Source organism: Cebidichthys violaceus, unplaced genomic scaffold (assembly GCF_023349555.1).
Source record: "Cebidichthys violaceus isolate CVI_PGR_0920_01 unplaced genomic scaffold, fCebVio1.0.p SCAF_1, whole genome shotgun sequence".
Classification (NCBI taxonomy): domain Eukaryota; kingdom Metazoa; phylum Chordata; class Actinopteri; order Perciformes; family Stichaeidae; genus Cebidichthys; species Cebidichthys violaceus.
This window is the reverse complement of record NW_027176262.1, coordinates 6,020,887-6,091,253: the sequence shown is the minus strand read 5'-3', so window position 1 is coordinate 6,091,253 and position 70,367 is coordinate 6,020,887. Positions and strand designations below refer to the sequence as shown.

General features: G+C 42.1%; 8 protein-coding genes and 1 pseudogene across 9 annotated transcripts; 3 read left to right on the top strand and 6 right to left on the bottom strand.

Annotated features, from left to right (window-relative positions):
• Nucleotides 1-9,950: 9,950 nt before the first annotated feature.
• snrpd2 (small nuclear ribonucleoprotein D2 polypeptide) lies at nt 9,951-13,161 on the bottom strand. Its single transcript, XM_068714282.1, has 3 exons — nt 13,043-13,161; nt 12,136-12,315; nt 9,951-10,400 (listed from the first exon to the last, which is right to left on the bottom strand). Coding segments are annotated over exons 1-3 (357 nt in total). The 5' UTR covers nt 13,045-13,161; the 3' UTR covers nt 9,951-10,225.
• A 3,534-nt stretch (nt 13,162-16,695) lies between these two features.
• On the bottom strand, nt 16,696-17,910 carry foxg1c (forkhead box G1c). The gene has a single exon (XM_068714154.1). The coding sequence runs from the start codon at nt 17,908-17,910 to the stop codon at nt 16,696-16,698; it is 1,215 nt and encodes a 404-aa protein (XP_068570255.1).
• A 10,648-nt stretch (nt 17,911-28,558) lies between these two features.
• On the top strand, nt 28,559-31,462 carry LOC137870514 (ribosomal RNA-processing protein 8-like; annotated as a pseudogene).
• An 8,972-nt stretch (nt 31,463-40,434) lies between these two features.
• On the bottom strand, nt 40,435-42,235 carry pglyrp5 (peptidoglycan recognition protein 5). Its single transcript, XM_068714032.1, has 4 exons — nt 41,948-42,235; nt 41,641-41,836; nt 41,277-41,395; nt 40,435-41,157 (listed from the first exon to the last, which is right to left on the bottom strand). Exons 1-4 carry the CDS (start codon nt 41,958-41,960, stop codon nt 40,985-40,987), a joined length of 501 nt encoding a protein of 166 aa, XP_068570133.1. The 5' UTR covers nt 41,961-42,235; the 3' UTR covers nt 40,435-40,984.
• Nucleotides 42,236-42,474: 239 nt separating this feature from the next.
• Nucleotides 42,475-44,922, bottom strand: polr2i (RNA polymerase II subunit I). The gene is made up of 6 exons (XM_068713948.1): nt 44,772-44,922; nt 44,609-44,663; nt 44,289-44,362; nt 43,608-43,682; nt 43,002-43,053; nt 42,475-42,817 (listed from the first exon to the last, which is right to left on the bottom strand). The coding sequence occupies exons 1-6, from the start codon at nt 44,831-44,833 to the stop codon at nt 42,755-42,757; spliced, it is 381 nt and encodes a 126-aa protein (XP_068570049.1). The 5' UTR covers nt 44,834-44,922; the 3' UTR covers nt 42,475-42,754.
• A 264-nt stretch (nt 44,923-45,186) lies between these two features.
• Nucleotides 45,187-54,417, bottom strand: LOC137870511 (complement C1q and tumor necrosis factor-related protein 9-like). Its single transcript, XM_068707872.1, has 4 exons — nt 54,325-54,417; nt 46,464-46,548; nt 46,000-46,063; nt 45,187-45,625 (listed from the first exon to the last, which is right to left on the bottom strand). Exons 3-4 carry the CDS (start codon nt 46,040-46,042, stop codon nt 45,231-45,233), a joined length of 438 nt encoding a protein of 145 aa, XP_068563973.1. The 5' UTR covers nt 46,043-46,063; nt 46,464-46,548; nt 54,325-54,417; the 3' UTR covers nt 45,187-45,230.
• On the top strand, nt 54,297-56,477 carry lbhl (LBH regulator of WNT signaling pathway, like). The gene is made up of 2 exons (XM_068734953.1): nt 54,297-54,675; nt 55,754-56,477. The coding sequence occupies exons 1-2, from the start codon at nt 54,297-54,299 to the stop codon at nt 55,822-55,824; spliced, it is 450 nt and encodes a 149-aa protein (XP_068591054.1). The 3' UTR covers nt 55,825-56,477.
• Nucleotides 56,478-57,273: 796 nt separating this feature from the next.
• c5ar1 (complement C5a receptor 1) lies at nt 57,274-59,453 on the top strand. 2 transcript variants are annotated; one of them, XM_068707850.1, is made up of 2 exons: nt 57,274-57,299; nt 57,567-59,453. In XM_068707850.1, exon 2 carries the CDS (start codon nt 57,579-57,581, stop codon nt 58,620-58,622), a length of 1,044 nt encoding a protein of 347 aa, XP_068563951.1. In that variant the 5' UTR covers nt 57,274-57,299; nt 57,567-57,578; the 3' UTR covers nt 58,623-59,453. The 2 variants fall into 2 exon arrangements, with proteins under 2 accessions (XP_068563951.1, XP_068563960.1); XM_068707859.1 differs by having other exon boundaries at nt 57,274-57,311.
• Nucleotides 59,454-59,455: 2 nt separating this feature from the next.
• On the bottom strand, nt 59,456-69,952 carry LOC137870490 (dapper homolog 3). The gene is made up of 4 exons (XM_068707836.1): nt 69,526-69,952; nt 63,455-63,587; nt 63,004-63,114; nt 59,456-62,351 (listed from the first exon to the last, which is right to left on the bottom strand). Exons 1-4 carry the CDS (start codon nt 69,754-69,756, stop codon nt 60,823-60,825), a joined length of 2,004 nt encoding a protein of 667 aa, XP_068563937.1. The 5' UTR covers nt 69,757-69,952; the 3' UTR covers nt 59,456-60,822.
• Nucleotides 69,953-70,367: the final 415 nt, after the last annotated feature.

Below are 70,367 nucleotides of genomic sequence, written 5' to 3'. Positions count from 1 at the left end.
AAAGCTCATGCGAGAGAGTAAGGAGAAGAGCGGAGGAGCTCGGTTTGGCATCGCCTCCAGACGCGTGGAGCTTCTAAACCGAGCACAGGGCACTCGTTTAGATCGCAAACAGTGGCGGCGAGCAGATGCACTACACCTGTCTGGTCACGTCACACACGCGTTAACTCTGCAGCCCCAGGCAGCCACGTCGCTGGTGTCGGACAAGACAGGTCTCTTTCAGTCACAGAGACCCCCCCCCCCCCCCCCCCCCCCCCCCCGGTGCGTCATGGTGGGAGTCACCTCTGACAACAACGGTGAATCACTATGCGGAGGGATGCACTTCCTGTGCCACCTAACAATAGGATAAGATGGCCTGAAACGCTGATACAGTGTTTCTTAGCATCTGTTTTATACCTTGTCAGAGGAGATGCTGCATTTTCTCAACTGGGTCAAACTGTTGAACTTTTGACTGCACTTGTGTGTCTGCATTCACATTCCACGGGGATGAACGACAATGAGCTGCATTCCGGTCTTTTAGCTACTATACGAGGTGACATTGACTGTTCACGCCACAATGGAGCGACAGCAGGGGCAGAATCCAGGCAAGAGTAAAAACCTACAACTATCAAGACGGATGTCGCCTATCAACAGAGCGAGAGGAGGCAACGTTGAAGTACACGAGGAACCCTGAATATAAACAAAAACACTCTACACTTTAATACTTTGGTGCAGTAGTTGCTGCAGTGGTCTGTGGTTGGGGGGGGGGGGCAGCTGAGCAACACGACAATAAAGCAGTTTGCTTATCTTCAGGGTTCACCGTTAATGATTTCTGGCACACTTGTCTCAATCTACATGCCCAAAGGCGTTCTTGCCCCGATACAAATAGTTTCATTAAAGAACCACATATAAACTGTTGCATTTTATCCGGCCTGCTCTCAAACTTGTAGCAAACTGTGCAAAACACGGTTGGAGTTTCTACTAATTCTATTATTTATTTTGCTCTGTTAGCTAGAATTTCATATAAACCCGCCTATGTATTGTGTAAAGTATGTCAACGCAGTAATCTTTGCTGATCCTTGCATTAACTTAATTAACGGCCTCATCAGCAGGGGTACTTTTTAATGCATTACTGTGATTGTGGCAGGATTTTCGAGGCGGCTCAAAGTGCCTCCTGTTCCGGCTGTAATCAAAAGTTACTACACATAAAATATGTGCAAAACAAACACAAAGCCTGGACCAACCCATGTGTGGAGCTGAGATGCATTGTTTCAGAGCAGGCCTTCTCAAGAGGTTTGAGATAAAGAACTAGTCACACAGGTTATCGGCCCTGCACCGCTCTGTCACGCTTTCAAATAACAAAAGTCCTTCCTTGACATAAGTGGAGTACTACTCGTTTTAAAATGTGACAAATAAAAATATGCCCCAGTCAGGAGCGGTGGCTTCAAAGCATGTAATTGCCAACTGCACAGGCTGTGACAGGATGTTGAATTTGTGGACATGAGCTTTCCACTGAGACACTTTGGTGTAAACATCTCTGTATTCCCAGAGAGAGAGAGAGGAATATAGTAGGAGAGGAGAAGCTTTAATGTGTGACATGATATATATATATAAACAGCAAGTGCATTATGGGCAGCAGGGTGAGCCCGCCTGTATAGAGAATCCACCATGCCGAAGTGCCTTTGAGCAAAACACTGAATTCCTTTCACACGTTCTATAAATTACCCTGCCCTCCGACCTTGAGTTATGAATACACTGATGTCTTTTGAAGTTTTACACCGTGGGTGTTTCTGCACGGTAGTGGTTTAGTTTCAGACACAATAATACAAAAATGAGTCAACATGGTAGTGTTTGACACAACTACAAAAACCCTGTTTTTTTGGGTCATCTGACCGGCTCAACAACCTCAGCAGCCACACGTTTCCAATGGGCAGGGCTACACCTTCAGCACGGCCACGCTAACACGAACACTTTCTGACACGCAAAACCAGCAAGTTATTCACCAGAAACAAACCTGCTACACGGCGTCAAGTGTGCCGCTGTAGTCGAAACGACACCAATGAGAAACACGATACAATGTGTCGGAAACAAACTGGTTAAAGAGATACTATCGGGTCAAGGGGTTGAACGGGTCCGCCTTTGTGGAAACCAAGTGGCCGAAACACAAAATGTAGCCTTGGAAACAACAATGAAAGATGAAGGGATTTGAGCCGCTTTTACCCACCTCATTGTTCTGCCAAAGAGTGGAGATCCTCGCCTCGTAGGCTAAGTTTTGGCTGACTTCAGAGCTGAAGCCCCGGCGTTAAAAGTCAAACGAGTGAAATTAAATTAAAAAAACGAGAAAAACCGCCGGGAAAAAAGGGCGCATCTACACCCGCAAAACGGGGTAGCAACTGGCGGTGTAAAGAAAGCACACCTCGACGATTTCCTGGTTGTGTGGAGCGGGAGAGGAGGAGGAGGAGGAGGAGGAGGGAGTAGATACAGTAGTGGAGGAGCGGGCTTGTCAACTCAAATCACTATCACACATTGGTTTCTACTAAAGAGGGGAAGTGGAGAAGAAGCGGTCTGCAAACACCAAAAAAAGGGAACATCTCTTTTCACACTTTGCGTTGGTTTAGCGCGCTGTTTCTGGAGATTTAAGCCCGTGTGTCTGCGCCCGACTTGTGCTCTGTTCCCTCGGTCGGTCGGTCCGTGTAGGTTCACTGGAGTCTGGCCCAACCCGCCAGCTTCAAAGTAGGCTACAATCCAATGGTGCGTTCACGTGCGCCTCGGAAAACCCCCAAGTTTAGGAGCGTGAAACGGAAACCCCAGATTTAGGAGCGTGATTTTGGTGTTTCGTCGACTGATACAGAGCACGAATGTGTAAAGAGAAGTTGCAAATTGAAGGTAGATATATGACAACCAGTGCTGGAAAGTAACACAAACATTTACTTAAGCACTGTGCTTATAAGTACAATTTAGTTTGACCTGTTCTTTAGAGTGTTTACATTATCTGTTACTACATTTCAGAGGTGTTTTTTAAACCTTTTTACGACTGACATGTATTAGACAGCTGTAGTTGCTCATTATCTTGAGGATGAACAGTTTGCATAGCCTATAAAACAGCATATAAACTATGGTTCATTGTTAAACTGCCCAATAATAATAAGACATACAATAGTTCAAATGAACAGCTGCAACAATAAAATTATGCTTACACATGAATGTATCTATAGCGATCAGACAAGGGCCATACTTTGTGAAAACTTCTGCTTTATTTAGCCGCTATTACTTCCACTTAAGTAAACGTGTGGTTTACCATTGAGGTATTGCTACTTTTAAGTAATGACTGATAATAACAAAATACTGAAATACTTAAATGTTAAATAACTTTAACATCAATTGTTAAAATTAGGTAAAGATAGCCTGATTTTGAAGACCCGATTACCCATTTAATCATCAAGTAGTTCTTTATATTCTTGTATTTTAGGCAATGTATTGCATGTGTAGTCTATTGATGTAAATAAGCAAGTAAATAAACTACGTTTTGAGGCCAGATGTCCAAGTGCTGGAGCCTATAATAACCAATAAAATACAAATGCCATAAAATAGATAAACAGTGGGTAAAATTAAGTAAAGTAAGACTAAAAGAAAGACTAATTTAAACCGACTGATTTGGGACTCGAGTAACTCAGTATTTTAGGTGGGTGGGTTTATTATTTGATGCTGCACATGTGCAGAGGTCACATTAATTAGCACCCCATTTTGCTCACCATTTTAGGAACAGTTAAACACTGCAAATCAGATAGAGCGGTATTTATATACTGTTAAAGTTCTTAACTTTGGTGGTTGGTATTTCTAATTTCCAATAGCACTTGAAGGCGGCATCTCATCAAATGCCAGGGGCCAGGCCAAGCCCTCCACCTCGCCCTACTGGCTGTCGGGGTAACGTCAGCTTCCTACTGTGGCTTTAGTAGTTATTCCACAGAGACTTTCTGAAGCATGTAATTTTAATTAATTAATTAAGTAATTTTTTACATGTAAACTAATGTAAAATAATAATAACCGCAGCTTTGATTCAAAAGATAGAGAATAGGATTTATAGAAATATTTTAGGTAAACTAGTCTGAAGTAATATTCTCTATTAACAATGAAAGGAGAGTTTGATGCCTCACATGGCCCAGTTTTCAACTGTGAGATAGTGTACACAATAAAAGCACTCCTTCCTAATGGGGACAGAAGTGGAAGAGAGGCTGAGAAAGGAATGCATTACGTCTGCATGGCATGTGTAAACATCCAGAAAGCCAATATGCCTTTAGCCCCCCCCCCCCTCCCTCCACACTTAGACATACAAGCTGACAGCTCAGAGCAACTGTAAGTCTGGTATTTGTTTTTAGCCATGTGTCCCCTGTTAACTCTGCTGTCTAAGCTCAAACAGTCCAGTAAACGGTCTCGTTTCCCCCCATCGCTGTAGATATTAACACCAGATCTTGTGCGAGCTTGTGCTCAAACATGTGTGGAGGTGTTTGTGTGATTCACTCAGTCTCAAAAAAGCTGCTCTCGTTCCAACAAAGTAGCTCGTAAATAATTAGAAACAGTCATGCAGTAATTTTAGGTTCCTCCGGTGCTCCTCCCCTGAAGGCCACAGCTTTATTTCCACTGCTTGACGTCAGTTTGGTCAACGCCGTCTACAGCTGGCAGCCTAACATAGGACCTGTTGAACATCAGTGACACTTGGAGAAACAATAAGTGTACAGGAGTACTGTTTAAGGTTTGAACTACATGAGAGATGTGTGCAAGTGTGAGATGAAGAAACTGAAAAATGGAAAAGGGGGGACAAGCTGCTGAAGAAGATTTTGGCAAAGTGAATATCTTTGGTCAACCAGACTGAACTACACCTCCATGTATCTCCCTGTGAGTGTGAAGAGAGGCAATTACGTAAACAGACTGCACTTCTACTATCTTATATCAGAGAGAGACTACAGGACTTGTTGAAGCATATACAGTCCTGAGGCAGCGTCTGAAAGCCTCCACTGCTGTTTGAATGGCAAAGGAATAAAGAGAATTATACAACGAAACTTCAATCGAGGGAACAAAGAAGCAGTCTGGATCCTGAGGTTGGCAGCAGTTAGCCAGACAGGGATTAGCAGTAATAAACAATTTTAGAAGAGTCACTGTCTGCTAGTATTTCTTAAAGAAGCCCAGTGGACACAGAGAACGAGTGTTGCTGTTACTCTTTTCTCTCTCCATCTCTTTTTGACAGGGAAGGAATGTGACTGGAGGAGGGTGAAATCTGTAAAAAGGAGCCAGACACAACTGTTCACTAAGAGGTCTGGGCTGGAGGCCAGCTTAGCAAAGGGCAGCAGAAGGATTTAAGAGAGACTCCAAATGACATGTCCTAGAATATAGTCCCTGAACTCCTCACAGGGCAAATCAGGGTTGTGACACACAGACAAATCATTCTATCAGAAGTATTCTGATCCTTTACTTAAGTTAAAGTACTAAAACCCATACTGTGTTACAATTAAAAGTCCTGCATTAACAATGTTACTCAACTAAAGGTTTGTGATTTTATCATTCTTTTTATCATTACTTTACTCTTTGGAGCTAATTTTTAACTATTTTGCATCAGACTGAAACTACTGATTATTTTCATTATGGATTAATCTGCAAATTGAATCGATCAATCCATTGATTGTCTGGTTTATAAAAAATCTTTAAAATAATAGTGAAAAAGGCCATCACAATTACCCAGAGCCCAAAGTGAAACTATCAAATACTAAAACATTTATTTAAATAATTAAATTAAATTTTGACATGCAAGCCTGGAATCCTGAAATGTTTTTGTAAATGACTTAAATGATTATCAAAACACTTTCTGTGAATCAACTAATCAGTGAATCAACTCATTGTTTCAGCTTTGTCTAATGTTGGGTACTTTCCTTTTCAAGAAAACATCATGAATTATAAAGTATGTTTTGTCTGTCAAAATCTTAAATTGTTAAGCAACTAACTAAAGTTGTCAAATGGAAAAGGATACTATTAAAATGGAAAATTCAAGCAAAGTACAAGTACCTCAATAGCTTATATTATACATTCCACCACTCCTACTAACCTTAAAGTGAAGAATACAACATTAAACAAATATTTTTTCTGAATTCAGAATTTACACTTCTGTTTTAATTTCAGTATCTATACATGAAAGGCAAATCTGCATAAATATCAAATTAATAAAAAGCCCCTAAAAACCCTTTGCATGTCATATCAGACATCTGCATCTGCATCAGATTAGATGATGCTTTCAAGATCCATTAAATGTTTTTCAGTTTTCAGGACACGCTGTATGATTCATTAAAATTACTATATACAATACTTTTATAATCCACTAGATGGCAGTATGACCTTAATATAGTCTGCGTGTAACTATTTGTTTTATTTGTGCTGATGTCGATCTTTGCCAAGTGTGCCTGGAAAAGCGTCACATCAGACAAAATAATTAAAGATAAAAAAGAATAAAATTAAAGTCTAATTCAATGTATATTTGTATTTCTTATTGAAATATCAGCTTTGTTTTTGTTTCAGCATCTAAAACATCACAGATGTTTTGTGGTGTAATCAGTAACTAACACATCAAGAAAATTATATATATATATATATATATATATATATATATATATATATATATATATATATATATATATATATATATATATATGTTGGGTTTTTTTCAAAATGCATTTCAGACATACATAACAAATATAACAACTAAACTATCAGTCAGTTTAGATATTATATGAACATCAAAAAATATCCATTATTCCTCAGCTGTGCAGCACCACGGTCATGTCCTGGCTAATATCTAAAATGTATGGGTTTAGAATACATTAAAGGAATTACATTTTCTATGACATAATGCATACATATTACACACTTTGCATTCTTTACGCCTCTCTTTGATATTCTTTAGACTAAATATTTCATAAAATATTTAGTGTTTTTTTTGGCAAAACACTGAGGAATATTACAACTGAAGGGATTTGGTATATTCTCCGTCACCCACCGCCAACATGGAGAAATAGTGGAATTGCTTGGGGAAATTTGGATTTATGACCTATAAAATCCTGACCTGATTCTAATCCTGGAACACCAGACATATAAAGCCACTGAAGAGCTGTATGTGGAGCCTAATAAAAGTCCTTATCATCTCATATAATATTCATATGGAAACACAATTTTAAATGTAATTTTCAAAACGCCCCGGCTCTAGTTTGGCCCTCTTGTTTGTAAATAGGCCCGGGTCTACATGCAGCAGCTACACCCGATCCCTCTTGTTTTGGCTGCACCGACAGTGTCCTCGCAGTTACTGTCATTCACACTTAAAGAGCGATGAGTGAAGGCAGTGTTTGTGTGTTTACGGAGCTGATACCCTCTCTTCCTCCTCCTCCATCACTCCCACCCCCTCATCTTCTCTCTCTCTCTCTCCACCTGGCCTCGCGGCTCTGACACCCGGACCGCTGCTCTGCTTGAAAACAAACTGCGGCTGCTCCGGTTCCCGGGGCCCCGATCGATGCGCTGCAAGGTGTCGCGTTGCCCGGAGGCTCGAGTATCGATGCATGGCCGATCGCTATCATAATCACACTTCCCCCCTCTTATCGCTTACCTACTGAATAAAACATCTGCCTTCCTGCTCATGGATCCTCACCTCCCTCACCCCCCAAAATCTGGAGGGAAAGAGACTTCTTGAAGTGTCTTTGGGATGAGTTCAGTAACATGAGAAAAGTGCACGATGATACCCAACAAATGAGGTCCCCAAAGTTGTTTTTATCTCAGCCATCTCCAAATAGACCCACCAGCTTTTTGACAGTGCTTTGTCACAGGATGCTGCAACAGCGAGGGGAATTATTATTATAGTGATTTCATCCTAAGTAACCTACACATAGATAGAACTTTACTTGAATTCAATAGCCTAAACGTGAGATTATATTAATCTTGTTTGTGACACATCATCCATACATCCTTACAAACCAATGTTGCAGAGTCAACTCAAGTTTCTTGGGTCCCCCAATATTGAATTTCTGTGGGTGTCATCTGGTGCTCAATTTGCTTGATATGCCTAACTTTGTCTTCTGAAGCAAACTCCTTTTTGTCAGCTTGTCTGAATATTTAAAGGACCTGTCAACACACTCCTGCACCACTAGGATATTTGTAATTCAACATTATTAGCTGGATTTATCTATTTTAAAGACATGAATGACTGTCACTTCCAAACTTTGGACACACACATACTGTATACTGTAAATGTAAATGGTTCCTTCATTGTTGCACTGACTGTAGATTCTTACACATGAATTGTAGCCCAATGGATCACTTTTCATAAAGAGTATGAATTGTGCTTCAGCAATAGAGTCCAGCCAACATTCTGGCTGGTAGAAACAAACTGTGTTAAATAAATGCATGTTGAATCGTACTTTGATTTCTCTGCTGTCTTTTCTTTCCATGTCTAAACAAAAGACTTCACAGCTGGATCACGTCTGTCTAACAGTGAGGAGGAAAACTGTTTTAGTACAACAGGAGATTAAACTCATAAAGGTGTCAAAATGTTTCCACTGTGTGCCCTGTGATGCTTCAGCTTCAGTGCCCCAACACATTTCTAAGACGCATATAGAAGAAAATAAAACCAATGAAATGATCTCAGCCATGCCGAATGAGTATCGTTTTACATCACTTTTTAAAAGCATAGGTCAAGTATTTGTTAGTTTGACTAGTAGAAAGAACAAAAAGAGCAAATGTACAATGAGATTTATAGATTCAAATGACCTCAATAATTAAAGAAGCAGTAAGTCGTTTGGGCCCAAAGCAGCCGCTGTGTCTCGTCACGCTTCGGGCTGGCAGCTCACACTTTTCACATATCCGGCGCTTGCAACACGATCTCCTCAAACTTTTGGGAAAAGTCAAGATTTGCCTGGAGCACGAGTGCAATAACAACCACAACATCAGTCATAGACGAGTCATGAAAGTTCACTGCATTTCATATTCAGAGTTCAGATGGATTCTCCTGATGGCTCACTCCTCCTTATGACCCAGCAGACTTCACCTGAGAGCCGTAAGTCAGTGAGGCCTTGTCCACACACACACACACACACACACACACACACACACACACACACACACACACACACACACACACACACACACACACACACACACACACACACACACACACATACACTAGTCTCAACAGTGAGAGTATAACATGTGTAAAGTATGATACATTTAAATTAAATATATTAGAGCAGAATACTGTAGGTGGAAGGAAAGTTTAGGCAGAGTGAAATCGATTTTAATAAAGGAATATAAGATGTTTTTAGACAGAAATGATGCAATGTACTGCAATTATAAGGCCTGTATCTAAACCAATGGGAATTTCCACACTGATTCAAAAATCAATGCCATTCAGCTTTCCCAAAATGATAAAATACACAGAGAAGCTTCTTTTTTTAAATTGTTATTCACTCAATCAAAATCCCGTAGACTTGACCACTAAATCTGAGAGCAGCAAAGAGCGAGAGGTTAGGTGGCAACTGTGAGAGAGAAGTAAGGCGAGACTAGCTGTTAAGCTATTAAAGACAATTAACAAAGTGGTCAGGAGGGGCTGAGCGGAGCGGCGGAGGGGAACGGCCTGAAATGGGAGCGAGACGAGGGTGTGAAGTGACAGTCAGCACATCTGCTCTCATCAATAATGCAGCGGGCCTTTAAACGGCAGTTTGTCGCATATTGAGCGCTGCCGACTGAAATCAAGCCCGACACCTAAGAAGCTGTCAGGGGAGAGTGAAAGGGTGACAGGAGGAGGAGGGCAAGGATAACCGAGAAAAGATGGAGAAGGAACTTTCTCCAACACATCTGACTCAATGTGCAATAGATGATAGGTTATATTTAATCAAACCAACCTTGAATGATATTAAAGCAGGAGAAACAAAAACACAACTTCACAACACTTGAATCTATCCATCACTTTTATTATCAAAATGAAAAATACAGAAGACTTCTGTTGACAACGCAAAAGCAGGTTTTCTTGTGACTAAATGGCTCTCCAAAAAAAAAACGTAGACATTTTGACTATTTGTATCTTACCCAATAGTGACTGCAGTGATCCAACGACAAAACAACAAAACAAACAGGTTTCCATTCATCTCAGTCCACTGCCTTCAAACCATTCAACAAAGAGGAAAGAGGGCTCTGTGACCGATTCAGCTGGACGCCGACAAAGAGTTTATTTTCCTGTGATCAGAGGATTCCTCAGCACGATGATGACAGAGTCCCCTCTGAGGAACATCTTAGAAATGTAGCGGTCCTTATTCACAGGCTTGGACTTCTTCTTTCCCTTCCCGCTCTTGGGAACTTCCGTCCACATCTCCTTCACATTCTCCAAGACCATGTTGCAGTGCCTGAAATGACATCATTGAAACATAGTAATATAGATTTTGAAAGGAAAGAAACAAACATTGGGCCTCCTGCATAAATCACTCGCACAAATGATTTAAGAGAAATGTAGTTTTACATTTTCTCTTAAATAAATAGAATTCTGACCTGTTGGACAAGCCATGCACAGATAGTCTCCATGGGGAATAACGTAATAATTATTGATTTAAGAATCATAATACCTTAATTTAATTAAATCTGGAATTTAAATATATTAAAATAAACAAAAAAATATATAAAAATCATACAAACTTCATGCAAAATGAATATTATGTTGACTAGATAAGAGGTTTTTAAGATTTTGTGCCATATTTTGGCACAGCAACAGCGACTCAGTAGTTGATATATTCTCCCACTATGACAGCTGTCTCTGGGTCTTTAAGCCGGTCTCTGTTCAGTATCATCCTCTGCTGCTTTAAACAGTGAAACACCATCTACTGTAGACTAACGCTGCTGACCACCTCCCGTATTAGTCCTTTAGAAAGACGGTTTTGCGTCTAACTTCATGTGCGGACCACTCCTATTTAAATGTCATAGTACAGCGCTGCTGATGACAAATGCAGCTGGACTATTCATATTTACTTAAATTACTGACAGTGCTTCATGTTTTTGCCTGCTGATTGCCGACAGCAGGACCTGAAATAGTGAAATTCTTCTTTTTACTCTTTGGTAACATTTTTGTGAATGAAACTTGTCCACACGGGGAGTTTTTTTTCCTATGCTGACATCGGGGCGATTTTAGCTAGTTCACTATAAGAACTAAGATGTTAAAAAACAATTCTGTAGTTAATCAACATTTTCAGTATTTTAAATCTTTAATTACAAACCAGTCTCTTTAAAATTGATTTTTTTTATGTTAAAATTAACAAAACTCATGCGCTACTTCTTATGAACAAGTGTCGTTCATCGGCTGAAACAAGCAATGTATCTCCAGTTTATCCAGTTCAGAGCTTTAAGTGAATCCGACATCAAACACTCTTTCAAGCAAAACTCACAGAAATAATGTTTAGGATGAGAATAGGAAAATAATTCAAGCTAATGGCAAGAAAATGAATTTAATAACAACAAGGATTAGGGATGGGACGATATAGGACTTTATCATGGATCACAATAAGAGAATTAACAAAAATAGTGCCTGATTAAAAAAATACAGGAATGATCATTCTGCAGTTATTTAGTTTATCCGTTATTTATGCAGGAGGACCTGATGATTTGATGGTGTCCTATCTGTGACCAAATACAAATATTTGTTTCATAATAGAATGTATGGTTAAGTGATTTCAGTATGTTTTAGTTCCATTTTAAGAGTTTTAAGCATATCTTATGATTATTGGGATAATATAGCAAATCACAATTATTTTGGCAGGGATAATCGTGACATGAAACTTTCAAATTCCATGTGTAACAAGGACATTAGGGTTATTTTCTTTTACTTTCACTGTAGTTGTTTTTTTTTTTTAATTGTGATGACAATTATCCAATATTAATTGTTCAGTTTTGATAGGCAAAACTGGTGCATTTCTGATGGATTTTGTGATGAATGAAAGTATCAGATTTATCAAAATTACCATAAAAATGCAACCAAAAAAAATCAAAGCTAAATTAAATTAAATGCAATAACAGAAACGTAAAATATTACAAAACCATTTGATCACATATCTTACTAAACCAGTTAAATAAGTCAGTGACGGGGCTCATTACCTGTCAAAGGCCTTGACTCTTCCAAGCAGCTTCTTGTTGTTGCGACAGTTAATGAGGACCTGAGTGTTGTTCTTCACCGACTGGGTGAGCACCGACAGAGGGCCGGTGTTGAACTCCTCTTCCTCTCGTTTCTGGAGCTCCTCAGGGGTCATCTCTGACTTGGGCTTTGTTAACAGACTCCTGAAAGAACAATTCAAATGTTGATTATAGATAAGAATGATCAGAATGGTAGGCAGGAGTAGTGTCGGTCTTTGTCTGACACGCCAGCTATCTAACACACATACAGACATTAATCAAATCAATTTAAGAGGAATTTAATCAGTTTGACACATTATAGAGGATTTGAACTTCCAGGGAAATATTCCAATAAAACAATTGAAATGTGAACCGTTTATTTCACCGTAATTTACTTAGGTTGAATATTTTTTTCTACCAAATGGCTATATGTCAGTATATGGCGCAAGCATTAAAAGCTAGACGATTAAGTTGTCTAGTTAAGACTCAAAATTAACTAAAAGCAACCAAATGCAAGACAACGCATGCTCAAACACTGCAACGTTTAGCTTGGTATTAGCAATTAGCTATGCTATCAATGCTATTGTGCGACTTCTGACTCGCTACTTTTCTATTTTGAACCATATAAGTTAAAAAAAGAACGGATTGTGTATTATGTTTTTTATACAGTATGAGTTACAGAGTTGCAACATAGCTGGACTGAAGTATACATAGCATCTAAAAGACATACAAAGGGGTTTTTCAACTCGAGCTAACCGGCCATGACTCTCTGAAATGCTAACATGCTTAGCATTTTAACGGTTAGCTTTTGGCTGCTGCGAATCAGATACCCGGCTCTGAGACTGAACATGAGCACCATCACAAAGCCTGGTTGTTCATTACAGATACTTACATGGTTGTTGATTTATCAAAACAGTCTTCTCAGATCGTATCCTGCTCGACTCCACCGGGTATCTTCACTTCGTATCCGCAACGATTCTGCTACACTCGCGTGGATCGAGCTACTTCCGGGTCAACTAGTACGCGCTTCAAAGTTTTGTAACAACTTCCGGGTTACTACAGTCCAATGAAAATGTTCACTCAAACAAACTTTTGAACACTTTATTACAGTACAACTTTGACGTACTTGTACTTGTACTATGGTATATACCTTTTCTTTTACCTTATACTTCTACATTACATTTCATTTGCAAGTATTATATATATATATATTTTTCCACTACAATTTATTTCCAATGGTCATTTTGCTGACTGACGAAAACATTAAAAGTGCATTAGCTTTAATAACCATATATAATAAAACTGTAACGCCGACTGCGTCCATATTGTGACGCATAATGTGTAGACTACTTTTACATTTGATACTGACTGCGTTTAACTACCTCTTCCTCTATTACAGCAGGTGATAAGAGGGAGGAACTGCTCTGCAGAATTTGGTTGTCGATCAAAATAAGAGAAGATCATATCCTTACCACATTTTTTTATTTATCGTGCTTTTTTAGGATTCATATCATGCAGTACATAAACCACAAAGGCCCTATACTGTTCAAGAAATTGTCACAGGAAAAGAGATGGCAGAGGGAGCAGCCAAAGTGATACCACAGACCCAAACAGATAAGTCTTTGTTTTGCTCTTTAACACAACAAGAACCAGGAGAAGGTGTGTGTGTGTGTGTGTGTGTGTGTGTGTGTGTGTGTGTGTGTGTGTGTGTGTGTGTGTGTGTGTGTGTGTGTGTCTGTGTGTGTGCGTGCGTGTGTGAGAGAGAGAAAGGGACGTAGGCTACATTATCTACACAGCAGCAATGAGCTATTGAGAGATTGGCTTTCTGGCATGAGACAGGCAGACGCCTGAGGCTGTATAACCTACCCACCTTATTTCATTGGGTGGCAGATCTACCTGTGGAAGCCACTTGCTGCAGATAATGGCAGCCTGTGTGCTGTTGAGAAAGGTGAGTGTGTGGGATTGCTTTCTAGAGCTGTACCTTTATGAAGCACCTGCACAAGTGTGGCACTATCCTGTGATGGGACTGCAATACTCTTTTGCAGTTGAGAGCAGAGATTAACCTACAATCATTAAAAAAAACAGGGAAGAGGAGAATACTTGTATCACTCTGAAACAACAGAATAATGTATAAGATTACATTCACACTTTATTCACATGATTATGGCCAAATACATTGCTTTCTGTAGAGACTGTGGTTATTGGGATAGGGGAGAAATTGATTGGCTCTGTTTGATTCTGAACTTATTATTTCAGACTTTGACACATTTCACAGTTTTTTTTTGTTTCTGTTGCAAAATAGTGAAGGTTTGAGCTGCTGTATGGGTTCTGTGAAGAGGTAACATCACTAACTACTAGAATAGACAACGATCGTCCTATAAATATTGGTGTCTATTCTGATTTGCAAAATATATTGGTCTATCATCTGATTTTGAGAGAGAAAACAAATCCCTGATAAAGAGAAAGGACGTGTCCCCTTCACATGGCTCACAGAAAAGGCATCTTTTTTTAAATATGTAACTTTTTTGATTAGTATCATTATTACATGTAATCTTACAAGGGAAGAATGAAATTATAAATCAGATTGTAAAAATCCCCCCCAAAAAGCCTTGCTCTCCCATAAAATGACACTACCCTCCTTTCAACTTTTTCAGTCCCTTAAATATTAGAACTGTAAACTGTTTCACTTTATATTGGTGGCAGGATTTTAAGAAAGTGGGCTCAGTGAACACAATCAAGATCAGAAACCATGCTGAAAAAAACCTCTTCTTTTTTCTGTGTAACTTTCATGATCAGATATAAGCATCAAATTGTCCCAACCCAACTGTCAAGTGACAGCATATATTAATATATCTGTATTAGCAGGGTGATTTATCTCTGTGGTTATCAGTGGAGCTGCCAAAAAAAGGTGCTTATTTATTACAACAGCAAACACATCTTCCTATCCTGCCCCAGGGTATAAAACTCATCTTAGCATTACGAACCTGTTGATTCACAGCTCTGTCCTCTGCGTTCTGCGACCACAATTACTCATGCAAGTAATGGAAATATTACTATCTTCGCATCCATCTCGAGTGTGAGTTTGCCAACAGTGAAGTTACCTGATCCAGCCCAGTCCGCTTAAACCACAGGCGTCATGAATGTGACTGGTTTCGGAGAGGTGGCGGGCTTGGGTCTCTTGATATAAAGACTCTTTTGTCTCGCGGAGGCAGCCGTCCAGAAATCTGCTCTAATCTTTATCCTCATACATGTATTTCCCTATGAATGTACATATCAATGAGGCTAGAGGTGAGGGAAAGTTGAACAGGCAGTGATGCCGGGTGAAACACAAGACAGATCAATAAGATCCGCGGGACTGGAAATGTCATGCGTTGAAGTTACATCACAGTCTGCGCGCACGATATCTCCTCAAGGAAAGCTTCAGGTGCACTTTTGAACTGTTGATATTAAAAAGCGGATCACAGCATGTCCATAAAGAGGCCTTCTTCCCGCAACTTCACAAATTATTTCAAATAATTGAATGAGTCTATCGTCCTGGCTGTGTGGGCTCCAATCTCTAGAGAGAAACATTTAATAACAGCACAAATAAGAACAATCAACAACAGTAGATTTTAATGAGGTGAAAAGAAAACACAATTAGAAATGCATTATTTATCGTTTAATTACATGTAGGCTAATTATAATAGTAATGGCATTTTATCAAAGTCGAAGACTATAATGCATTACATGTAAAAGTGTATTTTTCACTTACTATATACTTTTCTATATTTTAGAACGAGTTCATATCAGTAGAATACAAATATTTTAATAATCTTTAAATAAGTTTGCTTCAACTACATCGGTCAACATGCTGGTAAATAAAAATAGACAGAATGATCCTTTTGTTTTTAATTTATTTTATTTCTAGAATGACATTTTATGGTATTTTGTTGGTAAATTCAGATGATGGCATTCGGCCAAAAACTGTGACATGCTCGCAAACATCACTCAATTTCTATACTGGCAAGTGCATACATACATATGTGGAAATCATTCATGAGATACGTGGACAGCAGTGTTTCTAAAACAGGGACAAATTAACAGACGCAGACCAAGTGGCAATTTAATACATCAAATGTTTGATTTGACCCGGTCCCTGGATACACTGACGTTTTTTAAAATAACAAACCGATGCGCAAATACATATTTTTGCACAATTTTGGAAATGGCTTGTGTGCGAAGAAGCCTTTGTTAAAACGTCAGTGTATGTGAGACTCTGACTCATGTTGTTTATGCTTCAACTATATTTGATGTTAATTTGACACAAATTGCACCACACGATAAAGCGAAAACATTTCAAATTTCAATCAACAAATGTTTCCGTAATACAAAGACATTTTTGTATTCTAATATTGCAGGATATATTTCCTCAACCAGGCTTTTCATAAACTCAAAGACATTCCAATCTGCATGTACTCTTTTAAGTAAGATGCTCTGGCCTTTTATTTGCCAACTTTGTTAATCTAAACACAGGCATCTTTAAAACTGGGCACGATGACTATTACTCTATTTTTCTATATTCCAAGACGAAGGAGGGCTTGAACTGAGTTGAGGGCAGTAATTTGGAAAGTCATTACAGAACCCCCCGAGCTCTGAGTGGCCGTTCTTGGATAGGAATTGTCCCGGAGACGTCTTGGACGCGACGCACTCCTCTTGGCACGGACTAAACGTCGCGGCGCACGGTATTTGGTGAGAGTAAAAGTAGCTGGCCTGTCCGGAGATCATGTTAAAAGAGTACGGATCCGACAGCGGCAGGGTGCATGCAGGGATGGATGTGGAGAAAGCGGTGCAGGCGGTGCCAATCTGATGGCGTCGGGATTGCGCGCAACTGAGTCCAATGTAAGACATCTCCTGGTGCGTCTGCACGAACCGGTCGGCGTCGGCAGCACTTGTTGCACTCAATCGGGACCGCTGTGAAACCATCGATGTGGCGTGGTTTGGGAAGCGGGGGTGAGCACTCAGGTAAGTCCCTGCTCCAAGGTGGGTGCGCACTGGTGCTTGGAGAGGCAGAAACGGCGGCACCGGCCAGTAAAACGAACCCGCTGCGGCCAAGGTCACGCTGGTTGCAGTGCTGGAGGACATCAGACGACCTCCTCCCCTCTTTAGCGCAAGCTTGGTTCTGGATCCAGCTGTGGCCCTCCGCCGGAGTTTCCCTGATGTGCCACCTATGAAGACGTCCTCACTGCAGGGGTCCAGCATCCAGTAGTTGCCTTTACCCGGGTCATCATAGTGGCGCGGCACTTTAACGAAACACTTATTCAGACTCAAGTTGTGCCTGATTGAATTTTGCCATCCTTGCCTGTTCTGCCGGTAGTATGGGAAGTTGGCCATGATAAACTCATAGATGCCGTTGAGTGTGAGCCGCCGTTCCGGGCTCTGGCGGATCGCCATCATAATGAGCGCGTTATAACTGAAAGGAGGTTTCTCAGGTTTTACGCTTTCTTCTGCTGCCCCGCTTTTCTTTGATTCGACATTATTTCCCTCTCGTTTTCCATTTGACGTCACAGTTTTGTTTTCTGCTTTGGGGCGCAGTTTGGGGTTCTCGAAGTTCTTTTCAGAGTTATCCTCCTGACTGGGTTTCTCTGGATGTGCGGAGCGCAGTTTTTGGGACGGAGAAGGAGACTCCCCGTCACCCATCACTCCCTCTCGTCTCAACAACAGGCTGCTGATGCTGAATGAGGACTTGTGGAAAAAACGGTCCGAAGTTTTCAAGTCCTCCATCTCAAAGTTTGAAGTCACAACTAAAATTGCTCAGAGGCGTCCGCTGAGCAGAGCAGAGCGCGTCACTGGCTGAGCGAAGATGCGCTGATTCAAAGTGGTGAAGAGCCAAAGACGCACCGGCCAGACAGCGTGACAACAAATGCGCATGATCGCCGCAGCTCAGCACTAGTTACCCACAAAACGTAGAGCATTATTACTTTGAAGGGAGGGGAAGTGCCAAAAGACGTTTGAGGAAAAACTGTCAATCAGCGTGACTGATCGGTGAACTCTCGGGTTTAATTATATCACATCCGTGACTCATGAAACTCAACCCTCCCACACGCGCCTTGCCCTCTGGGCTGGCCTCATCATCGCTCTCTCGTTTTCTCTCTTCCTCTGCGCACCTTCGTTGACATTATTTGCCAAAATGCCTTTTTAAAAAGTACACGTCTGTAATAGTGAAACGCAAGAACAGATGCACTTTGGGTATTTTTCTTTTGAAAAATTGGACAAGGTGACTCCACATATATCTTTGCCTGTTATTGCGAAATTAAAATCTGTCCCAATATTGTGAAATAAGAAAAAATGCATCTGTTAGCAGCTCTTATTTTGAAATCACTTGGTTAACTTCTCCAATAAACTTGTTTCTACTATGATTTAATTGGGATTATCCATAAGGATGCAGGCAAAGTGAATTCATAATTGAAATGAGTGTTTGTCTGTGTGGGTGAAAGGAAGAGAGAGAGGCACGTATTTTCCCCTACATCAAGACAATGATGCATCCCATCATATATGAATGAGGCATGTTAGGAAAGCAAGCTAGATTGTCTTCCTGAAGGGGCAGTTAATACTAAACAAAATAAATAAAAAGACAGTTCACGACACACTCAGTGGCACTACAGCACACACTTTACACTCAGGTAGTTGGGAGTGTCAAGAGTACAACACTCCTGCTTATAATTGCAGGAGTTATCTCATAAAGGATCCAGCCAGAAGAGAGTGAAACATGGCCTGCGGAGGAGTCTTGTCTGATATACTGTATTGTATTATGTGTGTGTGACACGGCCTATCAGAGCTCTCTCACACATTTATTTTCACCTGAAGCTTTTGAACACACTCAATTTGCTGAATAAACCGAAGCTTACTGTCTTCCCTTCCATCAACAGTGAGACGGTTGAGGGAAGAAATCAAGCATTGCATTAGACGGTGAGTAAATAGCGCAACCATGTTTCACGTAAATCGTTTTGTGCATTTCTATTGATAGCTTTTTTTGGTCATTATACACAAATTAACATGAGACAAACGTTTCACTATTTTTTCCTTAAAAGATAAGGAACAAATAGTGTAAACATTAAAGGGAAACTTCGGAAGCTTTCCGCTAAATTCAAAAAGGCATAAACAGGCATTTTGATTAACATATTTAAAAAAAAGTTAATCTGTTGAAAATTGTAGATTGTTTTCAATTCTGACTCCTCACAGAATTAGTCCATTTATTTTTATTTTTATATAAAAACAGAAAGCTATTACACATTAAGTAAACCATGTCATATCAAAAGATCACCCCACTACTGCATCCTGACCACTAATTTACACAGTAATACTTCTATCAAGATAATGACTAATAAAGGGCGATTCTAATGAAATCCACTGTTACGCTGTGTCTTTTACAGTTCATATGCCAGACATCAGACATGACGACCGGAGCTACACATAACATCTGTTACCATTATACCTTCTCTTAGTCTATTTGATAGGGGCCTCCCTCTCTAATCCCCGCGTTGCACAAGTGAGCACTTGTTGGGAATGTTTCAGGCACTGCAGAAAGCGCACATTGTTGTCTCAACACTTGAAATCCCCTCGGTTGTTCCTCTCTGTTTAATATTTGATTTCGTGTCTTGGGTTGTTAACAGTGATTTTTGCAGTGGCACCCCGAGGACATTTGCAAAGACACATTTATCTAAATTAATTCTGTTTAGGTAGCTTTGTCTGGGTAAAAAATGGATCACGCAGCGTGCATGCTTCAAATACATTTTGAAGTATGTATGCGGCCTTATCCACTTTTTTTTCTTCCCAGGTAAAGGCTTTGATGACGTTATGATTGTTTGTGTAACCAAATAAAAGAGTCAACATGCCTGTTGGAGAATGTTGTCCTCCTGTTGCCCATATTTGTTTCAAATTCAAGTCCTCAGTCAAGATACCTTTGATGATATACATTTTTTTTTCTTCAATTATGTTAAATACATTAGGGTAATTACAGAGGCCTAGATACAAAAATCGGCCATACTTGTCAATTCAATTAAACAGGGAAGTCACAAACCTTTCACATTAAGGGATATATGTTTATAGTGCACCTGCACTCACTTGCTGCTACACTATAAATCTTTCTTAAAAAAGACTTGCCGTCAAAATAAGACTTAGGCTTGTGGATAATGAACTCAAAAGGTCATGTTTGACATGAGGTACACCAAGTTAAATTGCACATTTGGGGTAAAGTTCAAATTACAGGGGACCATAGGGACACAAATACATTTGACCCTTATTGCAATTGCTGCAATTCTAAATAATCACCAGTAGAGGTCGACAAACGTTAACAATTGTTTTGTTTTGTTTTTTTACCAGCTTTTCATAACATGCTGAAAGTGCCCTCAGAAACGACCAGGCACATTTTGTCCAACAAAGAGCAGATTATATATAGATATATCAAAGTAATTTGATTTTATAAATTCTCTGATTCCTTTAAAATCATTTCATGTGTTTTATGTTCTCTTGCTTTTCACACAGTTGTTCTGATTAGACCTCTGCTCAGGTTAAAAATGGGCAGCGCTACGGTGTAAAATAATGTGCCTCCATGTACTAATAAGAATGATCAAAGTGTAATTCGTCCCACCTTAACAGATGCACTGGAGCTGTTAATCGAGCTCAGTTTAAACTACCGGTTTGTGCACACAGACACGAGCCTGAGAAGAGGCCGATCCAGGGATTTAAAAAGTCTTTTAAATCACCTGTGTGAGTGTCTTCTGGGTGTGCACAGGCTTTCATATCTGTATTTTGTCAGCGCTAAGAAGTCTGAACAAATTTAATTAAAGTCTATTGGACGATTCTCATTGACCAACTGAAACAATTAAAACAGGAAATGAGCCAGTTAGTCTACAGGGCTCGTTGTCATCTGTTGTCTGTGGCCAGATGTTAAAATATAATGATGTCCACTTCATTAGGACACTTGTACAATCTACAGGAACTCAATACAGCTCTACTACCTTCAAAACGTTTAGAATGTTCAGGTTTTGAGGAATGAAATGTGTAACTTTAATTATACCGTTTGTTTACTACTGAGGTCATAGTTAAAGGTGAAGACACCTGCAGCCTACATGCCCGTTTGCGTACTTTTACGTGAGTATCGGGTGTTAAATCCTTGGTGACGATCTTTTGTACGTTGAATAGTTCATGAGGATACAACGTTTAGTTCCAGCAGTGTGAACGCAGCCTCAGAGTGAACGTCCTCACAGCATCTGATTCAGTTCCCATCGAGTTTCCTCCTTTTTTCTCCTCGTTTATTAATAAACGAGGTGTGAACAGCTGTAGTGTTGTTGGATTCTTTATGTATCTGTGTGATATTCATCATTCTTATAAACACTTGTGCAATATATTCCTACTTCTACTTCAATGTGTTGTGACTATCTATTTTTGTGGATTTAAAACATTGACAGTATTTATATTTTGGGACTCTTTTGGAGACCACTGAAGGATTGAAGGGGGACGTAAGAGGAAACAAGGAACAGAAAGTGGAGACGGGTCTTTAACATACGCACACTGAAGGCAGCACATGAACTAGAAAAGAAAGAAGAACAAGTTGAAGGTTGACTCTTCACTGGATCTGATCTACAGTTCAAGAGTCTTCTGAGCTACACACAGTGAAACAGAGAAACATCTGGAATGACAGCAGCAGAGAGGTTGGTTTTTTTTTGTCAGCTACATTCTTGTTGGGAATGGAAACATGATTCTGTGAAGGGGACACACTTTTATCCAAAGCACCTAACGTACCCGAAATTCAAGATTAGCATGATGACCCAGCAAGAAGCGAAGCCTCGGCATGTCTGACACATCATTTCTGAAACAATGTGTGATTTATTTTGTCTAATAAAGCAGCGTGGAGTTTATTTACCAGCATAAAAACGTCACAAGTGAGGGACTTGAAGTCCATTTTGAAGACCCTGAACTTCACAATTATATATATCAGCAGTAAGAAAATGTTGGGAGGACATCAGGTTTTGTAAAGTAAAAATCCATGTTTTTGTTACTCTTGTTCTGATCCACTGCTTTCTGCTATTTCAATCAGGAGAGACTTGTTTTATAATTTAACAATGATTAATTATACAAGCAACAAATATGAAAAGTGCAAAGTCTTTGGCGATTGGACTCCATCCTGAAGTAATATCACTGAGGGTAGGGATACTGAGGTCCAATAGGCCTAATCCCTCTGGAGTCCAGACACTGGTGGTGGTGGTGGTGAAAGGCGTTGCTGCAACCTGATGATGAATCAGGAGCATGACTGATGCTGACTCGAGGTGACTGGGGTGGAGGAGGGTCGCATCTGCTAACGCTGAAATGACAACTGACAACAGCAGAGAGGAGAAGACTTTTTAAAGTTTGACCGCAACGATGTGATTGGCTAAAGGAAACAGTGTGTAGAATCTGGTTGGTTACTTAACAGTGCACGCCCCCAATCAGCTGAGAGTATTTACAAGGAGAGGAGAGACAGAGATTACGAATGTTTGTCTTCCTGACTGAACTTGCGCTTGAGCTTCATTTAGTTGTTGAGTTTCCTGGTTGTCCTAGTTTCTTTTTGTTTCCTTAATCTCAGACTCTTACAGTGATGTAGAGCCACAAAACTAACTTGTTTTCAATCTGTGACGCTCAAGACGTTTAATTATTTAGTGTCCCATGGATGCAATTTTCTTCTTCTACTCCAGTTAGTCATTTACTACATTTCCCAGAATGCCTTTTAGCAACTTGTTTCAGTCCTTGTTTTGTATAGTTTGATCCGTTTGTCATATAGTGTTTTCTCTTGATCAGAGATGATGATTTCAGCCAGAAAATAGTGCCGCCTTAAATTGTTAATCTCTTTATTATTAATCTCTCTATTATATATATATGTATATATATATATATATATATATATATATATATATATATATATATATATATATATATATATATATTTAGTCCGTTAAATGTGTCTTTGGACTGTGGTCACTACACTTTAAGTAGAAGAAATACGATAAGAAATTGGTCATAGAAATGAGGTAGTAAGCAAAGTAATGAGAACGCTTTTCCAGTTCTTATTGATAACTAAAACTGTCTTGTTGCTGCAATGCATTCTGGTCTACTTCCTACTCCTGTGGTGGTTCAATTTGGCCTCTGCGTATCTTCTCTGATGTGAAAGTCGGTCATTATCAATATTTAAATCACCTGTGTGAGTGTCAGTGTATATTGATTTGTTTCATACATAGTTATTAATAAGGGGAGCAGCTGTGTTGTTATAACTTAGTGTTATAAGTTATTTTGAAGCTGCTAGTCCCACTACCACTCCACCCAACACACCTTAACTTTAAATAGTTTAATAGTAGCTCTCATCTCAAAATATATCTTAATATATAATAATAATATACTCCCTGTAGGAATGTTCTCAGAGTTACATTTGTTGTTGCCATGGAAACAGTAGACAACAATAGTGAGTTATTTAAACATTTCTGCTGTCTCTGTTAACATATGAATAATAAAGCAATGTTGATCCTTTTTTAAATTAATTATCTTCTTTTCTCACAAAGTAATCAAAAAGAACCGATAAGAGTATTGATAGTACTAGTATTGATACTACTATGATCAGCAAATACCTGCAGTTATTCAGAGACACTTTGCATCGTAAAAGTGTCGATGCGTAGATTCTGTCCAGCTTCATGTATTCAACACATGAACCAGTGAATCACAATCACAAAGAAAACATGTTGAAGTAGTTTATAACTCTGTTAATTCAATTATAATACCGGTAAATAATGCTAATATTAAAAATATCCATAAACCCGTCAGTGATGAAGGTCACATGTTTTTACTGTAGAATAATATCTTTGTTTTTAAACTCAAATACCATTTGGAACTTCTTTTATAAAACTTTGATAATTTTATTCTTCTAGCTGCAGTTTTGTTAAAATCACTTAAACTTAAACCGATTTCAGTACTTCTTCTTTATAGTCACCATCATGAAATACAATTGTATTGATACAATATATAATTAATTAGAGAGCTAGAAACATAGAACATTGACTTGATTTTTTATTTGATTTTGTTGATTGAAAGAACAGGTGGTCAGGCGGACCGGACTCGGACTCTCGGAGTTGGAGATATGTCGATCTGCCTTCCCTCCGGTGTCGATTCAGGGGACATCACGCCGTCGATCTGCCTTCCCTCCGGTGTCGATTCACGGGACTTCACGCCGTCGATCTGCCTTCCCTCCGGTGTCGATTCACGGGCCTTCACGCCGTCGATCTGCCTTCCCTCCGGTGTCGATTCACGGGACATCACGCCGTCGATCTGCCTTCCCTCCGGTGTCGATTCACTGGACTTCACGCCGTCGATCTGCCTTCCCTCCGGTGTCGATTCACGGGACATCACGCCGTCGATCTGCCTTCCCTCCGGTGTCGATTCACGGGACATCACGCCGTCGATCTGCCTTCCCTCTGGTGTCGATTCACGGGACATCACGCCGTCGATCTGCCTTCCCTCCGGTGTCGATTCACTGGACTTCACGCCGTCGATCTGCCTTCCCTCCGGTGTCGATTCACGGGACATCACGCCGTCGATCTACCTTCCCTCTGGTGTCGATTCACGGGACATCACGCCGTCGATCTGCCTGCCCTCCGGTGTCGATCCACGTGACATCACGCCGTCGAGCCGCAGCGACCTCCGGTTCCCGCCGCTGGGCCAGCATCCTGTTCCCTGGAGCCCCAACTCCGAAAGTCCGAGTCTGGTCCGCCTGAGCACCTGTGTCCGGAGCAGGTTCGGCAGTCCGCCGGACAGGATGCTGGTGATGTCACGTGGATCGACAATGGAGGGCAGAAGGGCTCTGGACACAGGTGCTCAGAAGGACGGCTTGCATCTGGCAGTCCTGCGGCGGCGATGGTCTGGCGGTGGAGGCGATGGTCCATCTGTCTCCAATCTCTCTCTCTCTTTAACAACAGTCTTTAAAAAGACTGTTGTTGTCTGTTAAAGACGTGTCTTGCGGCGGCCGGTCACTCCGAGCCCGGAGTGGACAGCGGCGGCGGCGGCGGTGGTGGCGATGTTCTGGCTTGTGTCTGGCAGTCCTACGGCGGCCGCGGGCGGTCGCTCCGAGCCCGGAGTCGACGGCAGCGGCGGCCGCGGTGGCTGTCTTGCGGCTGGCAGTCCTGCGGCGACGGCGGCCGGTTGCTCCGAGCCCGGAGTCAACGGCTGCGGCGGCGGCAATGTTCTGGCTTGTGTCTGGCAGTCCTACGGCGGCCGCGGGCGGTCGCTCCGAGCCCGGAGTCGACGGCAGCGGCGGCCGCGGTGGCTGTCTTGCGGCTGGCAGTCCTGCGGCGACGGCGGCCGGTTGCTCCGAGCCCGGAGTCAACGGCTGCGGCGGCGGCAATGTTCTGGCTTGTGTCTGGCAGTCCTACGGCGGCCGCGGGCGGTCGCTCCGAGCCCGGAGTCGACGGCAGCGGCGGCCGCGGTGGCTGTCTTGCGGCTGGCAGTCCTGCGGCGACGGCGGCCGGTTGCTCCGAGCCCGGAGTCAACGGCTGCGGCGGCGGCAATGTTCTGGCTTGTGTCTGGCAGTCCTACGGCGGCCGCGGGCGGTCGCTCCGAGCCCGGAGTCGACGGCAGCGGCGGCCGCGGCGGCTGTCTTGCGGCTGGCAGTCCTGCGGCGACGGCGGCCGGTTGCTCCGAGCCCGGAGTCAACGGCTGCGGCGGCGGCAATGTTCTGGCTTGTGTCTGGCAGTCCTGCAGCGGTGGCGGCCGGTCGCTCCGAGCCCGGAGTCGACGGCTGCGCAGGCCGCGGCGGCTGTCTTGCGGCTGAAGGTAGGGGATGGAGTGGGGAGGTCGGGGTGGAGGGAGGTTGGAGAGGTGAGGCGGAGAGGAAGGTGTTGTTATTGAGCCCCGTCAACATTTCTGTCACGTCTTTTTCGTGACAGAAAGCTGAAGCACCCTGTAGCTTGCTTCTTTTCCTTCTCCTCCACTGTCTTTGGATTTCCCGACCTTCTGGAGAAGAACCATCTCTTCTTCTTCTTGTTCTCCTCCTCTGCTGGTTGACAGATGGCAAGCAGGTCCTTATTTACCTCTGTCAACTCCTGGATGTCAGCCTCCTGACTCCGATGTATCTCGGCCAACAGGAGACTCTTAGCCATCTCCGTGCTCAGTTTTTCAGTGAGTTCTTGGTTGGCCGATTCCAACTCGGTCACGATGGCTCTCCAGGTGTTGTCTCTTCGGTCCAGGACCTTATTGCTCTGGATGTCATAGTTCATCTTCCAGGCCTTAAGGTTCTGAGCGAAGTTGTCTTGCGCAGTAACGAGTAGATCTTCAGACTCGTTAAGCTGCCGCTTGAGTTTGACGATCCTGCCGTCAGCGACCGTCAGACTCCGGTGTAGACGGGTAGCTTTAAGTACACCGTCATGCAAACGCCGACAGAAATCCCACTTTGCAGAGTCGGACTTCTGGTGAGCTGCTTCCAGGTCTCCGATCTGCTGCTTTAGGCGGTGGATCTCCTTGTTTGCTTTACCGAGGTCCATCTCAAGACGGTTAGTCTTCAGAGGTGGAGCGTCCTGCGGTGGTGAGGAAACGTCGGTGGTTTCGGTGGGAATCGGAAACAGAATGCAGGTGTCCTTGCTAGTGACCCTGCGCTCGACGTTTTCTCGGATATCCATGGCAATATCCATTGCACCAACAGAAGTGTCTTTAAAAAGACTGATGGTTTCTCTTTAATCTGTCTCTCTTGAGTCTTTAAAAAGACTGTTGTTTGTTAAAGACGTGTCTTTAAAAAGACAGTAAATCCTCTCTGTTAAATGCTTTCTGCAAAATCCTCTGTTGAATGCTTTCTGCAAAATCCTCTCTGTTGAATGCTTTCTGTTAAATCCTCTCTGTTGAATGCTTTCTGTTAAATCCTCTCTGTTGAATGCTTTCTGTTAAATCCTCTCTGTTGAATGCTTTCTGTTAAATCCTCTCTGTTGAATGCTTTCTGTTAAATCCTCTCTGCTAGCTGCTTTCTGCTAAATGCTCTCTGGTGGCTGGCTAGCTGTGACGAAATGTCTCCTTGTTTGAAGCCAAACAATCCATCTCCATGGATACATATCATTTCTGTGTAGGAGTGTTTTTGTTAATGAATTGGCTAACACTGAGGACACCTGTGGCTACATGGATGAGTCTGCAGCTACAGGATGTCATAGACAATGTTGAAGCATTTTAACGTTTGGATCTGCATGAAACTCATCAGTATGAAACATAAAGTGTGTTTGATAAAAACTAAATCCACCAGCTTTTTTTAAGCAACTACTGAGCCTTTTTTTTTTTTTTTATAAAGAATGAAACTATACATTTGTGTTTTTAAAGACATTTATTTTACTAGAAGCTAAGTAGAATACAAATGATCCCTTCACATCACAGGACATTTTATAAGGTCTGCATGTTTTTCATGAATCTGTTTCCACAATAAAAGCCTCACAAGTAAGAGAGGAAGCAGCAGCAGTTTATCACAACATGAAACAAACAAGCAGAACATCAATGTGTTTGTGGAACAGCTGGTATATATGTATAATTAATATATATATATATATACACACACTATATATTACTATATTATGACCGTTATGCACTAAATTACTAATACAAAGTCCCTGCATGTGTAAACATGTCAACAAACCTGTCAGTAACAGATCTAAGCATGTTTAAGTAAAATGCATATAGTACAGTAAAGAGTATAAATGTGAAACAAGACTTTATTATGATATTATGAGACTGCTTATGATAAATATTATCAGTGATACAAATAGCCTAGTTACATTTTGAACTCTACACATCCTGAATAAGAGCAGAGAATGTCGGCTCTAAGAACTACGGTTGTGAAGATGATGAAACCTTTAAAAAGGACCGATGACAGTCAGGAAATGTAACAGCTGGTTCTCTGTAGGTTGTTTTGTTTTAGTTTTTAATGTTTCCTGTTCTGGGAGACAGTCAAGCAGGGAAACATTTGCTGATGTTGAATTGGATTTTAAGAAATAGATAAATAATTGAATTGTTGAGAGATCGTAGAAAAAGTATGAAAGCATAAAAGTATAACCATTGTAACTTGTAACCTTTTTTATTCAAAGTGTAATCAATATAACCTATAAACCTTTTTTAATTTTGTTTGAAGTAATTAAACCTATAACTTGTTTTACTTTTTGATAGATGTGATGAACCTTATAGACTGTATATGTGTCTTTATTAGAATAGTCACTCTAAACTGTATGCTTCCTCTTGTAAACAGGATCAAACCAGTTATGTTCTGTGTTGGCTCTAAAAAAGGGGAGGACTCGTGTGTGAGTGACTCATTAGCTTGAAGGAGGTTCCAGCCTGAGAACAGCATAAAAACAGCAGGGAGGCGCAGAAAAGAGAGAGGAGGGAGAGGAAGTACAGAGAGAGGGTCTGTATTATTCCTCATAGCAAAATCAGTGCGAACTGATAAAGAGGAAAACTCCGTATAGAAAGAGTGTTAGACTTATTACAGAAACTGTTTCATTGACTTGAAATTGTTGTATGTAATTGTTGTGCGAAAAACCTAAATAAAAAACCGGCCTTACATTTTGTAAGAGACTGAAACCAAACAACGTATTCTGGTTCTTTAAAACAATTTAACTCTCTTTCCCTGTGCGTTAACCGTGCGATCCAGACGTGACGACAGAAGCTACCATACGGTGCTTAAGGTAAGTACCATGGGTGAAAACTGTGCAGTGTTAGTCATAAAATAGTGAGAATGTTCACAATAGGCAATAGTAAAGTACAGACGAAGTACATAACTATTACATACAGGGTGCAAGGGTTGCATCCCATTGAGAACGCCTAGGGCATTTGCCGTAAAAGAATTTCAAGAAGACAATTAATCCGAAATCCTAACAATAGCGACGGGGTGAGATAAAAGGCCGAAGGTATTGTTCCAGCACCTCAAAAAGGAACGTATATCCTTGCAGGTGGGACAGCCGACGGAGTGACCACCGTGTTAGGTGCGAACGACTTCCCCGCCTAGAAACGGGGCAGGAGCCGCTCACGCTTCAGAATAAAAAAAGAAGCGCACGCATGTGTGACTTATTACATGATCTGAATTTATCCCCAGATCAGCCCAAGCTGGTTGAAATGAAGAGCCGGCTGCGGACCCTGCAGACACTCGGGTCAGTACCAGAGTGGAAGAACGACGACCATCAGCAGGACAGCGACAGTGAGGCAGACGTGGTCCCATCACCTGGCAAGAAAAAGAAGAAGAAGAGGAGGAAGAAGAAGCGAAAGCAAGCGGAGACAACAGGAGAGCAGCGAGACAATGGAGACTTGGATCAGACGGTTAATGAGGAGACACTTGCAACAAAAAAGAGGAAGAAAGACAACAAATTTGGTGAGTAATTAACTGGTTAAAGGCTTACATTTCATCAAATTAAAAACATTGTAGTGTGGAGAAGTATTCATTGGATTGATAAACAACAATGTTGATGTTCACAGTACTTAATAATATAATATCCAAATGTTTTTCTCCCTTAAGCGGCCCTGAAGTTAAAAACAACATCAATGGGCAAAAACAACGGATAACCAAATGATCAAATCCAAACCAGAAGACACGGAGAGGCTGAGCAGACAACAGTGGAAAACCAAAGTGAAGAACAAGAGGAAATGTAAAAATAAATACAGTCAGAATAAGCCAGAGAAGGAAATCAATAAAGCAGAATCTGCAGAGCAGAACAAGCCAACGGACAAAGTCAAAATAGATTCATGTAACAACAACAACAACAACAACAACAACGGTCAGACACCAGCCAAGAAAAAGGAAAAGCAAAGTAAACCACAGAAAATGAAAAAGCCAGAAGAGGACACAGACTTATCCGGGACAACAGACACTCAGAGAGGAAAAGCAGCGAGTCGGAGGCAAAGTTGAAAAAGACGCAACTGAATATTCTGTCGATGGATCAAAACAGAAAGCAGATGTACCTGAAGTGGAGATCGCAGGTGAGCAGCCCATGAAAAGACTGAAACCTGAGCTGAGCAAAGAACAGATTCTGAAAAGAGAGAAGCTCCGGAAGTTGCTCCACAGACAGGAACGAGGAACGACAGACGAGCCCGCGGTCCCAGAAGAAGAGGCGAAAGAGGACCGCTCTGCCTCCCTGAGGTCCCGCATGGAGCAGCGGCTGGAGTCGGCCCGTTTCCGATACATCAATGAGGTTGAAGCGTATGTTCAAGCAGGACCCACAGGCCTTCGGGATCTACCACAGAGGACACACGGCGCAGGTTCAGAGACGGCCCGCCAATCCAGTGGACGCCATCATCTCTTACATCAGACAAAAGTGAGACGTTATAATCAATGTATAAAATGCATCGTTACAGACACGCCTCTTTAGTTCAGCTTTTTCTCAAAACATTAACAAGGCCGTCCCTCTACACCGCCAAAACAGTAAAAAGAATTTAATATCCTTCACATGTCTTGTTGGGGGTCCTCACCTCCCATTATCTACATCATGTATCTGCTGTACACAGGGAATACCTTCCGTTACTCTGCTGAAGAGTGATGCAGGCGATGCTGCTGCGCTGTGGGTGTTGAATCGATGCTTCATTTGGCTGCTGTGAGGAGACGGCTTTGTTAATGTCAGCAGTTTGGGAGAAGATCAACAGTTTTGACTGCTTGTGGTCCTATTACCTAAAAGATCTGCGTTGGCACTGTGTTGATTTCACGTACAGGTGAGCCGCGACTTTTAGTTTAATGTGCTATAATTGTAAACACATCAATTGTGCCTTTTTATTTCAGACCTCCCTCTCTGGTAGTTGCAGACTTGGGTTGTGGCGACTGTAAAATGTGGCGCAGCGTGAAGAACAAAGTGCTCAGCTTCCACCTGGCAGCCGCCTGCAATCATGTCACAGTCTGTGTGACTGTGTCGGTGTTTTCTGCGTGCCGATCCACTTACAGTCCGTGCGGTTGTTCGAAAATATAAAAGGCCTCGTCTCTGTGGACATCGCCGTGTTCTGCCTCTCTCTCATGGGAACCAACCTGGCAGATTTTCTAGCAGAGGCCAACCGCGTGTTAACGAAAGGGTAAAATATGTCTCACTGATTCAGTACAGGCACGGCAGGGTTTTTTGGTGCATGTATAGTACATGGCTGGATAACTGATACGCACATTTGCTGTAGGAGTGTCCTGAAAACAGCAGAAGTGGCGAGCAGGTTCCAGAACGTGCGGAACTTCGTCTGGGATTCAAGATGGTGATCAACAACAAACGAGGGACATCGGGGACAGAGAAACACTTCCTTGTTCCTCTAGTTTCTCATGTTTTTTTAATATAAACGAAGTGTAGATAAAATAAAATGGCTCAAAATCCAATCATGAGAACCCTGATGGAGCAGACGGTTAGTCTCACATGTAAACACCTTCATTTTACACTTTTGTTTCCAGCTGTAAAATCTTAAACATTGAAAAATATGCAATAATATTTATTGTCATGAAATCAGGATTAATTTTGTTCCTTTTTAAAGGCAGTTTTCTCAAAGAGGGAATAAGCGGCTGGAAGCTGCATCTTTCATAATGTTTAGTTAGAGGTTGTGCTGCTTTGGGCAGGAAACCTCAGGGAGAAAATATATTCAGTAAACTGGTTTATTGTTGGCAAAAAACAGACTTTTTAAAATGTATTAAAGTTAGACGTACATCATTTAAACAGCTCAGTCTGAAGATTTGAACCAACGATGTGTTCGTCCATCTCTCACATGTTTCTGACTTCCTCCTCTGTTTACACCTCATCTCTTCCTACACTTTAGACAGAAATGTTCAAAATTGCACCCAAAATATGAAGTTTAATTTGTTTGCTAAAAGGCTCAGTAATTTCCTCTTTCCACTGCACACTGCACTCCTGTTGTGAAAACACAACAGGAGTAGATGCACATTAGTTTGCAGATTTAAACACATTTGGTCTTCTAGTGAGTATTTGTAGCAGAATATGTGGAGTTGATAAAAAACAACAATTACAGTACAGTTCATGGGATTATAGAATCTCTCTAAACTCATACTTTAATGTCAAAGTTATGCTGGGTGATGTCCATGATGCTACATCTCCAGGCTGATCATTGTTAACTCTGGGTGTAATAGCTCCTATAAATTGGGCGAACATGTCATTTAGTGCCGTACACTGTGAGTACAGCTGCATCCTCATCAGCTGGTAGGTAGAGGAGGACACATCACCTTGTACAGATGAGGTCGTACTCTGGCACGTTGCCTTCGACTCGGAGCAGCACTCTCTGGTTGAGAAGATTGTCCTGGAGAGCCGGTCTGTGTGTGATGGTTTCACCGTAGTGGCTTTGCAGAAGACTCTCACAGAGGAGACATCTGCAGAAAAGTCAGTTTAGCAGTCAGCCGAATGCATTTGTGTGAATCACGACTTTTGGAGAAACTGAAGTGTGCAGGCGCTCGTAAGAGTATCGTTTCTAAACTCACGGTATCTGGGGACGTGAATGGTCTTTTTCTCTGTGGCTCCATGATCAAACCGACACACACAGGTCAGGTCCTGCCCCTCATGAAGGACCAGAGGAAACTGGTAAGTCAGCCTGGCTTTAATGCGGCCCTCATGTCACGGAGGGAACTCTGGATGAGGACTCGGACGCAGGTGTTAAGGTTCAACTGACGATCTTTTATTTTCAACAAAAGGCTCAGGAAAATCCCTGGAAGCAAAACTTCTTTTAGCGAGGCAGGAAAACAAACTTACAAAAGCAGAACTAAAAACTCTGATTTAACTCAAAGAGTAGTAAAGTAAAAACGGCAAAAGCCAAACCAAAAATCACTTCGCAAGGAAGGTATAATGCTACAAATAAAAAAGCTCTGATTCTACTCAAAGAGCTGGATAATCAAAATGGCAAAATGCAAAACAAGGTCGCTCTTACAGAGGAAACTAGAAACAAGAAACAAGAACGAGATAGACAATACTCAGGCTTGGACTTGCTGATATCATGAGGTGGGTGTGCAAGGCAAAAGGACATGACACACTGGCACAGGACAAGGGGAGACGCAGACTATAAGTACACATGAGGGAAGTGGGGGAGCAGGTGGAGACAATCAGGAATCAGGGAAGACAATCAGACTGGTGACACATGAGGAAGGGCAAGGAACCTGAAACGAGAGGAGAGTTAATTTCCAAAATAAAACAGGAAGTCACAAAACAAACGTGGAGACAGGACAAAAACCCAACTTGACATACAGGTGTGACACCTCATGCTCTGAGTGCAGGGATGTTTGGCCTTTGGCATTTTCGGGAAGGACCAAGGAGAGGTCAGCCCCGACACCCTCCCCTCTGCAGTCACTCACTGCCAGCCAGAGAGGAGAGTCCTGCCGTCTCACCAGAGACACTCTCAGCAGAGGGACTTCTGAAAAAGACAACAAGGGGACAGGAAGGCGATGAGCAGCTGCGTGAGTTTGTGTGAGTCGCAGAGAGAAATATCGCAAAGAAAGAAATAACGTACTGTGCACAAGAATGTGTATTGTTCTTTTTTCTGGTGCCTCCAGGCTTGGATGCTTCACTCTGCAGCTCAAATTCACCTTTGTGAACTCGTCACCGTCTTTCCCCCCCGTTGCGTCCAAATAAACTCCAGACGAATCTGCAGAATAATAAAGCACATTACACTACCTCATGAGCATCAGCAGAGTTATTTTAAAAGGTGAAACATTGCTCATACTCACAAACAGACGGCAGTGTTATGACTCGTGACACTTGGTGTGTAAATCTGGGGCGGTCGAACCCACAAGTGACATCACGGCCCTCATACACTGTTGCAGGAGGACGACTGATCTTCTCTGCATGTCTGAGTCTGTGTTGTCCTCTCTCTGCAGCTCTTCGTCGCCGTTCAAAGCCAAGGCGATGTCAGCGTCAGGTCTCCCTCCAGATGAAATGCACGAGACCACCCTGAACTCACTTCCTCCTTGTTGTACCAGCTCTGCTTTAATGCTTACATTTGGCCTCGCTAAAAGAGCAGGAAGAAAGGCGAGAAGAGTTATTCTTTCTCCAGGTCTGATGTTTTTCATTCAGCTGTGGTAACTATTGCAGCGATGCAGCTAGATCGCAGTCAGGGGCGCCCTGTCGTGTGCATCAGGAGCATGTTAACACACTTTTGGCCATTTTGTGTCCAGGCTAACTTGGGGCACCTGTGGGAGCATTATTATAAATGGGCCTCGTAGAGAGCGACAGTAGAGACTTACTTACGGCCGACCACCCAGCCAGACCTGCTGCCACTGAAAGTAGAGTCGAGAGGGAGGAGAGCCAAGACAGACGCTAAGCTAACTCTGCTATTCCACCGCCCAGTCTGCAGGAAAACTCAGGCTAACCCATCAACCAGAGACAAGTGGCCACTCAAAGACCTGGTTCCATTGTGGATCAAGCTGCACTTGACGGGTGGAGCGCAGGACTCTGTATGCAGGGAGACTCTGTTTGCATCATTGATGCTTGGTGCTCAAATACAGTCAAAGGTGATGGGCAAACTACTGGACAGTTGATGTTTTATAGTTAAGATGTCGGCCATATTGCCCAGAGAATTGATCACTTCAATCGTGTTGCTCATCGCAGCCACACATCTACCTGTAGGCTATTATAAAGAAAAATGTGGAGCCAGCAATGGTTACGCGAGGATGAAAGCATAATTAATCAAAACGACATGTTTGATGTGCACATGAACACAGGATGTTCCGTTCTCTTACAGCAGTCTGATGCTTGTTGCACCAAATGTAACAAGCGGATCTCCCACGTGTCATTTTGGATTGACAGCGTGTAACATCACTGCAGTAACAGAGAGCAGTGGGGTGCACTGTGCTGGCTCTCTTCAGGTACACTTATCTCCTGCGCACAAATTATCAAAAAAGGGGAAATTAACTGACTTGAATTGAGGCCAAGAACTATATCTCGTGCCCACAAATTCGTAAAATGTTGCATATCGCCTCATAATTCCAACCAGAGCCATGGCTCTGCACACCAGCTGTCAGATGAGAATCACCCACTAGGGGAGGGAACACAAACACAGAAACATAAACTCACCTCCAACAAACTGAATGCCGCCGGCGACGCGGCCGATTGTACGTGAGATGAGGTCAGAGATGCAGCAACCCATGAGAGCAGTGAGGGCCACCAGCAGGAGGAGGCCGCAGCCCACGGCCATCACCACCGTGCAGATCCTCCACTCCAGGCTGGGGATGCCGAGGAAGGAGGCGTAGCGGCCGCACTGCTCCATCGTCACCGTGGCCTGCCTCTCCTCGTCCCTCACCGGGTAGGAGCAGTTATATGAGCAGTCGCAGTGTGGTATATATGATATATAAATAATGGCCAGGTTGAATCTGTCATACAGGGGGAAGAGGACGTGCAAAATAGCCAACTGAAAACTTAACAGTAAAACATATGCCTGCTAGAAAGTGACAGTGAGTCAGTGAGTGACAGTGATTTATAATTGTCTTAATGAACACAAAACAAACACAACTAACAGTTGACATTTTATATCATATTAAATAATTTTAAGAGACAAAAAAAAGGTAAGAACATTGTGTTGATAGAGAAAACCTGCCACAAGTTGTTCTATTTACATGTTTGGGGATTATAAAAAGAAGGACAATTCCTTTATAGATGCTTTAGAAAAATCATAATTTGAGTATATATTTTGACAGCCAAATCAAATTTTTTAGGATACTAAACCTGTAATTCTTAACTTGTATGTTTACAGAGCTTGTACAAAAGGTAATGTAGTCCATGAATAAGAGATATGAGATTACAGATAATTACAATTCATCCTCTATAGTGGAGGTTGGTTTATGGCTTTTTGCCCCGGTTACACCTACAGTCTATGGGCGTATCTATGAGCTACACTCGTTGTCTTTTTGATTCCTCACAGTTATTATATTTGTACTACTCTGGTGTTTCAGAGAATAACGCACAGCACAGCACAGTATAAACGCCTCCGTTCTTGCTCGAAGCTCACACGCGATCTGCGGCGGCTCGCGCTACTGCGGCAAGCGCGAGAATCAACAAAGCTTTACCGGTGTTACGGTTTAACTAGGGACCCTGTTAACTGGCGACCTTCAGCCGAATGCGTCTGTTGTTGTCGTAGTTACGGCAGCTGTTGTAAATAGGCAGATAACACGTAGCTGTCCTCGTGAATGCCGCATTGATTAGTTTTGCATTATAGTGTCAAACCTTCTCATTTACAGTCTTTGGTCAAAACATACCGGATTCCACGTTGGAGAGTCTTTTGAGAAAACGAGTCCACTCGAGTTTGAAACGTCGCGTGTTGTTTGTGTTGAAACAGGAAGAGAGCACGTTGCTCTTCCTTTGAAATAATAAAGTTGGTAAAAAAACCCACATAAACGTCTTTGGAGCCTGTTTTGTTCAAACATGTGTCACGTAGAAGAACTATGTAGCACAGGTAAAATAAGACAAATATATATATATATATATATATATATATATATATATATATATATATATATAAATAAATCATATTTTCGGGATTCGAACACATATTGTGTGAGGAGAAAAACGTCTGTAGTCAGAAGCACTACCACTACGCCACCATCAATGTAATATGTCGTCTTGGAGACTAAATTTAAACAACGTACAACACAGTCAGCGGTCGCTCTTCAGAGGAAAGGACACCAGATCAACTTGTGACCACACTGCGTGTTTACCATGGAGCACTCTGTCGTGTACTTCAGTGCAGAGCCACATAGCATCACACTATGTAATATGGTGGGCACAGAAGAAGAAACCGAGCCAAGGTTTAGAGAGAGGCCATCAGCTTTCCACACAATATACAGTTTTAAGGACAACCATTCAACCTGGTCAATAAGTTGGACACAAATAGTCCCATCATGTATTACATAGTGTGATGCTATGTGAGTCAAATTAAATTTGATTATGTATTTTACTTATTAAATTCAAATGAACTCAACTGTTTGACATATCTGTGTTATTGGCTGGTTAAATTCTTCATTTTATGACTTTTCTTGTTTGCTCTGATGCGATATGTCCACATTGTGTATTTTCACCTCATGACAACATCACAAACATTTGTCTCATTAATTTGCAGCGACACAAAGACGTTTTGAATTGTCTGATTTTAATAAGGCGCCCATTTGTTTCGGAAACCAGCTATATTCTTAACATGCTTCTGAAGTACACGACAGAGTGCTCCATGGTAAACACGCAGTGTGGTCACAAGTTGATCTGGTGTCCTTTGCTCTGAAGAGCGACCGCTGACTGTGTTGTACGTTGTTTAACTTTAGTCTCCAAGATGACACATTACATTGATGGTGGCGTAGTGGTAGTGCTTCTGACTACCAACTTTTTTTCCCCTCACACAATATGAGTTCGAATCCCGAAAATATGATTTATTTATATATATATATATTTGTCTTATTTTAACTGTGCTACATAGTTCTTCTACGTGACACATGTTTGAACAAAACAGGCTCGAAAGACGTTTATGTGTTTTCTTTTTACCAACTTTATTATTTCAAAAGGAAGAGCAACGTGCTCTCTTCCTGTTTCAACACAAACAACACGCGACGTTTCAAACTCGAGTGGACTCGTTTTCTCAAAAGACTCTCCAACGTGGAATCCGGTATGTTTTGACCAAAGACTGTAAATGAGAAGGTTTGACACTATAATGCAAAACGAATCAATGCGGCATTCACGAGGACAGCTACGTGTTATCTGCCTATTTACAACAGCTGCCGTAACTACGACAACAACAGACGCATTCGGCTGAAGGTCGCCAGTTAACAGGGTCCCTAGTTAAACCGTAACACCTGTTCACACGAGCCAACAGTCACAACCCCCCGCAATACTGACGTTAAAAAATGCTTCACATGCCGGCTTTTTTACTCTGAACAAAGTGACGTTTAACACAACAGAGCCACCGCCAAGTGCCGCCAACTCCCCCATTTGAACAGACGTTGATTCAACATGTTACTAACGTTACCTCCGCTGCCGCCCAAACGGAATGATATTAACCATCTCATGTCCCCATGTTATACACAAAACATACATAAAGTTACATATATTACCGCCGTAAAGAGGCTGTCTGTGTAAAATGTTATAACTGGCTTGTAGGTGAGCGTAACCGCCATACTGGACCGTGTTTAGCCGGGTAAACAGGATTCCACAGTTCCGGGAAAGACTGGCCTTTGTTAAACAAATATAATTCAAGTGTCCACTATAGCGCTGGCGCATTGCCGAAGCAGTAAATGCTGCATGTAGCCGTAAACATCACGGTTATACCGGTTAAGCGGGGCTGACACAGCATTCTAACGTTACACAGTTAATAACGTAGCTAACAAAGCTACATGTGGTAGCTAGCTAGTTGAACTCATTGAATTAATCTGTAGGTTGAAATAGGTCACTGCACATTACTGATAACATTGGTTGTCTAGTAAAAAACACACTTACCTAACTTGGGAAACTTCAGGTCGACAAATAGTTCGATAATATCCAACTTCGGTCCCACGTAGTTAGACTTTCTGTCCACAAGATGTCCGACCACCACGCTCCGCATCGCATATGTATGCATAATAATATCAACCAGTACATCCCAACAGGTAGCCTATTAAAACCTGTTCTGCACGACGCCCCCGAATTCGGGGACTCGAGGGCTCAGACGAGTAGCATATACCGTCGAAAAAAAATGCATTTATCCAGAGCGAATATAATGCATGTATACATGTTATATACCAGATTTTAAAAAAGGTCTGGGCAATACTATAATGTAAGCCATTTATACAAACTCCAAACACAATTCTACACAACTAATATAATCAACTAGACGATTTATCACAATATCACGTATTTTTCGGTTATCAATTGAAGACACCAGAGATATTAACGTTACTATTATCCATGAGACGCTCAGTTACAATATAGCTTCCCACCACTTGGTGGCGGTAATGCGTCAGTCAGTTGTTTAACAAGCTCAAATAAGCAGAAGAAGACACTCAGCTAGCCGCTAGCCTGTAGCGAAAGTTATGGAGAAGTATTTAAAATAGTGCTGGACAAGTTAACGTGTTATTATCGCATTAACGCATTAATTAAGTAACGCCGACAATTATTTTATCGCGCATTAACGCAGTTTTTTTATTATTATTAAGCGGACATTTTTAACACAAGAACCGGGCAGCGAGCGGTGAACAGCTGTTTGTGTGCGTGTGTGTGTGTGTGTGTGTGTGTGTGTGCGTTTGTGTGGCGTCTCTTCCTGCCGCCGCCCCCCCCCCCAAAAAAAAATTGTGAACACCGGCTGAATATCTATGATCAGAATCATTTTAACTGTATTTTAACTGCTACCGTGTAAAGGGAATACTGCTGTTAAAAAGAACCTGATTTGTTTAAAGTGTTTGCAAACCAAATGTTATTGCACTTTTGTTCATATAGCAGTACTTTTAAAATAAAAGTGCACAATACACTACTTTTGAATTCATTATTGAACATTGCACATAACAATGCGTTTAATCGCAGAAAATCATGCGATTAATCGCAATTCAAAATGTTAATCGTTGCCCAGCACTAATTTAAAACCAAAAAAATGAAGACGAAAGTGGTGCCAAACCCCCCGAGAAGCCTAAATTTACAATCCTGACTTCATTAATTGCGGCTTTGTGAACGGAGGTAACGAGGCAGAGCCGAGAGCCCAGTGTGTGGACTGTCTATTTACAGTGTGTTTAATTTGAAACGTATTATTTTGAATGTATTTTATTACCACATATTTATCAAATTTCCATTTTTTTCTCAGTTTTTTTGAGAGTCCCTCCTTTTTTTCTGTAGTAAAACCCAATTATTAGTTATTTTTGTGTTAATAAGCCCGACTTGAGCCTTTAAATTAGTTCTTGTATTACCTTGATTTGTTCCATGAATTGTTAGCCTGTTGGGCGTCTTGTTGTATATGCAGGTTTACATACACATGATAAATAAATGTGATGATCACATTGTATCATGTCATTTATTTGACAAGGTTTTTGCTTGTTAAACTGTAAGTGAATTTGATTTTGTTATTGAATACAAATCAAACCAAGAGTGAGATCAATTAGTTAAACCAATACAGTGTTAATTGAATGGGCCCCGGGCCACTTTGTACTTGAAAAGTTGGGCCCCGAGGTCAAAAAAAATTAAGAACTCCTGGTTTAGAGGACTCCCGTGAACCAAATAGTGAAACCCAAGCAGCAAGCGCCACTCTGTGGCTAACGGAGAGAGAATGAACGAAAAGAGAAATCCTCACACAAGTAAAATATAATGAATCAAATAGTCAGAATATTGCTGATAACACGGTATTTATTAATATAATATTAGCACAGGTTAAATCCATGTGAATGTTTAGCTTACACCACTTGCCCATTAATAACAATATCATGCAGAGTATTCATAAGTAAAATGTAGTGCCAAACATATTAATATTGCACTTATGTAACACAAAAGTAGCATGGTGACAAATTGAAAGAATGTAATTAAAAAGTAAGAGCTTCTGTGACAATTACTCAACATGTAAATGTAAGCGTAGTGAGTTTCATGCATTTTGCATTGGTGGACCTACTGGTCTCACCCCATATGATGGCTCCCTGTGCTGTAAGAGAAAGTCTAAGAGAAGTGAAACCTGCGGGACACAAAGCTTCCCTTAGTTCTGAGGACAGCCATGATAAAAAATAAATCATAATCAAAAATGTATTGGACCATTAGTGTTCAATAGATTTATCCTGTCACTTTGTACATTTCTAATCTGGGGTTTAAAATTGAACTGGTGAAGGTTTGTGTGCAATCAAAGCTTTTTTTCATTTCATGAAACCTATCATGATCTGTAGAGAGCATTATGTGCCCCTCAGCTGTGGTAGAGCAGCATACAGTTTACCCCCTGGACATTCGGTTTGTCCCAGATCTCTGTGCCCAAGCAGGGTAAACTCTGGGTTTAAAAAGCACTGACAAACTCCAGACTGCAGCAGGCATTTGACAGACGACATTGCCTCTGTGCTCGGCGTGTTATCTGAAATGAAAAGATGTAGCATTACCATTTCTGACTTCATAACACCATTCTGAAGGTTTTCATGCGATGTGATACGTTTCTTAGTGTTGGACAATAAAAAAATAAATAGGTGCACCTACCTTTGAAATTTCCCATGAAGGCAATCCCCAGTGAGTCATGATTGTTGCCTTTGGCATGTGCCCCTACCACACCCCAGCCGCGGCCCTCATACACTTTTCCGTCTTCTCCGACAAGAAAACTGAAACACACAGAGAGTATGGTTGAGGATCCTATAGGATCGAAAAGTAGCAGAAACTTATTAAAAGGGATACATTACTAAATCTCCTCCAGTACGCCCACGTCCCCCCCCCCACACACACACACACACACACACACACACACACACACACACACACACACACACACACACACACACACACACACACACACAATATGAACATCACTCGAAAAATGACATTCACCTGGAGCGTTTGAGGTACTCACTTATATCCGATGTCATCGAAGCCTCTTTCCGTCATATGCGTTCTCTGAATGCTGACCACGCGCTTCATGCACTCTGTCTGGTCTTTGCATCTTGGGAGGGCAGTGTGGTGTATGACAACTTTCTTGGCAGAGCCTTTCAAGGCCTCCCTACTTTTAGGGGCAACTGCTCCCCACTGCTGCCTCGAAACAATGCTCACTGAAAAGCGATTACAGTACAGTCATAATTAATCACTTGGCATATGCCATAAAATGTTATCAAGATTTCCAAGTGTAAAATATGTAGTGTAAGGCTGTTTTGTCGTCATACCTGTCTGGTCCATACCTCCGTTCGCAGACGCCTTTGAATGCAGCGGGCAGTGCAGCTGCGTTATGAAGGAGCCCGTCTCAGGAGGTGTGGTCACGGGAAGCACACCTTCCTCTACCCTCCACGTCGATGTGTCAGCGCACAAGTTATATGTCTCAATTGGTCACGTTGGCCAAGTAATAATCTACAGTTACCCAACAGATTTTGTGGAATATACGCGGTTGAAAAAGAAGGAAGTGGAATCGACACGGTCAATATTCCACTTGGAGACAAAAACACCGTGGCCGTTTCTTTACCGTAAACGAGGGTTCACGTAAAGTTTGAAGAGGAAACCGGTAGTATCTGTTTTACATTATGCAGCTGTGTGTATGCGTTTACAGTGGGAGGAAACAGGAAGTGGTATAATCCTGGCATAAAGTTATAGAAGATGCCCATTAAGTGTCCATGCTGCCAAAAGCATGGGTTTGTCTCCTAATGTAAATAATAATTTAAGTATTTGTAACACGTTTTTCATTAAATACTCAGAGACATTTGAAACAACTGATTCTTTTAATCTAACAAAACACATTTGAAAATGACAACTGCTATTAAAAAAAGTATTAATACATTATATTCACAAGATGGTGTCTGACTAACTGCAAGCAATCAAACAAAGATACTTTCAGGGTCTACAGAAATCAGCAGCTCTGCTGTTGGACAAAAAAAACTGCACAGTAATAGAAAAGAAGGAACTCCATCTGAGCTGCAGCTTTATCAGAACAGCGATACGGCAGATGAAAATGTTCGACCTCGTCATCATCATCACTGGCTTTACTCTGTCCATCTGTGTCCACAGTGAGGGGCCGTGCAGACGTAGTACAGTCTCATAGCATCCTGTCATGAGAAACATATTCAAGTATTAGGTCGTCTACTCAGATTGTAAAATCAAAAAAAGATGTATAGACAACAGGAAAAGGTGTTTCCTCACTGATCACAAAAAGCAAGTGAACTTTTTCAGAGACAAACAACATTAAAACTACAAGTCATGCATTATGTGTTAAATGACAATGATCGTTACCTCAGCCTTCATACTGTGAGACTGGAAGAACACTGCCTCCTTGTGACCGCATCTGGGTGGACATGGTTGAAGAACATTGTTAGAAACTATTCTAAAAACACAAGGCCTCATTACACAATCAGGAGTCAAGTCCTAAAGGATGGTTACCTGCCCGGTTCAAGACGGGAAAGTGGTGACATAAATGCGTTGCTGGTGAAGAAAGTGTCAAACATCCAGCAAGGTAAATTTACAGAAATATTGTCAGAACATGGCCGGTGAAAAAGGGCAAAATTCCCAGTAAATATTCAGAATATAGTGAGAATGAGGACTCTAATGGGAAACCAGTTTTGCTCAGTTTCTGTAGTGGGATTGTTTGTTTGTACATTAGGCATGATGCCGTTTATAAAAGATTGTTGCAGGGAATGTAGGAGACAAGTTTTCGCTCTGAGGTGGTAAAAAATAAATAAAAATAAATAAATAAAACAAAGCTGTGCCGAATGTGTAAAATTGAAACAATACTGAATGTTGCACCGTACTGACAACACAATACATATACAATTTAAAAAGATATGAATTAGGGGGCTCCAGAGAGAATGGGTGAGGTCGATTCGTTCTGGTAAAACTTACTTGGGACAAGGGTGGTCCTCTGTCCTGGGAAGTGTTGGATCCTGAGATACGTCAGCAATGATTTGTGTCAACTCACTGGAGAAAGAGAAAAGCAAGATACTGGATGACTCACCAACAGTTAGCCCTCTAGTGACTGAGATTACGCATGTAAAATGTGCAATCGAATGTTTCAGTGTCTTGAGTGTTACAAACGTTGCCCTATTACAAATGTTTAGCCTTATGTGTAGTCACTCAAAATGTATTCACACCATTGAAAACGTCATTTCTGCATTCTGAATGTGCACAAATATAATCGAGGGATTCTCTTTAACTGACTTTCAGAAGATCCTATTAAACGTCAGGACTAGAGTGCTGGAAAGTGTCTGAAAAATACGTTTAACTTGATTTGTATGATTATTTTTGTGTTGGTTAAGGGCTAAAAAGATGTAGTGGATGCACAACAAGCAGGAAACCACACACAAACTCAATATTTTAAGCCTATTTCTTATAGACAGACGGAAAAATGAGCTTTGTTAAACCTGTAACAACACCCAGAAGTGATGTCACAGGGTCCTGTGTACACCTGGACGTCATGACAGCAGAGTGAGACGTTAAGAGAACAGCAGCGTGGCATAGTCGTCAATTCCGAGCGAAAATCAAGTTCTTAGCAACTCATTTAGCACTTTGTTTTCGTTTACTTACTCAACCTCGTGGGTGATCTTGTTGACATAGATGCAGCTGTTGTCTGCTTCTTGTTGGTAGTCACAGTTCCGGCACTGTGTGTTGAGTTCAATACAGAGAGAGAGCAAATTATTACATGGTAACAGTGGACATTTAAGCTCACTGCTTTCCTGTATCTCTGTAAAAGCAGCAACAACCTATCACAGGACAGAGGTTTATCACTGTATATATGGGCCTCAGTATATCAATATTACCATTGGAGTGATCCCTCATGCATTGCACTGAGACACTACAGCTCACTGATATTTCTATGGGACCTTAACTGTGACCCAGATACTTACCGCATAGAGCAGGATACGGTTCTCCTTGTCTTCTTTCGGGTACAACATGTTGTTACTGGAAAACAAACAGGCGCGGTTTGTTCATCAGAACGTTGTGTTAACGTGCGTTTAGCTTTAACACGCTCGTGTAACTTATCTATCCTCTAATTGGCCGCAAACTCACCATTCTTGACAAAACCGGATCCCAACAAATCCTGGTTCGTATGTTCCAGTTTCCAAATCCATTGGAAAAACTATATGTTGAAGTTAAACGTGACAAATAATAAATGTGCGACGCTCTCTCAAGATCCTTCACTTCTTCCACCGCCGCTTGCTTCCACTCGTTTGAAAACAGACCGTCTGCGCATGCGTGTACTATGAAATATATCAGGATTTCCGAGACAGCGCCCCCAGGTGTGGGGAAGACTGAAAAAAGAAGCTTTGAGGCGCTCTTATTTCTATTTGCCATACAGTAGCCTATTATATTATTATATAAAGTTAATTTCAGCAACAAATTAAATGTATTGATGCAAAACCACAAGGAAACGTTCATATAACAAACTTCACTCAATAATACATACTCTGAGGTGGTGCTGGCTTATTGTCACAGCCATTATCTTTATTGATGCTTTCTATAATGTGTTTAACCCAAACGAAAACCAGTGAACACAGTGTCATTATCATCAGTTGCAAAGATGTCGTTTCTGCCCGGCCCCCAGATATTCACAGAGACCTCGTCTCTTTTGGACAGTCTGATCACACTGCTCATGCTGGCCACTTGGCTGCACTTATCAGGCAGAGAGGTGTGATACAGAGACACTACTTTCTCTCCATTTTTGAAGATAGTGCCCTGTCCGCGACCATACACAGACATATGCACCGTGAAGTAATAGAAGCCATCCAGGGGGCAAGTGAAGACGCCTGTGTCGGGACTGTAGCCTCCTCCCTCATTGACCAGTAAAGTGGTAAACTTCAGGACTCCAGAGTAACAGGGGTAGCTGTCATGGACACTCAGCTTGGCTGTGAAAGCTACAGTGCCTAGAATGGGTGACACCATGGTAATAAGAGCAAGGAGTTAACAATGTTGTAATGCCTAGTTTATGTCACAAAAAGCAACCAACTAACTCATTCCTTTGTGAGGAGAAATGTTGTTTACAGTTAAAACAAAATCATTAAAGACAGTATTTTTTTTTAATTCATTTTTATTATTGATAACTAGCTTTACACAAAGTATTTTAGGTAGTGTACTCCAATTGAAACTATTACACGTTAATGGAATAATAATTCTCACAAAGAGAGGTGAATTTAACTAGCAAACATAACAACATGATGCATGATGCTTTGAAAAGTTGACACATATTGGTGTTATGGCCCTGCATAACAGCAATGTTTAAAATGGAGGGCTTTTTTACCTGATGGAGGAATGTTGTCTCCTCTACCTGGTTCATACGCCATGACTAAAACTTCTGATGTTGTCTGTAAAAACAAAAACAAGAATTAAATGAGTACAATATTTTATATTATATTTTATAACATAATATCAGTGATTTAACTGTCTACAAGCTGCAATTCTATAGACTTGTAATATAAAATAGAAAGGCAGTTAAACACAAGATTATGTGGTCACATGTGACTGATGCAGTTTACTATATAAATCAATGATTAGTTAAAACATATTTAGGAATTATTTCAGCAATAAGTTACATTTTACTCTTTCCATCTCAATTTCAGTGCATTTCTCTAACCAAAGCAAATAATACTCCAATGTAAAATGTATACAAATTATTTGTTAGTCCTTTCAAATAGAAATATATTTTTGCAAATTCTGGCATTAAATCCTACAACAAATCTAACTTAGGAACAAAGAGCTTCTTACCTGTTGCTGTCTTGCAGGGGAATGCTGCGAATGTTATGAAGACAACCTGAGAAGCCAAAGTTGTTCGTCTGGTTTCTAGTTACAACTGAAAAATGACAAGAATTATTTGTGGAAATGTTTGCTTATTTTATATTAAGGATCACTTCTTGCTTAATTGTTCTATAAATACAAATCAACATAAAATGAGAAATGCAGGCATGCTGGAATCTGAGTAATGTTATTAGACAGCTATATTAAAAATAGAGGAACTTATTTTGCTGCTGCTGCCGAGATATGTTGAAAAAACACGTCATCAGCTGGAAAACAGTAGAGGCAAGTGAGGTGGTTTTTCTGGTTTGCAGAATGTCTCATGGTGAGGCAACATGCTAAGAGGTTATGCAAAGATTCAGATTCTTAAAACAAGCTGTGATAATTAGAACATATTAGAGCCTGACTTCAATGAGTTTAGTGTAACCATAGAGTAATTACACAATACTTATGTGGTGGGTTTGACATTGAGGAAGGAAGTAAGAGGCATTGGTGCAGAGATCGTCTCGCAACTGAACAGACCATAGAATGATAAAGCAGGCATGGTACAACAACATCAGGATCTACAGGTCCAAGTGACAACAGAAGACTCATGTGATGTAAATACTGTCTAGTGAGGAATGGTTTAGGTATTTGTGGTTGATTCAAAATCAGTTCAATAATAGTGAAAATGACACTTTAAACTCTTGTTGCTTGTCCTCAGTAATAATAGACTTCCTGTTTTCAAAGGGGGATTTTCGTGATGTATTCAGAATATCACATTTTACATAACTGGATTTTACAGAGTTGTGTATGTGATGTGTTACTGACCATGATTTATATATTTTTTTCCTCACATTTCTTTAAATGAGTATCATATTAATCAATAATACTATCATACAAAAATAAAATCGTAAAATCAATTTTAATCTTCTGTAACACAACAAGTGGCGGGATAAGAGAGAATTAGTGAGTAAACCTAAGCCAGAGGGGAGATTACAAGCAGAATGAAGAAATAAACACAGCCATGTCCTCACAAACCGGTGATCAGTTATTGTGCCTCTGCCTCTGGCTTTTACATGTTTTCTTATCTCCATTTTTTTCAATTTTTTTTTTCAAAATGCTCTGGGCAAGTGAGCTTTTGTTCAAAAACAAGTATTGTTGTTAACAGAAGTAATGCATGTTTGACAGGTTATGTATCGTGCATATATACATGACAAATTCAGCTATATGGTGATACTTTCGCATGAAATATGTCACATAGCTGAACACATTTCAGAAAGATTTCAAGCGCCTCTATCTGTCTCAGTTGCCCTAAATGAATCCCGACAAAGACAGTATCATTATCTTCTGTTGCAATGATCTCATGCCGACCATGACCCCATAAATTCACCCACACCATGTCTCCCTCAGACAGCAGCACTGTGCTACTGATGCTGGCCACCTGGCTACATTCATCTGGGAGACTAGTGTGATACACTGAAACCAAACTATCTCCATTCTTGTACATGGCACACTGAGCCCGTCCACACTTGGACATGTGCACCGGTAAGTGATAAAGTCCCTCCAGAGGGCAGGTAAAGAGGCCTGTGTCAGGACTGTAGGGGTCTCCCTCGTTGACCAGCACGTCCACAAGCTTCAGGACACCAGAGTGGTAGGAAGTACTGTGAGTGACGTTCAGCTCGGACGAGAAGGCAACTACTCTTCCTGTGGTGAGGACAGCATAGAACTCATAGATTGGCAGTTCAAGTCTGTAGCATGTTGATTATTTTTCCGTCAGGAACAAGACTCTTTCATTATAGGTTTGGCTAAAACAGCGACACACTGAGCTGTGAAATTCAGGATCAACACCTGCACTGTCTTGTTACACTGATGTTACGCATGAACGGTGGAGATTTTCTGGTTCGCAGAGCTCTGCTCTTTAATAAAGTTTGGAGACGTTTTGTATCTAATCTATTTCTTTCTATCGGTTAGTTTAACACCATCCATGTATTTGGTAATCAGTCTGAATCAGTTGTTCTTTGTACATGTACATGGTGGAAGATGACAGACCCAGCATACAGATGCAAACCTTTTCTTGTAACATCTGCCCTTCCTCACCTGCCCACTAGCTGCTGCCACTGAGTTTTCTGCTCCTGCTCGTCACCTGAACAAGTCACACAGAGCTGCAACTAATCTGCAATGAGCTTATACTTTACCGTATGTGGAGAGCAGCTCACAGTTACTGTAGTCTCTGCAAGGTTAGATCAGGGAAGACACCGGTTCTGTCTCCTGAAGCTGATTTTGAGAGCGAAGATTGGACTGGAAATTTCCCCAGACCTATACAATAGCTTACACCTTCCAAAATTTAGAATGGTGGGTGTTGTTCTCTAACAAGCTAGAATGTGGTTCTTAATTAAAGCTGCATTTGACTCAGCTGATAAATATATATTTTGATTTTGTGCAACTTAAATATGCAAACCATTTCATGCAGATCAGATTCAAACTAATTTGCAGGAAATTGATGATCTTCTAAATTTCAAATAGAGAGCTCGTTGTGTGAATTTCTAATGTTTAAAGCAGAATATACATATTTAAATAAAAAAAATAAAAAATAAAAAATAAATATACATATATTACATGACCATTATTTGGAAGATGCTTTTAGAATTTTCTTCACTCATACTTCTGCAGGAGCAGGACACTCTTCATGCTGCATGTTACATATATAGCCTACTGACTTAGCCTACAGAGAGGATTACACACGGCTGTTAGCAGCGCTCTGTCTGTTAGCCATAGTTGGAGCCTGTTATATATATATATATATATATATCTACCCCCCCACCCCCCCCCAACTCTGAGCCCTTGATCCCTGGGCTAATTCCATGAATCGTCCAAATCTAAATCCACTGATGGAGCAACGGCACATACAGTTAGGAACACACACAGAGAGAGGGAGAGAGAGAGAGAGAGAGACAGAGAGACAGAGAGAGAGAGAGAGAGAGAGAGAGAGAGAGAGAGAGAGAGAGAGAGAGAGGCATGGGATGGGGAAGAAATAGAGAGGAACATATCAAAAACGAGCCCAATTCGTCCTTGTTCATTTTGTGAGCATTTATGCTCCTCCCTGAGTCAATTTAGCTTTGATCAATAGTAGGGTCATGTGCCATCTGTGTGTCCTTTATATGCTTTTTTAGAGATGCAACAGCGACCCAGTGTGCCAACTCATCAAAGGGGACCGTCAGGCTTGGCTGACGTCACCCATCCAGCCTCTGTAATCGAAAGAGACGTTAATCCTGCTCCTCTCCAAAGCCTGGCAGTTGGGTGGGGTGGGACAGGGAGGGATATTGAGCGGGACATGAGGAAGGAAGTTGGAGACGGGGGACACAGGAATGCATGTAGGCTTTGGGACAGCAGGCAGACTCAGCACGGAGCTGGACAAGTGAGACAGGTGCTGTCCTGAAAAAGGAAATCAGGCACACAACCACGTCCTGATCCTCTGCTTAACTTCTGGGACATCTGAGGGTTTGGGACCCCCCACCCATCCAGGCTTCGCCCTGGAGGCCAAAAGCCTCGCTGAGGCCTCTGCGGAGGGGGAATGCTGTGGGAGCTGCTCACCTCCTCCTGCACCCCCTCTAGTGTCACCTGTACTCATTGTGGAGGAGACAAGCTTCACCACCGTGGAGCTGTGCCAAGATGGAGAAGACATCTGCCTGACCGCAAGTGAGGGGTAAGAGGCTGGAATTTGTGTGTGTGTGTATTTCAGGCACAAATAGTATTCACACTAGCAAGAGGAAGCCCCCCTTAATGTACTCAACATGACCCCTCACCTGACTACGAGAGTTCGCTCTTGATGCAGGTGAACAGTAAAGTGTGTATCTTCTGATCATGAAGATGAGATCGGGCAAATTCAAACAGAAAGGTGAGATGAGATTAACTCAGCCAAGACTCCTCATCAAAGTAGTAAATATAGTTAAAAAAACGGTTTCCTCACAAGGTCTATTTAGTCGCTATTCTGGAGCTTTTGCGAATCATACAATCAACAGCCCTTGAAGTTTGCTCAGCTGTGATTGAACTAGACGTTCACATTTCTTCTCAGCATTTTAACAACTTCTCATCCATGTTGGCTTAAAAATTGAGTTTGCAAAAGTTCATTCCTGGCTTTGAAAAACAGTTGTTTGCAAAAAACAACCTCACTTCATGCTTCATTTAGTAGCTGCTGTGAAGCTTTTGGGCCTAATAACTTGGTACCAGGGCTTTCTTTAGTCCTGAGCATATGTTTAAATCATGCAACAGTCCAGCTCTGGTGATGCTTGAGAAGTGTAAAACAGGAAACCCTCATGGCCTGCTGTAATGGGACCTCAGAATTCTTCAGCCTCATTTCATTTATTGCATTAGAACAGCATGTTGCAAGAAACCTTTAAAGGATTTCTTCTTATCAGTTTGAGGCCCATTTATCTCACTATTTTCTGTTTGAATGGACAGGAAAGTGGCTGCAGAAAGACAAGAAGTCCATTATAGAACTGAAACAAGATGATAAATAAATTGTTTCTCTGGTGGTAACAGGAAAATAAATGCTTAACACTTAGTTTTCTGTCTAGTTTATTATACCAAATGCCTCACTTCTGACACAATTTCCTCTTCTTGAGCACACTAATCTCAGTTTGGCATGTAGAGGCATCTAAATTTAGATGTGTATTTCACTGACCATTGGGCTCGCGGTTATTGCAAAAATGGAAACGAAAGCAATTTCAAATCTCTCCATGAGTCCTGTGTATCATTTCAACTGAACATTTCAGATTTATTCTCATTTAATTAAACTCTATATCTTCCCTTCAACAATTTTTATATTATAATAATTTTTTATTGTCATGTACATTTTTTTTAAAATAGTGTTACTGCACGTTTGATCCTGTGGCTTACAAAATACAGCACTCTGCACAAACCAAGACTGATTGTTGACTGAGCTGAAATGTGCAGGTGTTTAAGAGGAAGTGTATATGAGGGGGATTACATGGAGGTTAAGCTTCTTCATCACAATAGCTGTAAGTTTCCATCCCAGGTGGCACACACACAGCTTAGCGTGACACAGTTGTCAGCAGCATAATATCAGAAATTGAATTGTAGGGCTGCGCACATTCACAAGTGGGTCAAAAATGATAGCATCCTCCCAAAGCTGATCCTATTTAGACGAGAACAGGGCGGCCTCGTTTTGGCGGTCGTGGAAACTGGCTTAGTGTTCCTTCATTTGTCATATCATACAATGAACTTACGGATGTTGATGGAGACACTTAGCCTGAAATGTGTCACATTAAGGCAGTCAGAAAGAAAAATCAGGGTTGGGGGGGAGAGAGAGAGAGAGAGAGAGAGAGAGAGAGAGAGAGAAATCAGCTGATGCAATTTTTTTGAAATTCTCAATTGTTAAAACTGAATTAATGTACTACTTGAACTAAAGCATATGCTTCTCAAACTGGCTATCTCAAGACAGACACGTGTGTGTACTTGCATATATCCAAATGAAAGAATGAACCATAAAGAGGTACAAACGCTGTATATCATACAACAAGATTAACGGTCTGCAGCCAGGCTAGCAGCTTAATGAGGCTGCACTTTGGCACAGAAGTGTGTTGAGGTAGATGCTAATGTTAGCATGCTAACATGCTCCTAATGATAACGCTATCATCTGGAAGTTTAGCAGATATAAAGTTCACCGTGCCCACCATCTTAGTTTAGTGTGTTATCATGTTAATATTTGCTCATTAGTATTAATATATAGTATGATATAGTTTTGACCTGGAAATACATTACATTACTATATTCTGTATTTCCAAACCACCTTTTGTTATTCATTCTGCATCATTTTCTGATGACCCTCCTTTATAATATTGAGTCAGCTGTGAGAATTAAAAGCAAAAGTTAATTCATATCTCTCCATATTTTCTTCATTAACATCTAGCCATGCTTTTATTTTTATGCCCTTCGTGTGCAGCTTATACTAGACCGCATACATACTGATATATAATGAATCTGCTGCATATCTATAGCCTCTACTGCGTGACATTCTGCTGTTCTCTATCAAAATAATTTGAGTTACTTCCTTAGTTTGATGTAGCATGTGTGCATGTGAATAATACTGCTCTTAGCAAATATCAAAAAGTACCAGACGCAGGGTCAAAAAACAGAAAGACTGGAGATTAGATCTGTCTTTCAACTGAAATTTCATTAAAGAGTAAGCAAGATTTAACAGATTGTGTCATTACACCAGGCCTCTGAATGACAACAAACCATGATTGGTACTTATAGCAGGAGGACAGACAGTGAGACACAGTGAGAAGAGGAGAGGGGGAGCAGGAGAGGGGGATAAAAAGAGGATTCGTACAGATCCTCAGTCCTTCTTAATCCCCCGTCGGCTTTTCTGGAGACCATAAACAGATTTGAAGTTGGATGTGGACACAGGCTCATGCATGTAACTGAAACATGTGACAACTTTTACAGACACTGTAGACTGTGGACCCAACATACAGTCTGTTAAAGGGAAAACGATCGGGGCTTGAAAGGAAACAGAGGTGACTGTGATGTTTGGTGAAAATAGTGGCTGAGAGATGACATAAAGGTCCCCAAAAGCTTCCTCTTCTAAGGCGCACAGCCCTTTATAAGAGCTGACAGAGCAAAAACAGCATTTTTGTTCTGCCTGTAAGGAAACAAAATATGAGCGACAGAGGACATAATCCATTTTGGTATCAAACCCTATTTGCACTAATCTGAAGTATGAGTGTGTGTGTTCCAATGTGTGTGTGTGTGTGTGTGTGTGTGTGTGTGTGTGTGTGTGTGTGTGTGTGTGTGTGTGTGTGTGTGTGTGTGTGTGTTAGGAGACTCACAAACCCGCACACAGTCATATAATTCACATATTCAGACCGGCTTTGGCCAGTGACATACAGGGCAGAAAATCTCTGACCAATCAAAAGCCTGGATGTGGGATACTGTGGTACTACTGTAATTCAGCTCTTATGGGGGGGGGTTGTTTCATAGAAAACCGGATGGATTCATTTCATCCAGTGCCAGTCACTCACTGTCCAACTGAGGACCTCTGCTGTGCTGTGAAACGCTCATTAAAAAAATTCAGATAGACATGTAAGAGTGAGAGAAACAAGGCCATGTAAGCAGTCAGTTGGCTGAATTTCCTTTGGCAGTTTTCTGCGTAGTTAGCTGTCAGTCACTGTTGTATATTATTCTACGAGGCAAAGATCCTTCACTTGACATCCAAGGATATACTATTTGGTTTGGAAGATGTTAGTGGTTTGAAGTTTTTTAAAAGAATATGATCAATTATAGTGAGATCTTTTGTACAAAACTATGGGGGACCTTTGTTTCTAAAAGAACGAAATATTTCACCATGGCAGGCTTCATATTGGCAAAAGGAGGAGAATGTCTCCATGGTGAAAATGGCACTTGCTCCTTTACAGTGTATGTTTGTTTCTAGTCTCTGTTATGGCTTTGTTTCCTCTGCAGATTCATGGAGGAGATGAGCAGAGATCCAAACTGTGAAGACATGCAAAGGAGGGACCAAAGAATTTCATTCCAGGTACGTTCCATCATCATACCGTGACCAGACTGTGACCAAACTGGTGTCGCAACACATTCGGGTTAAATTCATCACACCAAGATAATACGATAGCTTCAGATAAAATGTAGTAGTGAAACTCATGAGCCACAATAAGTACAGTGTTGCGTAAGTGTGTGTGTGTGTGTGTGTGTGTGTGTGTGTGTGTGAGAGAGAAAGAGATATCTGTAAGATAAGCCAATATGAGAGTGGTCAAAACTGATTTAAAAACTAAAACAAATGCAGTATCAATGTATTTTTGCCATAAACTATACTTACTTTCAGCAGGACTTTTCTGCTCAATTCTCAATAAGCTCTCTCGCCTTTGCCTCCAGATCTTCCCTGACCCCGTTGAGGTTGTCCTGGACCCAGAAACCACCTTGAACAGGCTGGACCTCGACCACGTGAAGGAGCGTCTACCCTCCATCGTGGTGGAACCCACGGAGGTGAGCGAGGTGGAGAGCGGAGAGCTGCGCTGGCCTCCGGAGAACATGGACATGGAGGAAGACGAGGAGGACCTGTTCTTGGAGCAGTGCATCCCCCCTGCAAACATCGCAGACTGGGGAGAAGAGGAGGAGGAAGAGGAGACGTCGGTTATACTGAACGAGCAGCATGGCTTGACACTCATTGGTGAGTTGGACATGTTATCATACTCTCTGCTTTACAGTCCTCTGATGATTAGAAACATAATCTTTTCAAACATCCTAATGCTCTGCTTGGATGCCTTTAATTTGGTAGAACATAAAAACGTTCAAAAGCTGGAATGGAAAAACCAACCCACTACCGTCAACGATCACACAGAGTCAGCATTTATACCACACCACCCTTCTCTAATTTTTGGTGTGAAAATGTGTGTGTGTGTGGGAGTGAACAGCTACCCAGAATTCAATGCTGAGAAACCCGTATTTCATGTCAACCAAAAACAAATAACTAGCACTGTATTACAGGAGATCATCACACTGAGTCAGCATTTCCAGGGTGCCTTGTTTCTCTCATTTTGGGACAAAAAGAAAAGTGTGTGTGTGTGTGTGTGTGTGTGTGTGTGTGTGTGTGTGTGTGTGATTGTATTAGATTATCATGTATCTTATCTCATCTCATCTTAAATACACCTAGCGACACCCTAACAACAACCCAAATACCTTAACAACCTGATCACTTGGCAAAGCAAAGGCAAAGCATTATCAACCAAAGTCCATGCTGGAGTCTTTTAGTATCACTATACGGACTCCAGCTACCACTTTCAAAATTGAACTGCCTATAGATTTAACAATACACAATCATCTAGATTTTCTTTATCTGATAAAATGTTGATTTGGGAAAGTTATGTTTAAAGCTAAGGAATTTGAAAACACATAAGTTAGCCACATTTAAAAGCAGAAATTCAAAATCTTCTCTTCTCTTAAGACTCAAAGAGCTTTTCCTTTTTCCTTTTATTTTGAAAACAACACTTACGTTACATCTACATAATATGCCATGCTGACTTTAATGTTCCACTTTACATGTTTCAGGAACACATTTTTTTGCTAGTTGTCAAATGTTCTCGATGCCGAGAGCTCAAAAACCTGATCGGAGTGACTGCGGATCTGTGTGGGAGTTAATGCTGAAAATGCAAGGTGTACACTGTTTTGTGCACTGTGCAGTAATACCAACACTTTGACGTAAATTGTTTGAAGACACAGGATAAAGACAGTGTCCTTTTTTTCTGCAGACCTTCAGTCAGATGCATTTAGAGATGACACCCCCACCCTTCCACCGAGCAGCGCTCCAGCCCTCAACTGACTTGACCTCGGAGACCCAGTGAGGAAACATTCTGCTGATAGGCCGATGGCGACAACTATGAGAAAACAACCCAGAGTTTGACAGTGACAGATGATGCAAAAGATTGAACTGAAACCCAAAGTTGATGAAGAGGAAAACACAAGTATCAAAATAGGTTTTAGATGTCAAACATCGATAAACAGCGACAGGCCAACTCTGAGATTTATCTCCACATTGATATGAATATACATACATGCCTGCAGGCGTGAGAACAGACACACAAACACACATTCTCACACACACAAAGGTCAGTTGCTGACGGTGGTGGCAGAGGTTTGAGCAATACTGTGCTTGATTTTTTTTTTCTACTTCTAAAAAAACTTTTGCTGACGTTATAACTTTATGTGTCATTTCCTAATTTTGAAGGGCTCACTGATGTCAAGGGGCTAAAAGGAAACATCCAGCTCAGCAATTTTCTTTAGTTTGTGCTTTGTTAATTTTTACTTCATCTCTGTACCTTATTTAACATATTGCTCATAGTCATCATTTTGACCCCACAGGTGGCTTTTGAGGACATTTACTTGGTTATAGCTTCAGTATAATATTTATTAGGCGCTGCTCTGGATCCACTTGCTGCTGTCCTGAATCTGTGGAGCAATTTGAAATGACCAGATCTGTTGGTTATATGATTCATCATCGTGCTTTATGTGAGTGACACATTCTGACTCATGTTGGGATCTTAAAATCAGCAATTTCCACAATGTTACCAAATTCACCTGTCATAGACTTTGTTTCTTTTTGGCAGACAGGAGTGGACATTCAGTTTGTTGTCAGCCATGTTGAACCAAAAAAAGGCAGGCAGCTCTAGTTGCTTTTTATTAACAGTTGTAGACACCATTGAGAATTGTAGTTGTGTTATAATACTCTCATTTGTGTTTAGGCTGATTTGTGAATAACTTGTATATATGGAAAAAATTGTTGTGTTATTACAAAATGATAATTATGAATTTGTCAATAAAGTATTTTGTCCCACTAATACGTATAATAATTTGGTTTGAATCACGTTTTTAATATTTAAAAAGGAAATTCTACCTAATAAATCCACTAATAATTGTTCTTGAATCTAAACTAATAAATTATATATGTGAAATGTGTAAATTGTATTGAAAACTATCTACAAACTCTTACAGACTGAATAATGTTTGCTTTTGTGTCAGTCACTTTTATTCTAACTGGATACATTCTTCTTCATCACAACAGAAGAACAAGAATAGTTCCCATGAAGGCCTATAAATCATAAAGATATATACAATTAAATATATTAAAAAAAAAAAATTCAACTGTTTTCAAAGATGTCTTAGGTAATATTTTTTAGAAGGGATATTGTGCAAGTGTGTGTGTGTTAAGGGTGTGTGTGAGGGTATAAAACCTTCTTGAAAGCAGAAGGGCTTCATAACTTCCTGTCAGCAGTGAAGCTGCAACAAACCACTGAAGCTGTAAGTTGTTTAGTAAGTTTCAAATGCTTCTGTTATATTGTGACTAGATTTTACAAATGTAAAAGATAATTCAACTAATCAGCTCGAATGTATCATCTGTTATGACTGTGTCTAATTGATGGACTTATAGTTTCACACATAACTATGAAAGTTAATATTTGTTTTACACTAAACATTTGTCACACACCAAAATAAATCATGTTGTCCATGATAATTTCAGCATTCTAAAAATGTTATTGTAATGCTTGACAATTTTTCCATTTACAGCTTCAACCAGCCATGGATTTCTTTGAGGACTACAACTTCACTTTCACCAATTTGACTGACTATGACACACTGTTCGAGTTTCCCGACACTTTGGCACCTAAGATTCAACCGATCCAGATCATGGCTCTGGTCTTCTACGGCCTGGTGTTCCTGCTGGGTGTCCCCGGTAATGCTGTGGTGGTGTGGGTGACGGGGTTCTGCATGCCCCGCTCTGTCACCTCCATCTGGTTCCTCAACCTCGCGCTGGTCGATCTCCTGTGCTGCCTCTCCCTCCCTCTGCTCATGATCCCTCTGGCCCATGACGACCACTGGCACTTCGGGCCACTGGCCTGCACGTTAGTGAAAAGCCTGTTTCACCTGGTGATGTACTGCAGCGTCCTGCAGCTGGTTCTGATCAGTGTGGATCGCTGGATGCTGGTCAGCAGACCCATCTGGTGTCAGAACAACAGGCGACCCAAGCAGGCTGCCTTCGGGTGTGTTGCCGTCTGGTGCTTGGCTCTGGTCGGCAGCATCCCCCAGTTCGTCTACACCAAGCAGATCGAAGCTGGTGCAGACAAGCGAGAGTGCGTGACGGTGTACACTACACTCAGCGCCTGGCTCGTCACGTCCTACCGCTTCCTGGTAGGATTCATCCTCCCCTTCGTAGTGATCGTGGTCTGTCACTTGGTGGTGTACATGAGAGCGCAGAGAGGACTGTCCAGAGGTCGGACGCGCTCCAAGCGCACGCTGAGGGTCATCATCGCCGTGGTGCTGAGCTTCTTCCTGTGTTGGCTCCCACTGCACACTTTGGACTTCCTCATATTGACGGTCCCTCGGAGATCCGATCACAGACCCAGAGTTTACCTGGCACACGTCTTGGCACTGTGCCTGGCGTACTTCAACAGTTGCCTCAACCCGCTGCTCTATGTGTGTCTGGGCCGGGGCTTCAAGGAAACCATGAACCGCTCCCTGCGCAACATGATGCACTTCATCAGCGAGGACCCTGTGACCAAGATGAGCATCGCTACTAACGACACTAAGAGCTCGAGCAACGGGAAGGAGACGACCAAAATCTGATGTTGTGTCGACTTTGATGCACTTCTGCAATCTCCTCACCGAGCGACCTCTTCTCTACTGAACGTGGGCATCCGAACCACTGAGGTTTCACCATAAACTGTCTTGTGTTCTAAAGAACTAACTTTAACATTTGAACGTGTGAGCACACCAACCCTGCTGTTTCACAAGCTATTGTGAGGAGTTTTGTAATGCAGTTGAACGAAATGCAAAGATGGTATCATGATTGCCTCAAGTTTGCAAATCAGGAATTTTGCCAATCTGCAATATTTCCTGTGAACACATATCTCACGCAACAAGAACACTTTCCTATTTCTGCTCCTACACAAGAATGATATCAGACTGTTTGGTTATGAATGTATGTTTGTATTGCTTTTTGTTTTGTATTATTCAAGTTTCTTGTTATTAATAATGAATACATTGTTCTTGTATAATACTTACCCCTATAAGACACAGCCATGTCCCCTTGTGTAACAGTAGTCTACTATGCATAGACCACAAGAGGGAGCTACACTCTAAATCTCTGATGCTCAATGAACAAAGAGCATAGAGTTGCTTATGGCTCCTGGGCGGAGCACCAAATTGTGTCAGGCCCTAAAAACAAAAAGGACAATTTAGTGATGTTTGCAGGTTTGTCAAATAAATTCAGTTCAGACAAATGCTCCACTTAGCACGTCTATAGTCTATTACATGTACATTCATTATCTTTTTTTTTTTTTTTACCACTTGCCTCATGCATATGTATGTTAGTTTATGATGTTTTGAAATGTATCTTGTTGTACCAGGGCAATTAAAGAATACAAAACAATAAAAATATGTGTTGAAGTACCAAAATGAAGAGGGAAAAGCCTTTATTTACAAACTACATTCATTCCAAACAAGGCCACGTGATGGTATATACAGAAACACACATAATTACTAGAGTGTCCAATTCTGTGTCAATATGTTTCAATTAATATGTGCACTTATACATACTGTATGTGCGTGCATGCATGTACACCGGTCCCTTACTATGGCCTCTACTAAACCCATTCCTTACTCACAGACCTGTTGACGCTCATTGGTCCCTGCAGCACAGTTTACAAAGAGGCAGAGCTGAGTACCTGTGAACAATATGGACATTCCCTGCTCAGAGATTAACAATCAGACTGTCAATTTTGAGCCTGTGGGAGAACCAAATGTAAACATCGATTTGTTCTATTACACATTTGTTCACTCCTGCACAAATGAGAGATTTATTTTCCCTATAGGACGCAGGCTAACTGCAAGACAAATCCTTACTCTAAAGCTTCAAGTTTTACCACACACTGGAGTAATGTTTTTTAGTGGTGTAGTTTCAGAATGATAACCTAATAATTCCTGCAATGAAATATGTAATCTAATACTGATTTGTGGGAAAATAGAGACAGTGTTAGAATGGCACACTCTAGTTAATTCCAATTAACTGGTAACTACAGGCTTTTATTCAGTGCAGAGCAAGTCCTTGCAAATCTTGAGCATAAACTTTCCAATAATGAATGAATATTCTATTAATAATTATTTGGGTTTAAATTGAGCTGTTGCCACAGATTAGCGCCACATTTCACAGTTCTTTCCAGGAAACGTTGAAGGAAATTAGTGGGACATTTTTGACCCTTCAAATAGAGTGAAGTTACCCAAATTTCTTAAAAAAATCAGTGCCATAAAATACTTCTAATTAATTTCTAGAGCTCTGGTGTTTAGCAAGACTTGAAGCTTTTGACAATGTACCCATTCGTTGTGTAGACTTACACTGTAATCAATTAACCACACATCTATGATTAATTAACTATAAGGCCAACAGGCATCAGGACTGACAAACCGGCAGCATATTCAGTCACTTCGTCACTTCAGTGTGGTCCACGTCAACGCAGTGTAACTATGCATCACACCAATTATCATCAATTAGAGCAGGGTAATGCCCATTAGTCTGGTGTCTGATGGCTGTCAACTACAATATAAATTAAACCAGATGATCTCTAGCAGATCTTTAATCATGCCCATTAATGTAAATGTGTCTCACTACGAACAAACTGAAATTAGAGGTAGGTAGCGTGTCAAAACTGGATCGGTTAGTTAACAAATGATCGGTGAGCAAAAGAAGCAGGCACACAGTGTTGCTCTGACAATGGCTTTACAACACAGTAGAAAAGTTCATGGGTTTAAAACAGATGTGAGCATTTCCTCAAACAGTAGTCATGACTTTGAGGGACCCTGAGCGGAATCTGAGGATCTTCTTTTTGAGAGCATGGGAGGCTTTGATCTTGACAAAGGCTTTTGGTTGAGAGGGGGCGTTGGCGGCTGCCTGTGGTGACGGTGAGGATGAGGAGGAGGTAGAAGCAAGGCGTGGCGGCAGCTGCTGGGGCCACACAAGCCCCCCGCTCTCATCGGAGTCACTGGACAGCGAGCTGGAGGCCGGGGAATACACCTCGCTCATGCTGGACTCGGACTCGGGGGGGGCGGCGCCAGCGTAGCCCTCCTCTCCATGACAGAGAGGGGCTCTCTCCTGGAAGTCGGGGTGCCAGCGCTGGGTGTGCTGCTGCTGCTGCTGCTGCTGCTGCTGTTGCTGCTGCTGCTGGTGGTAGTTCTGGTGTTGGGACTGGGGGCAAGAATGGCCGTGGCGAACTTTACGTGGTGGTCGTCGTTGTGACTGCCCTGCTACGGTCTCCCCTTCGTCCTGGCTGAGCTCCAGGTTGGAGCACCAACGTCTGCTCCCGTTGTCGCTGTTGATGCCCGTCTGCTGTCCAGCGACTTGGCCTTGGTTCTGAGCATGATCCCCTCTGCCTTGGTGCCTCTCGGTGGTGCTGTACCTGCGCTCAGGCAACACTCGGTGGCCCAGGAGGCTGTTTTCAGACTGCGATCGGCTGGTTTTACTGCTCGATTTCTTGGCTCTCTGTCGCTCATTGTGGCTCTTCTTAGAAGTTCTGGACTTTGGGTGGTCAGGAGAGGTGACAACATGGTTGGGCTTAGGCTGCTCTTGGTTGTAGTGTCTGGGGGAGCGCACAGGGGCATGGCAGGCATGCCCAGGGATATAATGAGCACTTACTAAATTGTGCTTGTGATGAATAGGGGGTTGTGGATGTAAGTAATGCTGGGGGGATGGGGGTTCACAATAAAGGTCAAGAGCCCCAACACCACAGTTGGGGTCCAGGGAGGGCAGAGGTGATTGTAGCCTCTCGGCCAGGGAGTGTGGCCTGGACTGGGGGTAGGGCAGAGCAAGATAACAGTCCTCCTCCAAAGATGGGGCCTCTCCTCCACAGGCCTCCCCCTCCTGCAGGTCACAACCCCAGCCCTGGCCCTTAGGGTTTGCTGAAAGGTCACCGTGGGGCTGGAAGTGGGGGTCAGGAAAGTGTTGCTCTGTGGTAAGAGAAGGAGTTCTCCTGTGTAGGGAGCTGTGTCCGGAGGCACCGCAGTACGTGGGGTCGGGGCTCAAGGTGGTGCGAGGCTGACACGGCCGTGGTGCGAGGGTATGACGCTGGATGAGACTTAGGATGTAACCCTCTACCCGCAAAGCCTGCTGGTAGTCCTCCTCTGTGAGCTGATCCTCTGCAGGCTGTTGCTGCCAGGCTCCGCTGGTGTCCCACTGCCACGAGTCCACCGCCGCGCCTTCCTCGGCGATGCCCTCCAGAGGCGGGTAAGGGGCAGAGAAAGAGCGGGGTAGGGTGGTGCGTACGACTGGCACGTCCTGTTCTCCATTCATTATTAGGGGGTCTCCTAATAACAGAAAATAATATAGTTGTAGGTCAGGGTGCAGGGGCATAATTATTATACCACATACAAAAAAGACAATCTATAAATTAAACATAAGCAATAGTGCATGATGCAGAAACTTCACTTCAGAATGCAAAGTCAGTAGTTATTCTAAAAGATGTCAGGGACTCAATGCTTTGTTTCACATCTAATCTATGCCTTGGTGCCGGTTTTAAACATATGTTTTCATTTAATGAATTATTAAATCTTATAAAACAGTGCGCTTGTATGCATCTCTCTCAGCTGTGGTGGTTACAGCTTGTTCTTTCCACCTGATCTCCACCGCATTTCCTGACTATCGGCTTCGAACAACCTATATATCAGCACTGACATTAAATCCATACTGAAAATAAATCAGTTGCTGCATCTATGTTTTTTAACGTCTATGGATTACTCGCAAGACAATAGATACCAGATAAGGATAACACATCTACCATCTTCTCTTGGTGTTAGAAAAAGGAGAAGAAGAGACGAATACATACTCTGATTCTAACGGTTGACAATGCAAAGAGTAAAATAAAAGTGGGTGTTGCTTCACTTACACACAGACCAAGAATGAATTAATTAATGTGTAGTTGTGTACTTCAGTCTTTCCAGATCTGCTACTTTTTCTTACCCACAGACTTTGGCCTGTCATTGGTGTAAACCCAGGGGGAGACTGTCTCTGTTGGCTCTGTGGAACAAGATTTTCCTTTAGGCGACTGACCCTCACTCGACTCATAGAAACCTTGGAAATACAATTAGAGAAAGAGAGAGTGGATGACTAGCCCCTTTATTATAGTTCACTGATCGTTCCAGTTCTCTAAAAATATGCCACAAAACAATATTATAAGCAACTGGAGCATGAACGAATAAGAGCAGAAATAACATGACAAACTCATTACAAACGTACATCAAAATGCAAAGAGACAAAGAAACATGAGTTTCCTGGCATAAATTATGTTGTTATTTAAAAAAAAATCCACTCAGTGGCTTTATTGAAATATCAAAGTGCACATTTAGAAAGCTGTTGACTACATACATGTAAGAGCTGTGATAACAGAAAAGGTTTAAAACTGAGGAAGTACCAGAACTCGGCCGACTGTCGCCTGCGTCTCCTTGAGCGCCATCATGGCAGCCATCGTCAGTGTCGATCCTCAGCTCTCCCACCTGCTGTTCCAGCGCCTGCATCAGGCCCCATGGGGAACTCTGAAGGGCACTCTGAAACACAAACACACACAGGCTGTTTTCTTGCTGTCTGGATTTGATTGCTCTGTTGAGAAGTCATTTTGTAAGTAGACAGTAAGAGGAAACAATCAGTGATTTCAACAACAAAGCAAGAAGTTCCGCGTTTGCAGAAACGCTAATGACAGACGCACAGCTGTGCATCCTTCACTATAAACTCTGAAATTTCAACGCAAGGGTTTTATATTATGGGTGGTTGGGTTGTATTTGAATGAAGGTAATCATTTTAATAAATTGTGTGTAAGATAGACAATAATTTAGCAAGCAGATGTTGCATTATGTTATCAACAACTGCAATTATAACCATTTATATGAGAAGCAGTCACCTTATTTCCAAAGATGGACATTTCAATCTGATGAAAGAAAGATAATCAATGTAATTATGGTGTTTGTACAATAACAATGACCCAAACGAGCAAGAACACAAAATGCCACAACTCAGATGTGGATTCTCCTTCACTAGTTACTAAAATAGAAATGCGGACATCGCAGGTCATCACTGTGCATCCATATCTGTCACCGGGCTCTCAGGAGCAGTGAGTCAGAACATGAATAATTCAAGGTCTGTAAAGGGTAGGGGGAGGGTCTTTCATGTGATCACATTCACTCTCATGCTGTCCAGATATGCAGACAAAAGTGCTTGCTCACACTGCTAACATAGACAGAGTAAAATAACACAATTTGAGAACAGAGAAACACACACACACACACACACACACACACACACACACACACACACACACACACACACACACACACACACACACACACACACACACACACACACAGACACCACAGTAAAATTGGACAAGCCTGCCAGACAATTTGCGCCGGTCTCATGACGACATCATCTGACACACGTACGGACATCTATAGACACTTGCACGCAAGCCTGTCCACATGAATTGGACAGACGCACACACACACACACTCTACAATGTAATGATTTATGTTATGGTACGTATATTTTGTCCCCATTTTGTCACCAAAAGGAAGGCGAGACACCACAATGTGACTGTTTAGATTAATGTCCCCACAAGATATGTAAAACACACACACACACACACACACTTAATTTTGTTGGAGGCGATACGACACTCGAGGCTCATTAAGAGACTTCATTACCAGAAGATTGAGCATGTCCTCGCTACAAGGTGACACTTTTTACATTACAAACCTGCTATGATGGAGCACCTGTCTGACGACTGCTGCAGTCTTCTGCACTCCCTGAGCACTGTCTTTGTATATTTGTGTCTGTGTCAATAAAACACTGCCTATAGAAATGAAGAAAGGGTCCTATGGTGTGCAAATGTGCAAAACAGCTGTTGAGAAACGATCAAAAAGCACAGTTTGTCATAGAGAGCCCTTTTAGCCGTGCTTATGGCTTGGCTCTAGGGGCGGCAACGTCGGTCCATCGGTCTCCCCACCGATTTGGTCCAGGATGAAATATCTTAACTACTGTTTGATGGATTTCCATGAATTTAAAAAAAAGAAATCCATGGTGCCCAGAGGATAATGTCTGCTCACTATGGCAACCCCCTGACCTTTCCTCTGGTGCCACCATGAGGTTAATATTTCTTTTTTTGTGACATCAACCAATTAAAAGGGGAAACATCCATCAAGTCTGTGTGAATGTGCTTAGAAGAAGAGACGGTTGAGCATGTTATTTGTCACTGCTAGAAGTATGAAACACATCGAGAAAAGCTAAAAAAGGAATTTAAGAATTGTGGGTTGAGAAAAAGAAGTCTCAACTATTTGATGGATGACCGTGTAATTTGGTACAAGCTTTCATTTGTCACATTTCTGGATCAAATAACATTTACATAACTCCCTAACCTAAACTTAAGAAAACAAAGCCTGCGTTTGTCTCTCGGTGCATGATTTATTGCATCAAAACTGTAATTTGTCTAGAGAAAAAAAATCCTGGATTACAAAACTAGGTCTGGACTACCACTCAAGAGTGATCTTTTGGTCAGTGCGCCAATCGGTGTTTGAGCTCCGACTCCTTTGTCCCGCAGACTAAAAGCGGTCATGATGCAAATGCTGTTGAGGGGCAATTGACCCAAGCTAACCTATGCTGCCCACACAACCTCTTCACCCCAAACACTGCCATTTCTTTTGTCCACACAAGAGCGCTTATTGTCTTACTATAAACAAAGCATTAGCATCACTACATCAATATGGTTTTGTGTGACAGAAACGAAGAGTGGGGAGCTTTGTTTTAGCTACTGGTGTGGCGTAGAGAAATAGCTGGGAGGAGGGGAGACTATTGGAAATCAATTAATCAATGATGAAAATTAACATAGTTGATTGCATGCCGCCTCTTTGTGGCCAAACCCAGAAATGCACGCGCACATGCACACGCCGCGGAAGCCATGGAGCTGGTTTATTAAATTATAATGGTGCAGAAAACAAACAAACCTTTGTGGCCGAACAAAACCAAGCAAACACAATACAACATTTAGTAGTGCGGCTTTGGAGACGCTTCATACTGTAGTAGGGACCATTTTTGCAAGCAGGGCTTTTGATTGCACTCCATTATTAATGGTCTCACACGGGTTCCTTGACACTCTGCACACTGTATTATTACTGTTTTACTGCGTCCCCTGCTCCAGGCTGGTGGGGGGATGGGGGAGACAGAGGACACGGTGCAGACAGACTCACCTAGCCATTAAGACGTTACACACTGGGTGTACAGCACATCAGGACCACCTGCTCGTTCAATAAAAAAAAAAATACTGACCAGCTGCAGCAGGTGAATCCAGGACAACATAATGTATGATTGTCGACTGATTTCACACGTTACATATTCAGCCAGTGTGTAGATGAAAAGTGAGAGACAGTTCGTCACTAGAATCTCGAGGCCGAGGAGAAAACAAGCTTTTGATTGTGCGAGAGAGGGGCAGTGTAGAAACATTGCAATTCTGCCATCTAAAAAAAAAAAGGCAGGATATGGACCTTGGCTGTTGAAAAGAGGTTTTTAATCTGTAGAATAGACCTCTAACGAGTCACCGGTTGAATGGGTTTGAAACGCTAATGCCAGCCCAGGATATGAAAATGCACGGAACAGGACACATGAGGCATGGAGCAGCACTGCTGGACCCTCTATAATTGAAGCAATGTTGTGACTGGCTCCACACAGAGAAGGCTGTGGGAGGCCGGAGACACACACACACACACACACACACACACACACACACACACACACACACACACACACACACACACACACACACACACACACACACACACACACACACACCATGCCACTGCTTGACTAAACTAGTGACCCCTTCCTTCTTCAAATAGACACGCACCTTATAAATGCTTTATTTTAATACGGTGAATTAAATTTGAATGATGAATTCTAATTTGACAGATGTTGACACAGCGGTGCACCCGGTGTTTACATAAGCGCAGTGAATGGCATTCATTAGCAGGCTCTGACTCCGTCGTACGTGCCCTGAGGCTTGTAGGGAGGGCGGCAGGGTGGGTTGACTCTGAATGGAGTCTCTTAATAGACTTGCACCAGGCTATGCTCATGTGTGGGACCAGCTCACAGTCCACCTCATGGTGTGTCTGTATACAGAATGTTTGCAAATGTCTGTGTGGATGTGTGTATTCATGCACATACATTTTCAGAAACTCGTTTTGCATGTACAGTTATGTGTACAAATAAGCTAGAACACGCAGACGTTTGGGTTCCCTGTTTTCATCTTTGTGTGCCAGCACAAAAGTGGAGGAAACCATCCAGTGATCCACACGAGTGATCGGTCTCTGCTGAGCAGACTAACCGCTCCGTGGTCTCACTAATGACTTGCTGCTGTCTTAACACAAGGACACACACAACCTGATGGACGACAAGCCAGTGGTTAAGCAAAGGCACAAGACTAAAGCAAAACATACTGCAGACACATGCTAACAATCCTGCACGAGGAAGGTACACATGGTTTCACACATGTGCCTATAAACACATGCTACTTGATTTGAAACCTCCAAGTGTGTGTGTGTGTGTGTGTGTGTGTGTGTGTGTGTGTGTGCGTGTGTGTGTGATTAAATTCAACTCGAGGTTTCTAAAATTCAAACACCCCTCCACACACAGATGTATGTATGTCACACACACTCATACACAATTCATGCATTCTCTTCCACTCTCTTCAAACACGCGCAGTAGGTAGCTTAGAGGGAGGTCAGAGCTTCATGCTTTCCCAGCTGCTGTCTGGCGTCCCACAGCTGTCAGCACCACACACTGTATCCAGGAGAAAAAGGCCTCTCAGCCCTGTCTGGGGCCACATTCATGTTCAAGGCAGCCACGTGCACGCGCACGCGCTGGCAGCCCCACGGGTCTGTTGTTTCCGTGTCACACCGTGAACTGGAGAATTTTGGAGACTTTAACCTACATGGAAGATGAGATTGGGGATTTGCCTCGGACGCAGATGGTGACCTGATATGAAGACTCAATTTGAGACTTCAATAAGAGTAAAACAAAAAAGAGTATTCTCAGAGGAGTAGGCCTACCCCGTGTAATTACTCACACGCTTGGGTAAGCAAAACAGTTAATAAACATCGATTCGCAGACGCGTTGCGCAGAAAATGAAAACGGGAACATATATGGGGGGGGGGGGGGGGGGGTTTGAGATTTGCTGCTTCCAGTCAATGTTTGGATGAGACGCCAGGCTGAAATGTGCTGACAGCTCCACAGCACCAGGGGAGAGGAATTCACCAGATAGATGCTTGTGCGGTGTGCGCACTGGAAAGACTTGACCCCTTACACATTCCATACATCTTTCAAAATGTTTGTTTTCCATTGGAATTATAAAAAAACAAAACAGTCCACACTCGCCCGGATGAGCAATCCTTGAGGCCAAAATAAATCACAGTGCCCATATCATGCCATACCCGACTCACGGCAGGGCACAAGGCCTCCAACGAGCCTTATCCTCTCACTGGGTGCTCGGTCGGGATCATTAGTATTCTGCTCCATACGCGTCTATTGTTAGACCCCCGGCGGAGGAGCAGGAGGGAGGAGAGAAGGAGGTGTGAAGAGGTGGCGGCTGATTTAATTTCTTTTTCACCCTCTTTAATAATGGCTTCCTATTGTAGCAATGTTGAGACAGCGGGCAGCGCGACAGCAGCGGCCGAACACAAACGTAACTCCCAGACCCAAAAATGAAACTTAAAGCAGCATAAGGAGAAATCAAATAAAATGCATACCATCAAAAACAACATTATTTACAGTGCCGGGCTCAGTGGTGCGTGAAACTTTCCTGTGGGAAATGGTTATGCTGTCACCCAAAGTTGCATTTTTCTTGGTTAACCCAGTTTTTTTTTAATTCTCATGTTAATCCTGATAACATATTTGTCGCAACTTCGCTCGACATGAAAAAAGAGACCTCATCAATTATTTGGAAGATTGCTTATGACAAAAATGTTAGCTGCAACAACAACATACAAGCGGGAGATATAATTCATCCCTTTATGATCTGCAGAGAGCACAAATAAGAGCTTGTTAAGTAGTAAAAGCTACAAAAGTCCGTGATGAGGGAACAATGGGCCATTAAATAGTGGGTCTGTGCTACAAACGGCGGGTGCTCCACCCCCTGATTTCGTTACCCACAGGCATAAATCTCAGCCCAAAGCACAGAAACGCATTACATCCTTTCAAACAGAGGGCCTATTAATCAAGTTGAGTAACTTTTTTTTTTTTTGCAGAGAGAGGTCACCTCGACACAAAGGGCGCTGCCCAGACCAAGAGTCCATGTAACGGTCAAGCGGATTCCAATTAGGATACGCTGTAAAGGCTATTGGATATTTTAAACTATGTAGGACTATGGTTACGTGGGTTTTTTAACACGGGGTGGGGTGAGTCCGCTGGAATCCAAACACGCAGTAAAAAGACGCTCGAACTTCTTACCAGCTGGCGCCTCAGTGTCAAGTTTTCCTGGCCCCAGCTGCTGAAACACGCCAGCTCTCCTCTGGAGCGGTCCACGAGCAAAGGGTCTCCCAGAGCCAGCGCCCCGAGCACCAGGCACTCCTGCCTCTGCTTGCGGAGCTCCAGCTCACACAGCCCGGTCAGACTCGCCTCCAGGCGCTCCTTGGTCCGACTGCGCTCCACAGTCACCGGGAACGAGAAAGCGCGATGCATGGCCCCCAAAATCCCAGACTTATATGCACAATAAGAGCAAATTCCTCACCCCCCCCACTCCAACCTTATTCAGCGCTCTCTAATTGGCCCAGATTTACGAGGGCATTCGCTGGCTATAAAGGGCCATGCTGCATCCCAAATCCTTGCGATAGTATGGCAGCTTTGGAGCTATACATTTTTCTATTTCGCAGCTGTCAAACGCAGCACGGAGCCCCGCCCTCTGCGACCAGCCACAGAGAGAGAAAAAGTGGGAGTCATCCTCCCCTCTTCGCAAACCCAATCTCAGCCTTCATTGGACACGAGAGGCCGTGGGATTGCTGCGCGTGACGTTGTCCCATCCCCCTTGATTCATTACAGTGACGCGTCGGCCTCACCCCTCTTCCCATCCTGGTCCGGGACTAATGGACCGCTTCAGGGGACGGCTATTTCTGGGAGCGTAGTGATAGACTGGGGTTTTAGTATCCTGAAATGAATTAAAGACACTATAGCAATAAAGTAAAGAGTACAGCAATATTCAGACTGATAAACTGGTGAAAGAAGCCGTAACATCGGATAGCAATATCCTTTATGTCAGGACGCAGTATAAACATACAGATGCTGCAAATGCAAGA

Bases quoted from the DNA above. Each gene is read 5' to 3' on its own strand.
- foxg1c (XM_068714154.1), bottom strand. From the start codon at position 17,910: ATGGAGGACTTGAAAACTTCGGACCGTTTTTTCCACAAGTCCTCATTC.
- lbhl (XM_068734953.1), top strand. From the start codon at position 54,297: ATGTATTTTTGCCATAAACTATACTTACTTTCAGCAGGACTTTTCTGC. The intron at 54,676-55,753 runs GTGAGTTGGACA...TTTTTTCTGCAG, and splicing joins GCATGGCTTGACACTCATTG to ACCTTCAGTCAGATGCATTT.
- snrpd2 (XM_068714282.1), bottom strand. The intron at 10,401-12,135 runs GTAATGAGCCCC...ATGTCATTTCAG, and splicing joins AGAGTCAAGGCCTTTGACAG to GCACTGCAACATGGTCTTGG.
- LOC137870511 (XM_068707872.1), bottom strand. From the start codon at position 46,042: ATGGCGTATGAACCAGGTAGAGGAGACAACATTCCTCCATCAG. The intron at 45,626-45,999 runs GTAAAAAAGCCC...CACCCATTCTAG, and splicing joins AGACAACATTCCTCCATCAG to GCACTGTAGCTTTCACAGCC.
- pglyrp5 (XM_068714032.1), bottom strand. The intron at 41,396-41,640 runs GTGAGTACCTCA...TGTGTGTTTCAG, and splicing joins TTCGATGACATCGGATATAA to TTTTCTTGTCGGAGAAGACG. The intron at 41,158-41,276 runs GTAGGTGCACCT...TTTTCATTTCAG, and splicing joins CTTCATGGGAAATTTCAAAG to ATAACACGCCGAGCACAGAG.
- c5ar1 (XM_068707850.1), top strand. From the start codon at position 57,579: ATGGATTTCTTTGAGGACTACAACTTCACTTTCACCAATTTGACTGAC.
- LOC137870490 (XM_068707836.1), bottom strand. From the start codon at position 69,756: ATGCATCGCGCTTTCTCGTTCCCGGTGACTGTGGAGCGCAGTCGGACC. The intron at 63,588-69,525 runs GTAAGAAGTTCG...TTTGTGTTTCAG, and splicing joins TGACACTGAGGCGCCAGCTG to AGTGCCCTTCAGAGTTCCCC. The intron at 63,115-63,454 runs GTACTTCCTCAG...TGTATTTCCAAG, and splicing joins CGACAGTCGGCCGAGTTCTG to GTTTCTATGAGTCGAGTGAG.
- polr2i (XM_068713948.1), bottom strand. From the start codon at position 44,833: ATGGATTTGGAAACTGGAACATACGAACCAGGATTTGTTGGGATCCGG. The intron at 44,664-44,771 runs GTGAGTTTGCGG...TTTGTTTTCCAG, and splicing joins ATCCGGTTTTGTCAAGAATG to TAACAACATGTTGTACCCGA. The intron at 43,054-43,607 runs GTAAGTTTTACC...ATGTCCACCCAG, and splicing joins GAGGACCACCCTTGTCCCAA to ATGCGGTCACAAGGAGGCAG.